Source organism: Ranitomeya imitator, chromosome 5 (genome assembly GCF_032444005.1).
Source record: "Ranitomeya imitator isolate aRanImi1 chromosome 5, aRanImi1.pri, whole genome shotgun sequence".
Classification (NCBI taxonomy): Eukaryota; Metazoa; Chordata; class Amphibia; order Anura; family Dendrobatidae; genus Ranitomeya; species Ranitomeya imitator.
In genome coordinates this window covers 450,316,576-450,388,664 of record NC_091286.1, presented here as the reverse complement: position 1 = coordinate 450,388,664, position 72,089 = coordinate 450,316,576, and the positions used below count along the sequence as shown (strand labels likewise).

Below are 72,089 nucleotides of genomic sequence, written 5' to 3'. Positions count from 1 at the left end.
CTTTCACTGATCTGAGGAATAAAAGCATCAAACCCCCACCACAGGGGGATACTAACAGTGTGAATATATTCCACAGTCTGGTTGAAAGAGACCTCCGAAAGATTCCCTCTGAACCTTTCATTCCGGATTCTAACACTTATCACTGGGTGAACAACATGTGCTATCTGAATTGTCAAAAAATGACAAGTTGGTTATAAAATTGTCCGACAAGGGCGGAAATCTTGTCATTATGGAAGAGATGAACTATGTGAATATCTGTCAAGCCATATTAAATTATGTAAATATGTATGAGATCTTGACATCTAATCCTATGGATGTGTTTAGAGAAAAATTGAGGGCAATACTTGAGAAAGCAAGGGAAAATGCATTAATCTCAAAAAACGAGTTTGATTTTCTTTTTCCAACATATCCCTCGTTGGCAACTTTTTACACTCTTTCTAAGGTGCTCAAGGGCTTAGAACCCCTAAAGGGATGCCCAATTGTATCAGGAACAGATTCTTTGATTCAAAACTGTGGATAAGAATCCCCGCCCGTTTGTGCTCACCCTTCCTTCTTATATCAGAGACACTTCTGACCTCCTTATCAAACTTGAGGACATCCATGTTGGGTAGGATTCTCTCCTAGACTCTATAGATATAGAGTCTTTGTATAGTAATATCCCACATGAATATGGACCTCTATTCAAACACTATAGGCCTCAGATTAACCTGTGAAATAGGTATTGATTGATGCCTTGCCATTCCTAGATGTCCATATTCGGAAAAATTATATTGGTGGCTTAGAGAATCAACCTATCGTAAACCCACGAGCACAAATAGTCTGCTTAGATGGGACAGCCACCATCCATTACCTTTAAAACTTGGAATTCCTAAAGGACAATTTATTATTATTTATATATAGCACCATTGATTCCATGGTGCTGTACATGAGAAGGGGTTACATACAAATTACAGATATCACTTACAGTAAGCAAACTAACAATTACAGACTGATTCAGAGGGGCGAGGACCCTGCCATTGTGGGGCTTAGATTTTACACAATGGTGGGGAAGGAGACAATAGGTTGAGGGTTGCAGGAGCTCCGGTGTTGTTGAGGCGGTAGCTTCGGTAGTGGTGAGGAGGCAGCAGGGTCAGTGCAGGCTGTAGGCTTTCCTGAAGAGGTGGTTGATAGTCAGACGTGTTGGGGCAAAGAATTCCAAGGATGGGGGATATTCAGGAGAAGTCTTGGAGGCGGTTGGGTGAGGAGCAAATAAGTGTGGAGGAGAGAAGGAGGTCTTGGGAGGACCGGAGATTATGTGAGGGAAGATATCAGGAGATTAGTTCAGAGATATATGGAGGAGACAGGTTATGGATGGCTTTGTAGGTTAGTATTAGTAATTTGAACTGGATATGCTGAGGGAATGGGAGCCAGTGAAGAGATTTGCAGAGGGGGAAGCGGAGGAGTAGCAAGGAGGAGTTAGATGAATTAGTTGGGCAGCAGAGTTAAGGATGTACTGGGAAGGTGCAAGGGTGTTAGCAGGGAGGCCACAGAAAAGGATGTTGCAGTAGTCAAGGTGGGAGATGATGAGGGCATGCACAAGCATTTTAGTAGATTGGCGGTTGAGGAAAGGACAGATTCTGGAGATATTTTTGAGCTGGAGGCGACAGGAAGTGCAAAGAGCTTGGATGTGCGGTTTGAAGTACAGGACAGAGTCAAGGGTCACTCCGTGGCAGTGGACTTCCGGTACGGGGGAATGCATGATGTCATTAATTGCCATAGATCGGTCAGGTAAGGAAGATCTATGAGATGGAGGAAAGATGATGAGTTCAGATTTGTCCACATTGAGTTTGAGGAAGTGAGAGGAGAAGAAGGAGGATCTGGCTGATAGACACTCCGTGATTCTGGACAGCAGAGAGGTGACATCTGGGCCAGAAATGTAGATCTAAGTGTCATCAGCATAAAGGTGGTACTGGAATTCATGGGACGTTATGAGTTGTCCCAGGCCAAGTGTATAGATTGAGAAGAGTAGGGGTCCTAGAACAGAGCCTTGGGGGTACTCCAACAGAGAGAGGATGGGATGAGGAGGTAGTGTGGGAGTGGGAGACTCTGAATGTGTTGTTGGAAAGGTATGTGGAGATCCAGGATAGGGCGAGGTCTTTGATGCCAAAGGAGGAGAGGATCTGTAGTAGGGGGCAGTAGTCAACTCTGTCGAAAGCAGAGGACAGGTCTAGAAAGAAGAGTACAGAGTATTATCCATTAGCTTTGGCTGTAAGTAGGTCATTAGTCATTTTGGTCAGGGCTGTCTCAGTTGAGTGATGGGGCGGAAACCAGATTGTAGATTATCAAAGAGCAGGTTAGATGAGAGGTGGGAGGAAAGTTCAGCATGGACGTGCTGCTCCAGGAGTTTGGAAGTGAATGGGACCAGCAATATTGGGCTATAACTGGACATAGTAGTTGGATCGAGGGTTGGCTTTTTAAAGATAGGCGTGATTGTGGCATGTTTGAAAGCAGAAGGGAAGGTGCCAGAAGTTAGTGATAGGTTAAAGAGGTGGGTTAGATGGGATAAGAGTGGCGGTGAGGTTGGGGAGGAGGTGGGATGGGGTCGAGCGCACAGGTGGTGAGGTGCGATTTGGAGAGGAGACAAATAAACCCCCTTCAGTGATGTTGGATAGGGAGGTTATGGGGTTTGGGCATTGGTCTGGTATACAAAGGGGTTGTGGTGGTTGAACAACGAAGACTTGCCTTGTTCGGTCGATCTTATTTTTAAAGAGTGCGGCAAAGTCCTCAGCAGAGATGAGGGAGGTTGGAGGGGGCAGTGGGGGGCAGAGGAGAGAGTTAAAGGTTTTGAATAACTGTTTGGGGTTGTAGTATAGGGAACATATGAGGGTTGTGAAGTATGCCTGTTTAGCAGAGGTGAGAGCAGATTTAAAAGCGAGTGTTGCCTGTTTGAATGCTGTGAAATCGTCTTGCGAATGTGGTTTCTTCCAATACCGCTCTGCAACCCTGGATACTTGCCAGAGCTTTTTAGTGGTGTTATTGTGCCAGGGTTGTCTATTGATACGTCGCACTCTGCCATGAACAAGAGGGGCAACTGTGTCAATAGCTGATGCAAGAGTGGCATTGTAGAAAGCAGTGGCACTGTCTGTGTCACGGAGTGAGGATATGGATGCCGGTGGTAGGATAGAGTAAGAGAGTGTGTAGGTGTCTAGGTGTGCAAGATTTCTGCGTGGGTGTGCATGTTGCTGGACATGGGTGACTGGTGATGAGGACAGGGATGAGAAAGTGAGCAGATGGTGGTCGGATAGAGGGACAAGGGAGGTGGTGAAGTTAGATAGAGAGCAGAGACAGGTGAAGACCAGGTCTAGTGTATCTCTGTCTTTGTGGGTGGCTTCGGAGGACCACTGAGTAAGTCCAAAAGATGAAGTAAGGGACAGAAGTTTGGAGGCTGTTGACTGAAGGGTATCAATGGGGATGTTGAAGTCACCCATGATGATGGTGGGAATGTCAGCAGAGAGAAAGTGAAGAAGCCAGGTGGAGAATTGGTCAATAAAGGCAGTGGCCGGGCCCAGAGGTCGGAAAATGGTGGCCACTTGGAGGTTGGAGGGAGAGTAGATGCGGACAGAGTGAACTTCAAAAGAGGGGAGGATAAGGGAGGGTAGAGGTGGGATTGGGTTAAAGGTGCAGTTTGATGAAAGGAGAAGACCCACTCCTCCACCATGTCTGTTGCCGGGGCGAGGGTGTGGGTGAAATGGAGGCCACCATAACACAGCGCAGCAGGGGAGGCGGTGTCAGAGGGTGTTAGCCATGTTTCTGTGAGGAAGAGGAAGGCAAGCTTGTGAGAGAGAAAAAGGTCATGAATCACATGAAGCTTATTGCAGATTGAAAGGGCATTCCAGAGTGCTCCAGAGAAAGGGAGCAGAGGGGTGGGCGTCAGGAGCACAGGTTTTATGTTGGAAAGATTGCGGTAGTTCAAATTAGATAGGGAGCGGTAGGAGGGGGTAGTAATGGGAGGTATGAGCTGTGGGGTCCAGGGTTGGGAGATATGTCGCCAGCAGTGAGGGGAAGCAGAGAAAGGGAGAGCAGGTGGGAGAAAGAGTGGCCGGCTTGTTTTATGTTTTATTAGGTGAGATTTGAGGTTGAGGACCAGGTCAGCAGAGGAGGACAGGTGGGTAGGTAAGAGGGAAGGGGAGATGATTCTTTGGTTAGAGGGTGCTGGGGTTTGTGGGTAGCGAAGGAGAGAGAGGATTACTATAAAGGCATATGTAAACATGGTGAGGGAGTAATAGGTTAATACAAAAGCTAGATCCAAGTAAAAAAAAGTGCTCATTCAGCAGAAATACCCAAAAGAGACAGATACATAGAGTGGGCTCCTGACTCCTGCTATGACTAACTGCCGTTGAAATAACTGCACTTCACCATACTTTAGCTGCCATGATACTTTGCTGCCGGGAGACACGTGCATGACCTGCACGCGTGCCGCCCTAGAATGCTACTAAATTTATAGGACTAAGTAGAGGATCAGGTGAGAGGGATTGTGAGACCTTGTTTGGGATAAATTAGCAATTGGCCAACACACCAGGGGAGGTTACATGATCAAAGGCACTGGGCCTGGCTACAACCATATGCTGTAACACCCTGCACCAGATAATATCTCCTGTGACCCCAGCATGGATATACAGCAGTAAGTATTGAATACAATGCAACAAATGAATTTAGCAGACATTCAGCAGGCACTGTTATATACCATTAAAGGAATTGTTGCAGGATGATAAGCAGCAGATGACAGCAAGCAGAGATTATACCATTAAAGGAATTGTTGCAGGATGATAAGCAGCAGATGACAGCAAGCAGAGATTGTACCATTAACCACTTTCTGACATCGGACGTACTATCCCATCGAGGTGGGGTGGGCCCCTATGACCACCGACGGGATAGTACGTCCAGCACGATCGGCGGCGCTCACGGGGGGAGCGCGGCCGATCGCGGCCGGGTGTCAGCTGCCTATCGCAGCTGACATCCGGCACTATGTGCCAGGAGCGGTCATGGACCGCCCCCGGCACATTAACCCCCGGCACACCGCGATCAAACATGATCGCGATGTGCCGGCGGTACAGGGAAGCATCGCGCAGGGAGGGGGATCCCTGCGGGCTTCCCTGAGCCCCCCGCAGCAACGCAATGTGATCGCGTTGCTGCGAGGGTCTTATCTCCCTCCCTGCCTGCTCCAGACCCGGATCCAAGATGGCCGCTGATCCAGGTCCTGCAGGGAGGGAGGTGGCTTCACAGAGCCTGCTCAGAGCAGGCACTGTGAAGCCTGCAGTGCTCTAAGTCAGATCGGTGATCTGACAGAGTGCTGTGCAAACTGTCAGATCACTGATCTGTGATGTCCCCCCCCCTGGGACTAAGTAAAAAAGTTAAAAAAAAAAAATTCCAAATGTGTAAGAAAAAAAAAAAAATTCCTAAATAATGAAAAAAATATATATATATTATTCCCATAAATACATTTCTTTATCTAAATAAAAAAAAAAACAATAAAAGTACATATATTTAGTATCGCCGCGTCCGTAATGGCCCGACCTATAAAACTGGCCCAATAGTTAACCCCTTCAGTAAACACCGTAAGAAAAAAAAAAACGAGGCAAAAAACGCTTTATTATCATACCGCCGAACAAAAAGTGGAATAACACGCGATCAAAAAGATAGATATAAATAACCATGGTACCGCTGAAAACGTCATCTTGTCCTGCAAAAAATGAGCCACCATACAGCATCATCAGCAAAAAAATAAAAAAGTTATAGTCCTGAGAATAAAGCGATGCAAAAATAATAATTTTTTCTATAAAATAGTTTTTATCGTATAAAAGCGCCAAAACATAAAAAAATGATATAAATGAGGTGTCGCTGTAATCGTACTGACCCGAAGAATAAAACTGCTTTATCAATTTTACCAAACGCGGAACGGTATAAACGCCTCCCCCAAGAGAAATTCATGAATAGCTGGCTTTTGGTCATTCTGCCTCACAAAAATCGGAATAAAAAGCGATCAAAAAATGTCACGTGCCCAAAAATGTTACCAATAAAAACGTCAACTTGTCCCGCAAAAAACAAGACCTCACATGACTCTGTGGACCAAAATATGGAAAAATTATAGCTCTCAAAATGTGGTAACGCAAAAAATATTTTTTGCAATAAAAAGCGTCTTTCAGGGTGTGACGGCTGCCAATCATAAAAATCTGCTAAAAAAACCACTATAAAAGTAAATCAAACCCCCTTCATCACCCCCTTAGTTATGGAAAAATAAAAAAAATGTATTTATTTCCATTTTCCCGTTAGGGCTAGGGTTAGGGCTAGGGTTAGGGTTAGGGCTAGGGTTAGGGTTAGGGCTACAGTTTTGGTTGGGGCTAAAGTTAGGGTTGGGGCTACAGTTTTGGTTGGGGCTAAAGTTAGGGTTAGGGTTGGGGCTAAAGTTACAGTTAGGGTTTAGATTACATTTACAGTTGGGAATAGGGTTGGGATTAGGGTTAGGGGTGTGTCAGGGTTAGAGGTGTGGTTAGGGTTACTGTTGGGATTAGGGTTAGGGGTGTGTTTGGATTAGGGTTTCAGTTATAATTGGGGGGTTTCCACTGTTTAGGCACATCAGGGGCTCTCCAAACGCGACATGGCGTCCGATCTCAATTCCAGCCAATTCTGCGTTGAAAAAGTAAAACAGTGCTCCTTCCCTTCCGAGCTCTCCCGTGTGTCCAAACAGGAGTTTACCCCAACATATGGGGTATCAGCGTACTCAGGACAAATAGGACAACAACTTTTGGGGTCCAATTTCTCCTGTTACCCTTGGGAAAATACAAAACTGGGGGATAAAAAATAATTTTTGTGCGTTATAAACTGTAGTGAAACACTTGGGGGTTCAAAGTTCTCACAACACATCTAGATAAGTTCCCTGGGGGGTCTCGTTTCCAATATGGGGTCACTTGTGGGGGGTTTCTACTGTTTAGGTACATTAGGGGTTCTGCAAACGCAATGTGACGCCTGCAGACCATTCCATCTAAGTCTACATTCCAAATGGCACTCCTTCCCTTCCGAGCCCTCCCATGCGCCCAAACGGTGGTTCCCCCCAACATATGGGGTATCAACGTACTCAGGACAAATTGGACAACAACTTTTGGGGTCGAATTTCTCCTCTTACCCTCGGGAAAATACAAAACTGGGGGCTAAAAAATAATTTTTGGGGGAAAGATTTTTTTTTTTAATTTTCACGGCTCTGCGTTACAAACTGTAGTGAAACACTTAGGGGTTCAAAGCTCTCACAACACATCTAGATGAGTTCCTTAGGGGGTCTAGTTTCCAAAATGGTGTCACTTGTGGGGGGTTTCTACTGTTTAGGTACATTAGGGGCTCTGCAAACGCAATGTGACACCTGCAGACCATTCCATCTGAGTCTGCATTCAAATGGCACTCCTTCCCTTCCGAGCCCTCCCATGCGCCCAAACAGTGGTTCCCCCCACATATGGTGTATCATCGCACTCAGGACAAATTGGGCAACAAATTTTGGGGTCCAATTTCTCCTGTTACCCTCGGAAAAATACAAAACTGGGGACTAAAAAAATAATTTTTGTGGGAAAAAAATGTTGTTTTATTTTTACGGTTCTGCATTATAAACTTCTGTGAAGCACTTGGTGGGTCAAAGTGCTCACCACACCTCTAGATAAGTTCCTTAGGGGGTCTACTTTCCAAAATGGTGTCACTTGTGGGGGGTTTCAATGTTTAGGCACATCAGGGGCTCTCCAAACGGAACATGGCGTCCCATCTCAATTCCTGTGGTTTACCCCCACATATGGGGTATCAGCGTACTCAGGACAAATTGTACAACAACTTTTGGGGTCCAATTTCTTCTCTTACCCTTGGGAAAATAAAAAATTGGGGGCAAAAAGATAATTTTTATGAAAAAATATGATTTCTTATTTTTACGATTCTACATTATAAACTTCTGTGAAGCACTTGGTGGGTCAAAGTGCTCACCACACCTCTAGATAAGTTCCTTAGGGGGTCTACTTTCCAAAATGGTGTCACTTGTGGGGGGTTTCAATGTTTAGGCACATCAGGGGCTCTCCAAACGAAACATGGCGTCCCATCTCAATTCCAGTCAATTTTGCATTGAAAAGTCAAATGGCGCTCCTTCGCTTCCGAGCTGTGCCATGCGCCCAAACAGTGGTTTACCCCCACATGTGGGGTATTGGCGTACTCAGGACAAATTGTACAACAATGTTTGGGGTCCACTTTCTCCTGTTACCCTTGGTAAAATAAAACAAATTGGAGCTGAATTAAATTTTTTGTGAAAAAAAGTTAAATGTTCATTTTTATTTAAACATTCAAAAAATTCCTGTGAAGCACCACAGGAAACTTCTTGAATATGGTTTTGAGCACCTTGAAGGGTGTAGTTTTTAGAATGGTGTCACACTTGGGTATTTTCTATCATATAGACCCCTCAAAATGACTTCAAATGAGATGTGGTCCCTAAAAAAAAATGGTGTTGTAGAAATGAGAATTTGCTGGTCAACTTTTCACCCTTATAACTCCCTAACAAAAAAAAAATTTGGTTCCAAAATTGTGCTGATGTAAAGTCGACATGTGAGAAATGTTACTTATTAAGTATTTTGTGTGACATCTCTGTGATTTAATTGCATAAAAATTCAAAGTTGGAAAATTGCGAAATTTTCATAATTTTCGCCAAATTTCCGTTTTTTTCACAAATAAACGCAGGTACTATCAAAGAATTTTTACCATTGTCATGAAGTACAATATGTCACAAGAAAACAATGTCAGAATCACTGGGATCCGTTGAAGCGTTCCAGAGTTATAACCTCATAAAGGGACAGTGGTCAGAATTGTAAAAATTGGCCCGGTCATTAAAGGGCCACTGTCACCCCCCCTCCAGCCGTTATAAACTAAAAGAGCCACCTTGTGCAGCAGTAATGCTGCATTCTATCAAGGTGGCTCTTTTAGTTTTTGTTATTCCCACAATAAATGTATTTATAACTCTGCTGAAATACCTATCTTTGTCCTTGGAGGCGGGACTGAAGCCTCCTCTTAGGTATATACTCACCCTCGGACGCGCCCTGCTTCTTTCCGGCAGCCTTCCTTCCTAAGATTCAGCGCTTGAAGGACCTTCGGTGACGTCGCGGCTTGTGATTGGTCACGTGAGCGGTCACATGGGCAGTCGTGCGACCAATCACAAGCCGCGACGTCATCTAAAGGTCCTTCACGCGCTGATTCTAAGGAAGGAAAGCTGCCGGTTAGTACGAGGGCGCGTCAGAGGGTAAGTATAGCAATATTTTTTATTTTAATTCTTTATTTTACACTTAAATATGGATTCCGATACCGATTTCCGATATTGCAAACATATCGGAACTCGGTATCGGAATTCCGATACCAGATTCCGAAGATCGCCGACCTCATGGCCGACCCCACACAGGGGTCGGGTCGGGTTTCAGGAAACCCGACTTTGCCAAAAGTCAGCGACTTCTGAAAATGGCCGACTTGTTTCGCTCAACCCTAGTTGCAGGATGATGAGCAGCAGATGACAGCAAGCAGAGATTATACCTTTAAAGGAACTGTTGCAGAATGATAAGCGGCAGATGACAGCAATTCTTGAGACTGAGGAGGAACTGCTCCAGCATGGATGATTTCCAGAGACAAGCCAATGATATGGGTAATAGGTTTGCTGACAAGGGTTATCTGAGATATATGGTCGAGACGGCCTTTAAACATGCTCTCTCATGCAACAGAACTAGATTACTGCAGACCTGTGGTAAACCTATGAAAAAAAATCCAGAGTGTACCCGTGTAATTGGCACGTTTGACTGTCAGAGCAGACGTGTTATGACAGTCCTTAAAAGACATTGGGGCATCTTGAAGGCTGACCCAGATTTGAAGGATGCAATAGGACCTTCACCGATGGTAACCTACAGAAGGGGGCTCTCCATTAGAGATAATCTTGTACGCAGTTTTTCAGGAGACCTAATCCAGAGGGTACTTGGCTGGAGTGGAAAATTTGCAGTTTCTTCAAATGTGGCAACTGTGTTAATTGTAAATGGATGAAACCCTGCAAATCAGTATGCAGCTCCTTTTCTGGTAAGAAATTCTATCAGCATGACTTCTCCAACTGTAAAAGTACAGGTGCAGTAGTTGGAGCGCCCCCAGACACAGGGCCGCAGGTTACTCGGTACCGGTCCTCTCTGGCTCAGTTCTGGGGATGTCACGGTGGCTGGACCCGGTCCGTGACCCTGCTAAGGGGCATCCAATGAAAGATGATGAATAAAGTCGGCTAAGGTTTCGTGACGCCACCTGTGGTATTCGGTCAGGTCGACTGACGCTGCTTGGGGTCCACTGGGGTGATGTAATGGCAGCTAGATGGAATACCTTCCCACAGGTGAAGTATGTCCCCAGGGCTTCCCAGTAGTGTAGGTGGTGATGGTGTGAGGCGCAGTCAATAACGAGGACACAGGGTTGCAGTCTCTTTACCTTTTACTGAAGACTTCAGGATCCTCAATCCAGAGCACTGTCAACTGGGCTGTCTGAGACCGGCCGGTCCGAAGGCACATCCAGAGTTCCCTTTGCAGGTGGAAATCAGTGCCTACCACTAGCGCCTGTGTGTTGTAGTTCTTCCCTGCTGAGCATTCGGGATAGTCCTCACAACTTCTGTTCTCGTTCTCTCTCCGTCCCCCAAGTTTATCTGGATAGGACGCACCCGTTTGACGGGAAGGCTCGGAGCTATTCTGGGACCCTAGAGACGCCCCTCTCCACGCTTGCCCCCTATGTCTGCTTAGGTGATGTCTGGTAGACAGCCAACCTATAATTAACTGGCCTGCGGTATTTGAAGTAAGGCATAAAGTCAGTTACTTCCTCGGTGTTCTGGTCACCGGCTACGCGCCTCAGTAGGATGTTGCCGTTCTCGGGGCACGACTCCTACTGGCTCTCCTTTGTGCTTGATCTCGTTTCTCACTGTCCACAATATCCTTCACCTCGTGTCCTTTCTTTAGATGCCGCCGCAAGGTAGTGCAGGCGCGGCTCTGTAACGATCTGTCTTTGTCGCTAAGCCACTGCCAGGTTCCCATGCCTGACGGGGATTCCTCTGAATCTTCCCCGCAACACCCCCTGCCACGGGATGTTGCCTGGGCAAAACCCAGCCAGCTTCTGACTAACTTCCTATCCAACCCCCAGTTTTACCAAAGTGTGAGGAGTGGCCTAGTAGATAGAACCTTTTGCTCCCCCTAGTGGCCGAAGTGTGAAGTGTAATGTGTGCTTGTGATACCTGGTCAGATGAACTCCTTTTGTGCCATCAGACGTACCATCACTCCCCTTAGTGGCAGAGCGACACCACTGCAACGACCAGGTCTCTGGGGCGCTGCATATACATGGCCACATGTACATGTCCCATGGATTATGTGGGCAAGACTGGTAGAGAGGTCAGAAGATGGGTGGGTGAGCACATCAGAGACATAAAAAACAAACGGGATACTTCCCTGGCGAGACATATGAATGGAACCCATCAGGGTAATCTAGAACGGGTTTCTTTCTGCGTCCTGGAGGAGGTGAAGCCAAATCCAAGGGGAGGAAACTATGACAGATATTTGATACAAAGGGAATGTGAATGGATTTTCTGTATGGGATCCCTAGCCCCTGCTGGGCTTAATGAACAAAATTCATATGCCTGCTTTCTCTGAAAAACCAAAGCTGTTAAGTCCGCTAATTGTGTCATTTTTATAGCCATGTTTCTCTGTAATGTCACAATTTAGGGACTTTCACCTATTATGGTGTGTTATCTATTGGTGATATGTGATTATTAGTCACTGGGACTATCCGTGTATGTGAAATTCAAACTCCATTTTTTATATACTCCACATTCCCTTTAATATTACTTGGCAATTGTAGGCTCTTCTATGTTCCTATCTTTCAATCAAGAGGGGTGGATCATAGATATAGGTAAAATCAAGAATATATATTAAATAGATTCCGTTATTGCATTTTGACGCTATGTCCTCTGATTTGTATACATCTGTACGGGACAGGAGTAATAATATATAACTAACACAGGCAGAGCCCCAAATAGACTGCGGGCACCATGCACAATAATATTTGGCAGTGAGTGCAGTCCAATGTGTGAAATACAAGCTAAAACACCTCATTAGGCATGCATTCCATTAGGTGGAATACAAACTCATCCAACGCATGCTCAGTTCCGTGTACATCGTCACTTCTGCGTAATATGGAAGTGCACAGAGCGATAAGGACAGATGGTTCCCTGATGCGTTCCAGGCTGGAACGCATGCGCACGCTGCCGCTAGGAAAACCGGCAGTTCCTTTATGCATGAAACTAGTGCACCATGTGATTTTTGAGTGGCTATGTGCTATCTATAGGATGCATACGACTATGTTCATGTACAGTTGGGGCCAGAAATATTTGGACAGTGACACAAGTTTTGTTATTTTAGCTGTTTACAAAAACATGTTCAGAAATGCAATTATATATATAATATGGGCTGAAAGTGCACACTCCCAGCTGCAATATGATAGTTTCCACATCCAAATCGGAGAAAGGGTTTAGGAATCATAGCTCTGTAATGCATAGCGTCCTCTTTTTCAAGGGACCAAAAGTAATTGGACAATGGACTCTAAGGGCTGCAATTAACTCTGAAGGCGTCTCCCTCGTTAACCTGTAATCAATGAAGTAGTTAAAAGGTCAGGGGTGGATTCCAGGTGTGTGGTTTTGCATTTGGAAGCTGTTGCTGTGAGCAGACAACATGCGGTCAAAGGAACTCTCAATTGAGGTGAAGCAGAACATCCTGAGGCTGAAAAAAAAGAAAAAAATCCATCAGAGAGATAGCAGACATGCTTGGAGTAGCAAAATCAACAGTTGGGTACATTCTGAGAAAAAAGGAATTGACTGGTGAGCTTGGGAACTCAAAAAGGCCTGGGCGTCCACGGATGACAACAGTGGTGGATGATCGCCGCATACTTAATTTGGTGAAGAAGAACCCGTTCACAACATCAACTGAAGTCCAGAACACTCTCAGTGAAGTAGGTGTATCTGTCTCTAAGTCAACAGTAAAGAGAAAACTCCATGACAGTAAATACAAAGGGTTCACATCTAGATGCAAACCATTCATCAATAACAAAAATAGACAGGCCAGAGTTAAATTTGCAGAAAAACACCTCAAGAAGCCAGCTCAGTTCTGGAAAAGTATTCTATGGACAGATGAGACAAAGATCAACCTGTACCAGAATGATGGGAAGAAAAAAGTTTGGAGAAGAAAGGGAACGGCACATGATCCAAGGCACACCACATCCTCTGTAAAACATGGTGGAGGCAACGTGATGGCATGGGCATGCATGGCTTTCAATGGCACTGGGTCACTTGTGTTTATTGATGACATAAGAGCAGACAAGAGTAGCCGGATGAATTCTGAAGTGTACCGGGATATACTTTCAGCCCAGATTCAGCCAAATGCTGCAAAGTTGATTGGACGGCGCTTCATAGTACAGATGGACAATGACCCCAAGCATACAGCCAAAGCTACCCAGGAGTTCATGAGTGCCAAAAAGTGGAACATTCTGCAATGGCCAAGTCAATCTCCAGATCTAAACCCAATTGAGCATGCATTTCACTTGCTCAAATCCAGACTTAAGACGGAAAGACCCACAAACAAGCAAGACCTGAAGGCTGCGGCTGTAAAGGCCTGGCAAAGCATTAAGAAGGAGGAAACCCAGCGTTTGGTGATGTCCATGGGTTCCAGACTTAAGGCAATGATTGCCTCCAAAGGATTTGCAACAAAATATTGAAAATAAAAATATTTTGTTTGGGTTATGTTTATTTGTCCAATTACTTTTGACCTCCTAAAATGTGGAGTGTTTGTAAAGAAATGTGTACAGTTCCTACATTTTCTATCAGATATTTTTGTTCAACCCTTCAAATTAAACGTTACAATCTGCACTTGAATTCTGTTGTAGAGGTTTCATTTCAAATCCAATGTGGTGGCATGCAGAGCCCAACTCGCGAAAATTGTGTCACTGTCCAAATATTTCTGGCCCTAACTGTATATGGGACATCTATTGCTGTGTATATAAAAAAAAAGAAAAAAACAGCAAAACACGGCAGAGGTTCTTACCTGCCTAGGCCTCCAAACAAATGCACTAACAGGATGGAGTGGACCCATGTGGTTAAAATAGAAACAACACAGGTGCAGCATGACCGATGAGGCAGCCACTCACCAGCTACCACACTAATGGAGGGGGTGGCTGCTTGGCACATTGCTGCACATAAAAACTTGTATGTGGCGCTGTTCAAGCAGCCACCCTCTCCATTAGTTTGGTAGCTGGTGAGTGGCTGCCTCATCGGTTATGCTGCACCTGTGTTGTTTCTATTTTAACCACATGGGTCCACTGCATCCTGTTAGTGCATTTGTTTGGAGGCCTAGGCAGGCAAGAACCTCTGCTGTGTTTTGCTGTTTTTTTCTAATTTTTGGAGAATCTCTGAATCCTCTTTTTGGGCTTTTGCTGTTTAGAGATAGGACTCATAAGCGTGAGGACCCTTGACGTGGGTTATGAGCTTGCGTATTTTGGCCAGAATATAAACTAATACCTCACATAATATTTTTTTGTGTTTTTTGCACTTTTTTTCGGGGTGCAGTTGGGCCCATTTTCTGCTTGTAAACTGTGGTGTCTGTGCACATGGGGTGCATTTGGATAGCGCTGGGCAGGCCCGCCTGATCTAATAGAAGGGTGTCCCTACTAGGCCTGCCTGGATGCTGTGCATCTCCATTGTGTGAACAGCGCCACGTACAAGTTTTTATGTGCAGCAATGTGCCAAGCAGCCACCCCCTCCATTAGTTTGGTAGCTGGTGAGTGGCTGCCTCATCGGTTATGCTGCACCTGTGTTGTTTCTATTTTAACCACATGGGTCCACTGCATCCTGTTAGTGCATTTGTTTGGAGGTCTAGGCAGGTAAGAACCTCTGCCGTGTTTTGCTGTTTTTTTCTAATTTTTGGAGGATCTCTGAATCCTCTTTTTGTGCTTTTGCTGCTGTGTATATACCCTGGACTCTATTGAGGGATGGACTGGGGAAGTAGTTTGATAAAGCCCACTTTATAAAGCATAGTGGGTTTGCATTGGCACCATGCAGCATCTATTCATCTAATCTCCTGGGGAGCCATCATTTGAAATGCGTAGAGGTTCAAGGATATCTATGCTTGATAAGTACCCCTCTCATATCCATTCCCAATACTAACTGCATCTATGATTCATGTTTAGAACTAAATACAATATGTATTGCTCCAATCCTGATGGGTATACTCCCTACACATTTTCTATAACCTGGACATCAGCAGGGTCTTCTAGGGGTAGCCGTCATGGAGTGGGGGTGCCATATCTGCTGACAAGTAGGGTGCCAACCTCCGCTGATAGGTAGGGAGCAGCAGAGGTACAGTTTAGAGAGAGGGTTCATCTTATCAAATTTACGATTAATATTATCTTTATCAAGCAAGGCATTTCATTCCCTTTCCCTGGTCTGAAATACATATATTAGATGCACTGCCTGTTTTTTCTGACCTATACTATAGGGTACTATCTTTCCATGTTGTGAAAGTGTATCAGCTGGCACTTACCGGTAGGGCACAACAGGATAATAGGGTCAGCCATCGGTGAGCGGGGCCACCATTCTCGTGTGGGTTGATATAGGGTGCCAACCTCCTCAGCCAGGCAGGCATACAGACCAGGGTTTATCCATAGAGTCAATGCAGTGTGCACTTTTTGTGTGTGGTGTTTGTAAGTGTTGTATGCCCCGTTTTTAAAGGTTTACATTAAAATTTATATTTTATCTTATTTCTTTTGGGTTTTTCTCTCATGCCCAATACCATCCTAATAGTGAAACATGGTGGTGGCAGCATCATGCTATGGGGATGTTTTTCATATGCAGGGACAGGATGACTGGTTGTCATTGAAGGAAACATGAATGTGGCCAAGTACAGAGATATCCTGGATGAAAACCTCTTCCAGAGTGCTCTGGACCTCAGACTTGGCCGAAGGTTCACCTTCCCTCACCTAAACCCAATTGAGCATCTCTGGAGAGACCTGAAAATGGCTGTCCACCAACGTTCACCATCCAACCTGATAGAACTGGAGGGGATCTGCCAGGAAGAATGGCAGAGCATCCCCAAATCCAGGTGTGAAAAACTTGTTGCATCATTCCCAAGAAGACTCATGGCTGTACTAGCTCAAAAGGGTGCTTCTACTGAATACTGAGCAAAGGGTCTGAATACTTATGACCATGTGATATTTCTGTTTTTCTTTTTTAATAAAAGTGCAAAATTTACTACATTTCTGTTTTATTTCAGTCAAGATGGGGTGCAGTGTGTACATTAATGAGAAAAAAATGAACTTTTTTAAATTTATCTAATGGCTGCAATGAAACAAAGAGTGAAAAATTTAAAGGGGTATGAATACTTTCCATACCCACTGTGTGTGTGTATATATATATATATCTCCTAGCTGAAAAAAAGGGAAACTGTCAACACTGTGTTCTTGTAAGAGGGTGGACAAGAAATCCTGTATACATATATTATACATATATTAGATGCACTGCCTGTTTTTTCTGACCTATACTATAGGGTACTATCTTTCCATGTTGTGAAAGTGTATCGACTGGCACTTACCGGTAGGGCACAACAGGACAATAGGGTCAGCCATCGGTGAGCGGGGGCACCATTCTCGTGTGGGTTGATATAGGGTGCCAACCTCCTCAGCCAGGCAGGCATACAGACCAGGGTTCATCCATAGAGTAAATGCAGTGTGCACTTTTTGTGTGTGGTGTTTGTAAGTGTTGTATGCCCCGTTTTTAAAGGTTTATATTAAAAGTTATATTTTATCTTATTTATTTGGGGTTTTTCTCTCATGTTAGCACTTATTCTAATACCCCCTATATCTAGATTTTACATTTATGATTGTATTGGGCAGGTGATGAGCAGTGCCTGGTTTTCTCCACACATACTGCTTAAAATTATCACCAAAAAGGTCTATCTTCATCTCATCAGACCAGAGAATCTTATTTCTCATAGTCTGGGAGTCCTTCATGTGTTTTTTTTTTTTATCAAACTCTATGCGGGCTTTCATATGTCTTGCACTGAGGAGAGGCTTCCGTGGGTCACTCTGCCATACTGCAGAAATTCTTTTGTATCCTGGCAGATTTGTGCCTTGCCACAATTCTGTTTCTGAGCTCCTTGGCCAGTTCCTTTGACCTCATGATTCTCATTTGGTCTGACATGCACTGTGAGCTGTGAGGTCTTACATAGACAGGTGTGTGCCTTTCCAAATCATGTTCTATCATTTTAATTAAACACAGCTGGGCTCCACTGACGGAGTAGAACCATCTCAAGGAGGATCACAAGGAAATGGACAGCATGTGAATTAACCCCTTAGTGACAGAGCCAATTTGGTACTTAATGACCAGGCCAATTTTTGCAATTCTGACCACTGTCACTTTGAGGTTATAACTCTGGAACGCTTCAACGGATCCCGCTGATTCTGAGATTGTTTTTTCGTGACATATTGTACTTCATGTTAGTGGTAACATTTCTTCGATATTACTTGCGATTATTTATGAAAAAAACGGAAATATGGCGAAAATTTTTAAAATTTTGCAATTTTCAAACTTTGTATTTTTATGCCCTTAAATCAGAGAGATATGTCATAAAAAATAGTTAATAAATAACATTTCCCACATGTCTACTTTACATCAGCACAATTTTGGAAACAACATTTTTTTTTGTTAGGGAGTTATAAGGGTTAAAAGTTGACCAGCAATTTCTCATTTTTACAACACCATTTTTTTTTTTTTAGGGACCACATCACATTTGAAGTCATTTTGAGGGGTCTATATGATAGAAAATAATGAAGTGTGACACCATTCTAAAAACTACGCCCCCCAAGGTTCTCAAAACCACATTCAAGAAGTTTATTAACCCTTTACGTGCTTCACAGGAACTGAAACAATGTGGAAGGAAAAAATGAACATTTAACTTTTTTTTGCAAACATCTTAATTCAGAACCATTTTTTTTATTTTCACAAGTGTAAAAACAGAAATGTAACCATAAATTTTGTTATGCAATTTCTCCTGAATACGCCAATACCCCATATGTGGGGGTAAACCACTGTTAGGGCGCACCGCAGAACTTAGAAGTGAAGGAGCGCCGTTTGACTTTTTCAATGCAGAATTGGCTGGAATTGAGATCGGACACCATGTCACATTTAGAGAGCCCCTGATGTACCTAAACAGTGGAAACTCCCCACAAGTGACACCATTTTGGAAACTAGACCCCTTAAGGAACTTATCTAGATGTGTGGTGAGCACTTTGAACCCCCAAGTGCTTCACAGAAGTTTATAACGTAGAGCCGTGAAAATAAAAAATCGCTTTTGATTACACAAAAATGATCTTTTTGCCCACAAATTCTTATTTTCACAAGGGTAACAGGAGAAATTAGACCACAAAAGTTGTTGTGCAATTTCTCCTGAGTATGCTGATACCCAATATGTGGGGGTAAACAACTGTTAGGGCGCACCGCAGAGCTTGGAAGAGAAGGAGTGCCGTTTTACTTTTTCAATGTAGAATTGGCTGGAATTGAGATTGGACGCCATGTCGCGTTTGGAGAGCCCCTGATGTGCCTAAACAGTGGAAACCCCCCACAAGTGACACCATTTTGGAAACTAGACCCCTTAAGGAACTTATCTAGATGTGTGGTGAGAACCTTGAATGCCCTAGTGCTTCACAGAAGTTTATAATGCAGAGCCGTGAAAATAAAAAATATTTTTTTTTTCCACAAAAAGATTTTTTAGCCACCAAATTTTTATTTTCACAAGGGTAACAAGAGAAACTGGACCCCAAAAGTTGTTGTCCAATTTATCCCGAGTACGCTGATGCGCCATATGTGGCGGTAAACCACTGTTTGGGCGCACGGCAGAGCTCGGAAGGGAAGGAGCGCCTTTTTGGAATGCAGACTTTGATAGAATGGTCTGTGGGCATTATGTTGCGATTGCAGAGCCCCTGATGTACCTAAACTGTAGTAACCCCCCACAAGTGACCCCATTTTGGAAACTAGACCCCCCAAGGAACTTATCTAGATGTGTGGTGAGAACTTTGAATGCCCAAGTGCTTCACAGAAGTTTAGAATGCAGAGTCGTGAAAATAAAAAAAAAATTTTTTTCACAAAAAAGATTTTGTAGCCCCTAAGTTTTTATTTTCACAAGGGTAACAAGAGAAATTGGACCCCAGAAGTTGTTGTCCAATTTATCCCGAGTACGCTGATGCCCCATATGTGGGGGTAAACCACTGTTTGGGCGCACGGCAGAGCTCAGAAGGGAGGGAGCACCATTTGACTTCTTGAGCGCAAAATTGGCTGTCGTGTTTGGAGACCCCCTGATGTACCTAAACAGTGGAAACCCCCCAATTCTAGCTCCAACCCTAACCCCAACACACCCCTAACCCTAATCCCAACCTCATCCATAATCCTAATCACTAACCCTAACCATAATCACAACCCTTACCCCAAAACAACCCTAATGTCAACCCTAACCATAACCCTAATCAAAACCCTAAATCCAACACACCCCTAATCCTAATCTCAACCCTAACCTCAAACCTAACCCTAATCCCAATACACCCCTAATCACAACCCTAACCTTAACCCTAATCCCAAACCTAACCCTAATCCCAAGCGTAACCCTAATGCCAACCATAACCCTAATACGAACCCTAATCCAAACCCTAACCCTAATCCCAGCTCTAGCCCTAACTTTAGCCCCAACCCTAACCCTAGCCCTAGGGCTACTTTCACACTTGCGTCGTTTGGCATTCCGTCGCAATCCGTCGTTTTGGACAAGAAACGGATCCTGCAAATGTGCCCGCAGGATGCGTTTTTTGCCCATAGACTTGTATTGCCGACGGATCGTGACGGATGGCCACACGTCGCATCCGTCGTGCACTGGATCAGTTGTGTTTTGGCGGAGCGTCGGCACAAAAAAAGTTCAATGAAACGTTTTTTTGTACGTCGCATCCGCCATTTCTGACCACGCATGCGTGGCCGTAACTCCGCCCCCTCCTCCCCAGGACATAGATTGGGCAGCGGATGTGTTGAAAAACTACAGCTGCTGCCCACGTTGTGCACAATTTTCACAACGTGCGTCGGTATGTCGGGCCGACGCATTGCGACGGCCCCGTACCGACGTAAGTGTGAAAGAAGCCTAACCCTAAGTTTAGCCCCAACCCTAACCCTAAATTTAGCCCCAACCCTAGCCCTACCCCTAACCTAACCCTACCCCTACCCCTAACCTAACCCTACCCCTAACCCTACCCCTAACCCTACCCCTAACCTAACCCTACCCCTAACCTAACCCTAACCCTACCCCTAACCCTACCCCTAACCCTAACCTAACCCTACCCCTAACCCTACCCCTAACCTAACCCTACCCCTAACCTAACCCTACCCCTAACCCTACCCCTACCCCTAACCTAACCCTACCCCTAACCCTACCCCTAACCCTACCCCTAACCCTACCCCCAACCTAACCCTAACCCTACCCCTAACCCTACCCCTAACCTAACCCTAACCTAACCCTACCCCTAACCCTAACCCTACCCCTAATTTTAGCCCCAACTGCTGTTCTCCTGCCGGCCGGCAGATGGAGACAGATGGCGGGCGCACTGGGCATGCGTCCGCCATGTTCTGCTGCCGGCGGCCAGGAGGAGCAGCAAGAGGATCCAGGGACCTAGGTGAGTATGCTAGGGTCCCCGAATCCCCCTATTTCTCTGTCCTCTGATGTGCGATCACATCAGAGGACAGAGAATTACACTTGACTTTTTTTTTTTTTTTGCGGTCGCCGGTAAACAGTTAATTACCGGCGATCGCAAAACAGGGGTCGGTAATACCGACCCCGATCGTGCTCTTTGGGGTCTCGGCTACCCCCGGCAGCCGAGACCCCAAAGATTCTCCCGGTGCCGGCCGGCGGGCGCACTGCGCATGCGCCCGCCATTTTGAAGATGGCAGCGCCCACCGGGAGACACGAGGAGCATCGGGGGAGCTAGGTGAGTATTGGGGGGCCACCTGGGACCCCTTTTCTCTGTCCTCCGATGTGCGATCACATCGGAGGACAGAGAAATTAAAGAGATCGCTTTTTTTTTTTTTTTTTTGCGATTGCCGGTAAACGGTTAATTACCGGCGATCGCAAATGCGGGGTGGGTTAAAAACCCCCCAAATCATGTTCTCTGGGGTCTTGGCTACCCTCGGCAGCCGAGACCCCGGAGAAAATCGGCCTCTGGGGGACGCTATGGACTTTATCCACAGCGCCGTTAATTAACGGCGCTGTGGTTTAAGTACCATTAGCGGCCGCCGTTTAAAAGGCGTATCGGCGGTCGCTAAGGGGTTAAATATGAGTGTTTGAGCAAAGGGTCTGAATACTTATGACCATGTGATATTTCAGTTTTTCTTTTTTATTAAATTTGCAAAAATTTTTACATTTCTGTTTTTTTTCAGTCAAGATGAGACGCAGAGTGAACATTAATGTGAAAAAATGAACTTTTTGGGATTTAACAAATGGCTGCAATGAAACAAAGAGTTAAAAATTTAAAGGGGTCTGAATACTTTCTGTACCTACTGTATATATCAGTATGGGCCCAGGATGTGTGACATATACATCAAGATGCATCAGGGCCCATTGGAATCTACGGTATTTATGCCACTGGTGGCAGTAGTAGCTAACAACGATGGATGGTGGGGCAGTTATAGCTAAGAAGGGCAGACAATGTGCCAGTTCTAGCTAATAAGGGCAGACATTGTGACAGATAGGGTGGACAGTGGTGGCTATAGCTTATAAGGGTGGACTATATGGAAGTTATAGTAAATAAGGGCAGACAGTGTGATAGCTATAGCTAATGAGGGCAGACAGGGGTGGTTATCGCTAATAATGGCATACAGTGTGGCAGGTATTGTTATTAAGAGTGCACAGGGTGGCAGTTAAGGGTAATAAGGAGCTTTCAGTGTGACTGTTATAACTAATAGGGGCAGACAGTGTGGCGGTTATAACTAATAAGGGCAGGCAATGAGGCATTTATAGCTAAGTGTGGACAGTGTTGCATTTATAGTTCATATAGAGGGACATTGTGGTGGTTACATTTCAGAAGGAGGGTTGGTGTGAAAGCAATATTTTTTAGAGAAGGACAGTGTGCTGGCCATGTATCATAAGAGAGACAGTGTGGGGGACATTTTATACAGGGATCACAGAGAGGTTTAATTATTTATTTAACAGAACAAAGGGCAGCACGTACATTATGTCTGCACCACAGCAAATACTGAAAACAGGGAGCAGCGCCAGAGACTCAGTGCTGAAAACAGAAACAGAGACAGAGAATAAAGCACAATTTGTGTTTTTATTTAATAACAAACTACAGCAGGGGACGAAGATATTTTGAAAGGGTGAAACCCCTTTAAGTATGATTCGCCATGTTTGCATCTATAGAATATTTGTGCTTTTGTTGTGTGAAAGAGAAAAGTAAAGGGGAATCAAACATCATGTAATCTCAGCTACATTAAATAGCAATGCACAAAATGTCATGTTTTATTTCAAAAAGAAAACACTTAATTTTTTTTTTTTTTCCAAATAAATTTTTATTGAAATTTTCAAATTTTAACTGGGGAGGGTAGGCAAGGAGGGGGAGGGGGGGGTAAAGGGAGGGATATGAGAGTGGGGAAATAACCCCTATGAAAATAGGGGAGACAAGCAATCGCATAATACTGTAAGAATTTACAAAGTAGATGTAGCATAAAATAATACTTAATAAAGTACTGAGTGAGAGTATGTGTTGACAAGGAAAATGATATGTGTAACTCTCTTATACCAGAAAAGCTGTGTGATGCATTCAATAGCATAGTAAAAGTAAAATATAGTAAAATATGCATTGGCATAGATAAAGCTACAAACAAGATTTTCTGGTAATATATGAAAGCCACACATGAACTTGGTAGTTAGATAAATTCTGACGATGCGCTGTAGCTCCAAAATCACAACCTAAAAACAAGAGGGTTGATTAGGAAATGCAGAGACATAAATAATACATTAGCTCTAAAGCTGTCCAGAAAGAAAATGAAAATGAAAATAGTGCGAATGCCTGTCGGCTCCAGGTCATCTCCGGATCAAACATCATGTAATCTCAGCTACATTAAATAGCAATGCACAAAATGTCATGTTTTATTTCAAAAAGAAAACACTTAATTTTAAACTTTTTTTTCCACATATTTATTTTGTGTTTTTTTATATGCATTTATAGCTTGTAGTTACAAAAATTGAATTACAGGTTTGTTTTATCACACAATTGTACATCATGTCGTGTTGGTTATTGCGTTCCTCCTATACCAGGAATATTCTCAGCAATTAGTATATTTTGGGCTGGACCAGGGCATTGATCTGATGTTGAGGCCTCCTCAGGGAAAGAGCGAGTAAATGATTTTGATGGTTTTTCTTTCTGTTTTTGGTCTGGTTTTGGTCTCTTACCCTTCTTTTCTGAATCTGCAGGTGAAACTGTAGTTGATGCTTCATTTCCAGAAATGTATGTAATGGTTCCCACTGTTTTGGGTGGACTAGATGGAGGACCATGAGGATGACGCTCATAATTGTGTAGATATTCATGGTCATAATCATCTGGACTTCTGCTGTCATCTTTTTGTGCATGTTTGTTAATATATATAGCAGACCCACGGACTTCTTTTTGGCCTGGCTCTTGTTCTTTTCCTCTGTCTTCCTGCTTTCCAGAATCTTTTTTGTCATTACCTGAGTTATTAGTGTTGTAACCTCCATTATGCTTCTGTTCTTCCACAATAGCTGCCTAAAAAAAGACAATATAATTTTTAAGTAGAATGCTTCTTCTAACACCACTGTACGGCTGTATTTGTACTATTTAAATTTCATAATAATAAATCAAAACATAAATAAAATTACAGTGAAATACATTGTAACCCCAAGTAATAAAAGTGCTTTGTGAAGTCTTGACTATTTTTGGTTTTATAAACACCATAGTAAACATGGTGCCCAGTGTTTCGCAGTACATAGGCTAACACAGTCGTAGACTGCTGGAAACCGGAAACCAGCAGAATATTCTCCAGCACTTGACCTCTAATATATCCTAAGTAACCTCAGACCGCCAAAGCCTGTTTTCACTTTCCTGACCAGGCCAATTTTTTCAAATCTGACCAGTGTAATTTTAAGTACTAATAGTTCTGGAATACTTCAACATACTTCTACATATTGCAGTGATTCTGATATTATTTGCATTTATTAATATATATATATATATATATATATATATATATATATATATATATATATATATATATATATATATATATATATAATGTGTGTGTGTATATGTATGTATATGTATATATATATATATATATATATATATATATATATATATATATATATATATATATATATATATATATATATATATATATATATATATATACATACAGTTATATGAAAAAGTTTGGGCACCCCTATTAATCTTAAGCTTAATGTTTTATAAAAATTCGGGATTTTTTGCAACAGCTATTTCAGTTTCATATATCCAATAACTGTTGGACACAGTAATGTTTCTGCCTTGAAATGAGGTTTATTGTACTAACAGAAAATGTGCAATCTGCATTCAAACAAAATTTGACAGGTACATAAGTATGGGCACCCTTATCATTTTCTTGTTTTGAATACTCCTACCTACTTTTTACTGACTTACTAAAGCACTTTTTTCGGTTTTCTAACCTCATTGAGCTTTGAACTTCATAGCCAGGTGTATGCAATCATGAGAAAAGCTACTTAAAGTGGCCACTTGCAAGTTGTTCTCCTGTACGGTGTTCATTTTAGGACATGGTCACAAATAGGGTTGAGCGACCTTGACCTTTTTAGAGTCGAGCCGTGTTTCGCGAAACCCGACTATCTTAGAAGTCGAGTCGAGTGGAATCGGCCGATTATCGCGAAAAGTCGGGTATCGCCCGAAACACGAAACCCAATGCAAGTCAATGGGGGAGCATAGTCGGCAGTGAGTGGAGGCCAGGAAAACACCTACACTGCCCATTTTAATGGCAAAAACATCCATTCTTGTTAAAGAAGCTTGTCAATCGTAATTTACCTTATAATAATTGGAAGGCATTTGAAATTGGGGGTCATTTGGCTAAAGTTGTGGGGGGTAGGGCTGGTTCAAGTAATTAGTGGGCCCAGTAAATCTGGACCACGTCACGGCAGTGGAGCAGGGAGAGGTAAGTATTTCAACTTTGCAAGTGCTGTGATCCTGAGCAAGCAGGGGGGGCCCACTCGTTGGCATTGGCACAGGGCCCCTCAAAGTACAGCGGTGTGTTTGCACGGCGGGGGTGCCTCCCATCGGCAGCAACACTTTTGCGTACCATGAGAGGCCCTGTGCCAGTGACGTCGCCAACTAGTATTCCTCCCCCCACCTGATGAAGGAACCTGCACTTTCATCTGCACCTTCCTCTTTGTCCCCGTGTAAGGTGGTATGGTATGCGGGAAGAGGAACCTGACTTTCAGCAGGGTCACAATCTTGCTGTGTAGCGTGCACGGGGAATTTTGCGTTATGGGTCAATGTACCAGCAGACTCATCTATCACTGGCTGGGCAATGGGCAGGATGAGGAGGAAACACAGATATAGGCCCAAAGAATAAAGTGGGCTAAATGCAGTTCAAAATTGGTAACACAGGACTAACCAGGGGGCATTGCAGTGGAGGACAGCTGGAATGAGAGGCTGACACAGAGAGTAGGCCCAAATCAGTAAGTAGTCGAAATGCAGTTCAAAATTGGCAACCGTAGTAAACAGGCGGCACAGCTTTGTTCAGTGGAGGAGAACAGCAAGCAGTGGCAGACACCGATAGTAGGCCCCAACCCAACTAGTAGGCCAAATGCAGTCTAACATTAACAACTACTTAACAAGAGCCTGAAAATGGAATTTCAGGACAGGAAACCAGGAGAACAGCAAGGAGTGGCAGACACCGATAGTAGGCCCCAAACCAACTAGTACGCCAAATGCAGTTGTTCCGTTTAACCACAATTTAATGAGAGCCGGAAGATCGAAGCTCAGGAAAGGCAACCTGTAGAACACCTTGGAGTGGAACACACCATCTCTCTACACCCCATACCCAATTTGTAGGCCTAATGCAGTGTAGTTTCCAAGAACTACTAAACGAGCCGGAAGATCGGAGCTCAGGAAAGGTAACCTGGAGAACACCTTGGAGTGGAACACCCCATCTCTCTACACCCCATACCCAATTTGTAGGTCTAATGCAGCGTAGTTTCCAACAACTACTAAACGAGAGCATGAAGATCGAAGCATTGGCGAGGAAACGTGGGGAACACCTTGGAGTGGAACACACCATCTCTCTACACCCCATACCCAATTTGTAGGCCTAATGCAGCGTAGTTTCCAACAACTACTAAACGAGAGCCGGAAGATCGAAGCTCAGGAAAGGCAACCTGGGGAACACCTTGGAGTGGAACACACCATCTCTCTACACCCCATACCCAATTTGTAGGTCTAATGCAGCGTAGTTTCCAACAACTACTAAACGAGAGCATGAAGATCGAAGCATTGGCGAGGAAACCTGGGGAACACTTTGGAGTGGAACACACCATCTCTCTACACCCCATACCCAATTTGTAGGCCCAATGCAGTGTAGTTTCCAACAACTACTAAACGAGAGCATTAAGATCGAAGCAATGGCGAGGAAACCTGGGGCACACCTTGGGTAGGCAGACACCGTTAGTAGGCCCTACCAAAGTTGTACCCCCAATGCAGTTTTAAAATTCCTAGAGGCTGAAAACAAGACTATTGACGCTCAGCTTTTTTCAAAGGAACACAGCTGAATTGAGTGGCGCAGACAGACACAGGTAGTAGGACTTAACCCAAAAATGTGGCTCACTGCAGCTTAAAAAAGTTACAGGGGTACACAAGCAGCAGTGCTCTGGGCAGTGGAGGACAATTTCAATAGTGGACCGCAGACAGACTTTGTACGCCTACTATTAAAAAAAGGATGCTCTATGCAATTAAAAATAGGTTCCAGGGGTCCACGGGCAGCAGTGGTGTGGTCAGTGGACGAGTATTGGAAGGAGGGACCGCAGACAGGCGTAGTAGGCCTAACACAACAAAATTAGGCTGTAGACACTGTAAAATTGGTTCCAGGGGTACACGGGCAGCAGTGGTGTGGTCAGTGGAGGCCTAGTGGAAGGAGTGACCGCAGACAGGCATCGAAGGCCTAAAATAAAAAAATTGGGCTGGCTGTAGGCAATTTTAAATTGGTTCCAGGGGTACACGGGCAGCAGTGGTGTGGTCAGTGGAGGCCTAGTGGAAGGAGTGACCGCAGACAGGCATCGAAGGCCTAACAATAATAACACATTGCTGTTGGCAATTTTAAATTGGTTCCAGGGGAACACGGGCAGCAGTGGCCTGGTCAGTGTAGTAGTAGTAGAAAGAACGGACCGCAGACAGGCATCGAAGGCCTAAAATAAAAAAATTGGGCTGGCTGTAGGCAATTTTAAATTGGTTCCAGGGGTACACGGGCAGCAGTGGTGTGGTCAGTGGAGGCATAGTGGAAGGAGTGACCGCAGACAGGCTTCGAAGGCCTAACATAACAAAAATGTCAATACAATGGTATTGTCAGTGGCAGGCATTGAAGGATGTCAGCGCATAGACTAAACATTGGTGGAGTTGTGAGATAATTTTGCAAACGGTAGAGCACTGTTTGAGCTGGGGTGGGGGGAAACTGTCTTGTGGCCGGCGGTACAGGCCCAGGGCCCCTCATATTACAACGGTGTGTCTGACGTTGGGTGCGCACCACCACCGCCAGAGACACTTTATTGTACTAGGAGGGACCCAGTGGCAGTGCCGTCGACCAAAAGCGGGCACACCCACCTCTTCAGACAAACAGCACTCTCACGGGTGCTGTCGCCAAGTGTCGATACCACGGCCCCGTGTGGGGAGTTTGGCCATTTAGTGAGGTGTAAACATGTCGTATGCTGGACAATCAGGTGCAGAAAATTACGAGATTGGAAAAGGCATTCAGAATAGTCCACAGGCAAGACCTTTTCATAGGAAAGCTAGGTGTCAGCCGGGCAAGGTGGGGCAAAAGATTTCGAAATCCAGTTGTGGTTCATTTTAATGAAGGTTAGATCATCTACATTTTGGGTAGCCAGACGAGTCCTTTTTTCTGTTAGTATTGAACCTGCAGCACTGAATACTCTTTCTGATAGGACACTAGCTGCCGGGCAAGCAAGCTCCTGCAATGCATATTCTGCCAATTCTGGCCAGGTGTCTAATTTTGATGCCCAGTAATCAAATGGGAATGACGGTTGAGGGAGAACATCGATAAGGGATGAAAAATAGTTTGTAACCATACTGGACAAATGTTGTCTCCTGTCACTTTGAATTGATGCTGCAGTACCTGTCCTGTCTGCGGTCATAGCAAAATCACTCCACAACCTGGTCAGAAAACCCCTCTGGCCAACGCCACTTCTGATTTCTGCCCCTCTAACTCCTCTGGTCTGCTGGCCCCTGCAGTTCGTGTGAGAACGATCACGGGCGCTGTGTGCAGGGAATGCCAGAAGCAAACGGTCAACAAGAGTTGATTGTTTGGTTGCTAATATTAGTTCCAAGTTCTCATGTGGCATTATATTTTGCAATTTGCCTTTATAGCGAGGATCAAGGAGGCAGGCCAACCAGTAATCGTCATCGTTCATCATTTTAGTTATGCGTGTGTCCCTTTTGAGGATACGTAAGGCATAATCCGCCATGTGGGCCAAAGTTCCAGTTCTCAAATCTGCGGTTGTGCTTGGTTGAGGGGCAGTTTCAGGCAAATCCACGTCACTTGTGTCCCTCCAAAAACCAGAACCCGGCCTTGCCGCGCCACCAATTTCCAGTGGCCCCGGAAAAGCTTCCTCATTAAAAATATAATCATCCCCATCATCCTCCTCGTCGTCCTCCTCCTCCTCTTCGCCCGCTAACTCGTCCTGTACACTGCCCTGGCCAGACAATGGCTGACTGTCATCAAGGCTTTCCTCTTCCTCAGCTGCAGACGCCTGATCCTTTATGTGCGTCAAACTTTGCATCAGCAGACGCATTAGGGGGATGCTCATGCTTATTATGGCGTTGTCTGCACTAACCAGCCGTGTGCATTCCTCAAAACACTGAAGGACTTGACACATGTCTTGAATCTTCGACCACTGCACACCTGACAACTCCATGTCTGCCATCCTACTGCCTGCCCGTGTATGTGTATCCTCCCACAAAAACATAACAGCCCGCCTCTGTTCGCACAGTCTCTGAAGCATGTGCAGTGTTGAGTTCCACCTTGTTGCAACGTCTATGATTAGGCGATGCTGGGGAAGGTTCAAAGAACGCTGATAGGTCTGCATACGGCTGGAGTGTACGGGCGAACGGCGGATATGTGAGCAAAGTCCACGCACTTTGAGGAACAGGTCGGATAACCCCGGATAACTTTTCAGGAAGCACTGCACCACCAGGTTTAAGGTGTGAGCCAGGCAAGGAATGTGTTTCAGTTGGGAAAGGGAGATGGCAGCCATGAAATTCCTTCCGTTATCACTCACTACCTTGCCTGCCTCAAGATCTACAGTGCCCAGCCACGACTGCGTTTCTTTCTGCAAGAACTCGGACAGAACTTCCGCGGTGTGTCTGTTGTCGCCCAAACACTTCATAGCCAATACAGCCTGCTGACGTTTGCCAGTAGCTGCCCCATAATGGGAGACCTGGTGTGCAACAGTGGCAGCTGCGGATGGAGTGGTTGTGCGACTGCGGTCTGTGGACGAGCTCTCGCTTCTGCAGGAGGACGAAGAGGAGGAGGAGGGGGTAAGAACGGCTACAGCTAACTGTTTCCTAGACCGTGGGCTAGGCAGAACTGTCCCAAACTTGCTGTCCCCTGTGGACCCTGCATCCACCACATTTACCCAGTGTGCCGTGATGGACACGTAACATCCCTGGCCATGCCTACTGGTCCATGCATCTGTTGTCAGGTGCACCTTTGTGCTCACAGATTGCCTGAGTGCATGGACGATGCGCTCTTTAACATGCTGGTGGAGGGCTGGGATGGCTTTTCTGGAAAAAAAGTGTCGACTGGGTAGCTCGTAGCGTGGTACAGCGTAGTCCATCAGGGCTTTGAAAGCTTCGCTTTCAACTAACCGGTAGGGCATCATCTCTAACGAGATTAGTCTAGCTATGTGTGCGTTCAAACCCTGTGTACGCGGATGCGAGGCTAAGTACTTCCTTTTTCTAACCATAGTCTCATGTAGGGTGAGCTGGACTGGAGAGCTGGAGATCGTGGAACTAGCGGGGGTGCCGGTGGACATGGCAGACTGAGGGACGGTGGGAGATGGTATTGTTGCCGCCGGTGCCCTAGATGCAGTGTTTCCTACTACGAAACTGGTGATTCCCTGACCCTGACTGCTTTGGCCTGGCAAAGAAACCTGCACAGATACTGCAGGTGGTGCGGAAAATGGTGGCCCTACACTGCCGGAAGGGATGTTGCGTTGCTGACTAGCTTCATTGGCCGAGGGTGCTACAACCTTAAGGGACGTTTGGTAGTTAGTCCAGGCTTGCAAATGCATGGTGGTTAAATGTCTATGCATGCAACTTGTATTGAGACTTTTCAGATTCTGTCCTCTGCTTAAGGTAGTTGAACATTTTTGACAGATGACTTTGCGCTGATCAATTGGATGTTGTTTAAAAAAAATGCCAGACTGCACTCTTTCTAGCATCGGATACCTTTTCAGGCATTGCAGACTGAGCTTTAACCGGATGGCCACGCTGTCCTCCAACAGGTTTTGGCTTTGCCACGCGTTTTGGGCAAGATACGGGCCCGGCAGATGGAACCTGTTGCGATGTTGATGCCTGCTGCGGCCCCTCCTCCTCCGCTTCAGAACTGCTGCCGCCTGCACCCTGTTCCCCCAATGGCTGCCAATCGGGGTCAAGAACTGGGTCATCTATTACCTCTTCTTGTAGCTCGTGTGCAACTTCGTCTGTGTCACCGTGTCGGTCGGTGGTATAGCGTTCGTGATGGGGCAACATAGTCTCATCAGGGTCTGATTCTTGATCATTACCCTGCGAGGGCAATGTTGTGGTCTGAGTCAAAGGACCAGCATAGTAGTCTGGCTGTGGCTGTGCATCAGTGCACTCCATGTCAGATTCAACTTGTAATGGGCATGGACTGTTAACTGCTTCACTTTGTAAGCCAGGGACGGTATGTGTAAAGAGCTCCATGGAGTAACCCGTTGTGTCGCCTGCTGCATTCTTCTGTTGTTGTTTTTGCTGAAGAGGACAAGGAAGCGACTTGTCCCTGACCGTGAACATCCACTAACGACGCGCTGCTTTGACATTTACCAGTTTCACGAGAGGAGGCAAAAGAGCTAGAGGCTGAGTCAGCAAGATAAGCCAAAACTTGCTCTTGCTGCTCCGGCTTTAAAAGCGGTTTTCCTACTCCCAGAAAAGGGAGCGTTCGAGGCCTTGTGTAGCCAGACGACGAACCTGGCTCCACAGCTCCAGACTTAGGTGCAATATTTTTTTTCCCACGACCAGCTGATGCTCCACCACTACCACTACCCTCATTACCAGCTGACAATGAACGCCCCCGGCCACGACCTCTTCCACCAGACTTCCTCATTGTTTTAAAAACGTAAACAAACTAACGGTATTTGTTGCTGTTACACAACTTACACGGTGAGCTATAACTTCAGTATGATTTAGCTACCCCTTTACAGGTGAGTGAGACCACAACGAAAATCAGGCACAATGTTACACACTCTGTTGTTGGTGGCAACAAATGAGAGAGATGCCACACACGCAGGACTGTCACTGAAGCACAAATGTAAATATTAATCTCCCACTGATTTGTTTTTTTTGTTTTTTTTCAGGGAGACTTTAGGAAAAAAAAATAATAGAATAAAATGATTTTTTCAGGAAGAATTTAGAAACCAAATAAAACAAAAAAAGGCTTTCTATGGCCCACTGAGTGAGAGATGACGCACACAGGAGTCAGGAGTGGCACACAAGCCCAGAGGCCAATATTTATCTCCCACTGATTGATGTAGTGATTTTTTTCAGGTAGATTTTAGAACCCAAATCAACCAAAAACATAAATAGGCTTTCTATGGCCCACTATTTGTGAGAGAGATGGCACGCTCAGGACTGGCACACAAGCCCAGAGGCCAATATTAATCTCCCACTTTTTATTTTTTTTCAGGGAAAATTTATAAACCCAATAAAAAAATAAATAAATAGGCTTTCTATGGCCCACTATCTGAGAGAGAGAGATGGCACGCTTAGGACTGGCACACAAGCCCAAAGGCCAATATTAATCTCCCACTGATTGATTTATTGATTTTTTTCAGGTAGAATTTAGAACCCAAATAAAGCAAAAAAATAAATAGGCTTTCTATGGCCCACTGAGTGAGAGATGGCACACACAGGGATGGCACTCTAGCAGAAATGTCAATCTTAATCTCCCACAAAAAAAAAAAAAAAAAAAAAAAACAGGGAGTGTCCTTCAATTACTATCTCCCTGCAGTAATCTCAGCCAGGTATGGCAGGCAGCAATAAGGAGTGGACTGATGCACAAATTAAATAAAAAGTGTGGACAAACAAAAAAGATAGCTGTGCAGAAAGGAAGGAACAAGAGGATTTGTGCTTTGAAAAAAGCAGTTGGTTTGCACAGCGGCGTACACACAGCAATGCAGCTATCAGGGAGCCTTCTAGGGCAGCCCAATGAGCTACAGCGCTGAGGGAAAAAAAAAAAAAAAAAGTAGCTTCCACTGTCCCTGCACACCGAAGGTGGTGTTGGGCTGTGGAAATCGCTACAGCACAAGCGGTTTGGTGGTTAATGGACCCTGCCTAACTCTGACGAAGCGGCAGCAACCTCTCCCTAAGCTCAGATCAGCAGCAGTAACATGGCGGTCGGCGGGAACGCCCCTTTATAGCCCCTGTGACGCTGCGGACAGCAAGCCAATCACTGCAATGCCCTTCTCTAAGATGGTGGGGACCAGGACCTATGTCATCACGCTGCCCACACTCTGCGTTTACCTTCATTGGCTGAGAAATGGCGCTTTTCGCGTCATTGAAACGCAACTTTGGCGCGAAAGTCGCGTACCACATGGCCGACCTCGCACAGGGGTCGGATCGGGTTTCATGAAACCCGACTTTGCCAAAAGTCGGCGACTTTTGAAAATGAACGACCCGTTTCGCTCAACCCTAGTCACAAATCAAAGTCAAACATCAGAAATACTCTGTCTGATACCTCATTCTGATACTTGACTCTGATACCTGACTTTGATACCTGACTCTGACACTTGACTCTGACACTTGACTCTGACACTTGACTCTGACACTTGACTCTGACACTTGACTCTGATACCTGAAATTAGTAAAATTAGCTAAAATTAGTACCTGGGATCACTTGAGCTTGTGGTGCAATGGTAATGCCGACGGCTGTAGCCTCTAGACGCAGGATCCGTTTTTTTCCTCAGGATCCGTTTTTTTTTCCGGATCCGTTTTTTTCTGCCTGATCCGTTTTTACGCCGGATCCGTTTTTTTTGCCGGATCCGTTGTTTTTTTACGACGGATCCGTTTTTCTTCCGCCGGATCTGTTTTTTTTCACCGGATCCGTTTTTTTACGCCAAATCCATTTTTTTTCTCCGGATCCATATTTTTCTGCCGGATGTTTTTTTACGCCATATCCATTTTTTTTTACGCCGGATCAGTTTTTTTTTTTTTACACCAGATCCGGTTTTTTTCGCCAGATCCGGGTTTTTTTTCGCAGAATCCGGTTTTTTTTACGCTGAATCCGTTTTTTTTCGCGGGATCTATTTTTTCTTCCGGATCCGTTTTTTTTACGCCTGATCCATTTTTTTTGCCAGATCCGTTTTTCTTCTGCCGGCGGAGAAAACGGATCCGGCGTAAAAAAAACGTTTTTTACGCCGGATCCGTTTTTTTCCGCCAGCAGAAGAAAAACGGATCCGGCGTAAAAAAATGGATCCAGCGCAAAAATAAACTGATCAGGCGTAAAAAAACGGATCCGGCGTAAAAAAACGGATCCGGCATAAAAAAACAGATCCAGCAGAAAAAAACGGATTCGGCGTAAAAAAAACGGATCCGGCATAAAAAAAAATGGATATGGTGTTAAAAAACAGATCCGGCAGAAAAAAAAGGATCTGGCGAAAAACGGATTCGGCGTAAAAAAAATGGTTCCGGCGGAAGAAAAACGGATCAGGTGGAAAAATAAACTGATCAGGCGTAAAAAAAAAAACGGATCCGGAAGAAAAAAATGGATCAGGCGAAAAAAACGGATCCGGCGGAAAAAAAAAATCCGGTGTAAAAAAAAATTGGATCTGGCATAAAAAAATGGATATGGCATAAAAAACATCCGGCAGAAAAAAACGGATCCAGCGAAAAAAAACGGATCTGGCGAAGAAAATGGATCCGGCGGAAGAAAAACTGATCCGGCGGAAAAATAAACTGATCAGGCGTAAAAAAAAAAACGGATCCGGCGAAAAAAAAAAATGGATATGGCGTAAAAAAACAGATCCGGCAGAAAAAAACGGATCCGGCAAAAAAAACGGATTCGGTGTAAAAAAACGGATCTGGTGAAGAAAACGGATCCGGCAGAAGAAAAACGGATCCGGTGGAAAAAAAACGGATTCGGCGTAAAAAAAACCGGATCCTGCGAAGAAAGCGGATCCGGCGGAAGAAAAACAGATCCGGCGGGAAAAAAACGGATCCGGCGTAAAAAACACCCGGATCCGGCGTAAAAAAAAAAATCAGATCCGGCGTAAAAAACGGATCTGGCAGAAAAATAAAACCGATCCGGCGGAAAAAAAACGGATCCTGCGTCTAGACACTACAGCCGTCGGCCTTACCATTGCACCAGAAGCTTAAGTGATCCCAGGTACTAATTTTAGCTAATTTTACTGATTTCAGGTATCAGAGTCAGGTATCAGAGTCAGGTATCAGAGTCAGGTATCAGAGTCAGGTATCAGAGTCAGGTATCAGAGTCAGGTATCAGAGTCAGGTATCAGAGTCAGGTATCAGAGTCAGGTATCAGAGTCAGGTATCAGAGTCAGGTATCAGAGTCAGGTATCAGAGTCAGGTATCAGAGTCAGGTATCAGACTATGGTATCAGACTATGGTATCAGACTATGGTATCAGACTATGGTATCAGACTATGGTATCAGACTATGGTATCAGACTCAAGTATCAGAATGAGGTATCAGACAGAGTATTTCTGATGTTTGACTTTGATTTGTGACCATGTCCTAAAATGAACACCGTACTACTCATGTTTAAATCTCCTCTGAAGAGTGGCATCATGGGCTCCTCAAAACAACTGTCTAATGATCCGAAAACAAAGATTATTCAACATAGTTGTTCAGGGGAAGGATACAAAAAGCTGTCTCAGAGATTTAACCTGTCAATTTCCACCGTGAGGAACATAGGAAGGAAATGGAAGAACACAGGTACAGTTCTTGTTAAGGCCAGAAGTGGCAGGCCAAGAAAAACATCAGAAAGGCAGAGAAGAAGAATGGTGAGATCAGTCAAGGACAATCCTCAGACCACCTCCAGAGAGCTGCAGCATCATCTTGCTGCAGATGGTGTCACTGTGCATCGGTCAACTATACAACGCACTTTGCACAAGGAGAAGCTGTATGAGAGAGTGATACGAAAGAAGCCGTTTCTGCAAGCACGCCACAAACAGAGTCGGCTGAGGTATGCAAAAGCACATTTGGAGAAGCCAATTTCTTTTTGGAAGAAGGTCCTGTGGACTGATGAAACCAAGATTGAGTTGTTTGGTCATACAAAAAGGCGTTATGCATGGTGGCCAAAAAACACAGCATTCCAAGAAAACCACTTGCTACCCACAGTAAAATTTGGTGGAGGTTCCATCATGCTTTGGGGCTGTGTGGCCAATGCTGGCACCGGGAATCTTGTTAAAGTTGAGGGACACATGGATTCCTCTCAGTATCAGCAGATTCTTGACAATAATGATCATAAATCAGTGACAAAGTTGAAGTTACGCAGGGGATGGATCTTTCAGCAAGACAATGATCCAAAACACCGCTCCACTACTCTACTCAGGCATTCATGCAGAGGAACAATTACACTGTTCTGGAATGGCCATCCCAGTCCCCAGACCTGAATATCATTGAACATCTGTGTGATCATTTGAAGAGGGCTGTCCATGCTCGGCGACCATCAAACGTAACTGAACTGGAATTGTTTTGTAAAGAGGAATGGTCAAAAATACCTTCATCCAGGATCCAGGAACTCATTAAAAGCTACAGGAAGCGACTAGAGGCTGTTATTTTTGCAAAAGGAGGATTTACTAAATATTAATGTCACTTTTCTGGTGGGGTGCCCATACTTATGCACTTGTCAAATTTTGTTTGAATGCAGATTGCACATTTTCTGTTAGTACAATAAACCTCATTTCAAGGCAGATACATTACTGCGTCCAACAGTTTAGATATATGAAACTGAAATAGCTGTTGCAAAAAAAAACAATTTTTATGAAACATTAAGCTTAAGATTAACCCCTCTGTGACCTTAGACGTACTATCCCGTCGAGGTGCCCTGGGCCTATCTGACCCTTGACGGGATAGTACGTCATGCCCTTTAATGCGATACCGCGACTTAAGTCGCGGTGATCGCATTAAAATTCCGACGCCATCTTACCTGGGGGAAGATGGCCTCGGCATCCAGGGCATTGCCGCCGCCCACCCGCCATCTCGATCGCTGTGATTGGCTGTTCAATTCTGAACAGCCAATCACAGCCATTCTCATTGTTTCAGCCAATCGGAGCGGCTGAAACAATGAGGTGACAGGCTAGGATCGAGTACCGATGTACTCGATCCTAGGTCCGCTGCCTGGCAACGCTAGGCACCGGCAAGAACACCCCGGATTGGCGCGATCGCCGATCGCATCGATCGCGCCAATCGCAGGGCACCGGGCGGTATTACCGCGCTGTGCCCTGCCGGAACCTGCGTGGATCGGTGCTCTAATAGCACCGATCCTAGGATAGGACACAGTGCAGGCCCAGCAGGGCCTGCAGGAGCCGATTGGCACGATCGATGTCATCGTCGATCGCGCCAATCACAGGGCGCAGCGGCGATCACGCTGTGACCGCTCTGTGCCCTGCAGGTGACCTGGCTGTGACCTGCCTAGGAACGCCGCAAACAGCTCCAATCCTAGGCAGGTCACAGCCAGGTCACCAGGAAAGCTCTGATTGGTGGGATCGATGTTATGGTCGATCCCACCAATGACAGGTCACAGCAGCAGCATGACCGCTCTATGACCTGTCTGTGTCACCTGCCTGACCTATGTATGACCGCTCTGCAGGGTCCTCATTCTAGCTGAGGATTCCTACAGAGCGGTCATACTGCTGGATCTCCCTGCTGGATTTTGTGCCTGGATCTCCCTGCCGTGCTGGGTATTGTGGTGCCACAGCAGCCTGTAGCACCACAATCCCTGCTAAAGAAGAAGACAACTAAACGTAAGTTTTATCCATGCCCAATCCCCATTCATCCATGCCCAATCCCCATTCATCCGTGCTCAATCCCCGTTCATCCACCCCAATCCCTGTTCATCCATCCCAATCCCCCCTTCCCCCTCTTTTTACCCCCTCCACCCCTATTTGTGCCGCCTCCGTTCGCACATTTAGTAGCCGCCGAGCGTTGATTGGTGACGCAGTTCACCGATCAACGCTCGCGCTCGCTTTTTTTCCCTCACCCCCGTTGCGCCAACTCCGTACACACATCCCGCAGCCGCCAAAGTTTGATAAGTGACGCAGTTCACTTATCAGAGTTTGTGCCTGCCGTTTTCCTTTTTTTTTTTTTTTTTTTTCACCCCCCCTTTGCGCCACCTGACTACAACCGTACATTTTGATCACTTATCCCTGCCCAATCCTCACTTCCACCCCCATCTCCCTTCCCCCTCTTTTTACCCCCCTTTGCACCTCCTTCCGTGCGCCCATTTAACAGCCGCCGAGCATTGATTGGTGACGCAGTTCACCGATCAATGCTCGCGCTCGCTTTTTTTCCCTCACCCCCGTTGCGCCAACTCTGTACACACATCCCGCAGCCGCCAAAGTTTGATAAGTGACGCAGTTCTCTTAAGCTACGTTCACATTAGCGTTGCGCACCGGTGCGTCGGCGACGCAACGCACGACGCACAAAAAACGCGCGCAAAATGCGCGCAAAAACGCTGCGTTTTGCGACGCGTGCGTCGTTTTTTGACGAAAATCGGACGCACGAAAAATGCAACTTGTTGCATTTTCTTGCGTCCGATGCTAGCGTCGGAAACGACGCACGTGTCGAAAAACGCCACCCAAAAAACGCACGCGTCCCCTATGTTAAACATAGGGGCGCGTCGCCGCTGCGTCGCCGACGCAACAGCGACGCACATTAGCGGAACGCTAATGTGAACGTAGCCTTATCAGAGTTTGTGCCTGCCGTTTTTTTTTTTTCCCCTTGCCCGACCCTCGTGCGCACATCAAGCAGCGGCCAAATTTTGATAAGTGAAACAGTTCACTGATCAGAGCTGGGCCTGGTGTTTTAGACTTTTCTTTTTACAGGTTTTTCTTCTCCTTTTAGCATTTTCTTTTCAGATAAGTTTGCACAAATCACTATCCCCCCACACATACACATACAGTTATCAATAAAGTGCACCCAATCACCATATTCACACAAAAATGTCCCGCTCGTCCCGTTCGTCCCAACAGCGCTATTCATTGGAGGAGGCATATGCTTTCCTTGCCTCCGACACTGATAGCGAGGGAGAGGATCCCACTTTTCTTTACTTTTCTGATTCTTCATCCTCCTCTTCTTCTTCCTCCTCCTCCTCCTCCTCCTCCTCCTCCTCCTCCTCCTCCTCCTCCTCCTCCTCCTCCTCCTCCTCCTCCTCCTCCTCTTCATCTTCCTCCTCGGGCCCTGCAGAACCGCCACGCAGACGCCCCAGGACAGAAGATGAGGCAGTCTCCACCACTCCTGAACCAGCGCTCCCCACTGCGGAACCCACATGGACCTCGCCCCCCGAAAATTACGAGCCACTGATTCCTGATTTTGTGGCAGAATCAGGAATCAAGTTTGACACCATGGGCCTCACAGAAACAGACTTTTTCAAAGTCTTTTTCTCTGAGGATTTTATTAACCTCATGGTGGAGCAAACTAATTTGTATGCTCGTCAATTTTTGGAGCAAAACTCCGGTACATCATTTTCCAACTGGTCTCCTGTAGACGCAGTTGAAATGATGCAGTTTTGGGGCCTGGTCCTCCACATGGGGATCGTGAAGAAGCCAGAAATTCGGCAATATTGGAGTGTAGATGTTTTATATAACACTCCAGTGTTCCGAATGGCCATGGTTCGGAGACGTTTTGAGGCCATCCATAAATTCCTGCATTATTCCGATAATGCTCAGTGTCCCGCACGAGATGACCCCAACTTTGACCGTCTGTTCAAAGTTCGGCCGGTCATCGAACACTTCAACAAAAAGTTTTCTGAAGTGTACGTGCCCAAAAGGGACATCTGCGTGGATGAGTCCTTGGTCCATTTTAAGGGGCGGCTCGGATTCCGTCAATACCTGCCCAACAAAAGGGCCAGGTACGGAATCAAACTCTACAAGCTGTGTGAGTGCCTCAGGGTACATCCACAGATTTAGAGTGTATGAAGGGAAGGACACCAGGATTGTACCCCCTGAGTGTCCTCCTGACCTGGGAGTGAGTGGGAAGATCGTGTGGGATTTGGTGCACCCACTGCTGGATAAAGGTTATCACCTCTATACTGATAACTTTTATACCAGCATACCACTCTACAGATCCCTCTCTGCGCGAGGTACCGCAGCCTGCGGTACTGTCCGCAAAAATCAGAGAGGCCTCCCAAAGACGCTACTTGGGCAGATGCTCAGAAAAGGTGAGAGCAAGGCCCAATGTAGCGACCACCTGCTGGTGGTCAAGTACAAGGACAAGAGGGATGTCCTTCTCTTGACCACCATACATGGTGATGGCAGAGCCCTCAGCACTGTACGGGGTACCTCTACACAGGTCTGCAAACCGGACTGTGTACTGGGCTACAATAAAAGCATGGGGGGGGGTTGATCTCTCTGATCAACTCCTCCAACCATACAGTGCTTTGAGAAAGGCCAAGGTGTGGTACAAAAAGCTGGCCGTGCACATTGTACAAATGGCAATGCTCAACGCTTTCCTGCTGTTACGATGTGCACGCCACACCGATACGTCGTACCTTCAGTTCCAGGAGGTAGTGGTTAAGGCCCTGATATTTGGTACTCCGGAAGGAGAGGGCCCCAGTACTTCCGGAACTGAAGGTGCTCGTATCGTACCAGGCCAGCATTTTCCGGGGATGGTCCCGCCAACCGGCAGAAAAGGTAAGCCGCAAAAAAGGTGCCGAGTGTGTTACAAAAGGGGAATACGCAAGGACACCATTTATCAATGCGACACCTGCCCCGAAAAACCTGGCCTGTGTATGAAGGATTGCTTCAGATTGTACCACACCTCCATGCACTACTAATTTACTTTACAAGAAAGCGTACATTAGTTCCAAAAAGGGGGCACATCTAGATAAGTTCCTTGGGGGGGGGGGGGGGGGTCTAGGTTCCAAAATGATGTCACTTGTGTTTTTTTTTTACTGTTTAGGCACATCAGGGGCTCTGCAAACGGAACATGACGACCGCAGACCATTTCATCAAAGTCTGCATTCCAAAACGTCACTACTCCCCTTTCGAGCCCCAACGTGTGCCTAAACAGTTTTTTCCCACATATGGCGTACCAGCATAATCAGGACAATTTGGACAACAACTTTTGATGTCCAATTTCTCCTGTTACCTTTGGGAAAATTAAAAATTGGGGACTAAAATATCATTTTTGTGGATAAAAATAGGATTTTTTATTTTCACGCCTGGGCATTATAAACTTTAGTGAAGCACATGGGGGTTCAAAATTCTCACCACACCCCTAGATAAGTTCCTTAGGGGGTACAGTTTCCAAAGCGGGGTCACTTGTAGGGGGTTTCTACTGTTTAGTCACATCAGGGGCTCTGCAAATGGAACATGCCAGCAGAACATTCCATCAAAGTCTGCATTCCAAAACGTCACTACTTCCCTTTCGAGCCCCAACGTGTGCCCAAACAGTAGTTCCTCCCCACATATGGGGTATCAGCGTACTCAGGACAAATTGGACAACAACTTTTGGGGTCCAATTTCTCCTGGTACCCTTGGGAAAATTAAAAATTGGGGACTAAAATATCATTTTTGTGGGAAAAAATAGGATTTTTTATTTTCACGCCTGGGCATTACAAACTTTAGTGAAGCACATGGGGGTTCAAAATTCTCACCACACACCTAGATAAGTTCCTTAGGGGGTACAGTTTCCAAAACGGGGTCACTTGTGGGGGGTTTCCACTGTTTAGGCACATCAGGGGGTCGCCAAACGCGACATGGCATCCGATCTCAATTCCAGCCAAATTTAGCTTGAAAAAGTCAAACTGCGCTCCTTTCCTTCTGAGCCCTGCCATGCGCCCAAACAGTGGTCCCCCCCCACATATGGGGTATCAGCGTACTCAGAACAAATTGGACAACAACTTTTTGGGGTCCAATTTCTCCTTTTACCCTTGAGAAAATAAAAAATTGGGGACTAAACGATCATGTTTGTGGAAAAAATAGGAATTTTTTTTTTCACGCCCGGGCGTTATAAACTTTCGTGAAGCACTTGGGGGATAAAAGTGCTCATGACACATCTAGATTAGTTCCTTAGGGGGTCTAGTTTCCAAAATGGGGTCACTTGTGGGGGGTTTCCACTGTTTAGGCACATCAGGGGGTCGCCAAACGCGACATGGCGTCCGATCTCCATTCCAGCCAAATTTAGCTTGAAAAAGTCAAACGGCGCTCCTTTCCTTCTGAGCCCTGCCATGCGCCCCACATGTGGGGTATCAGCGTACTCAGGATAAATTGGACAACAACTTTTGAGGTCCATTTTCTCTTTTTACCCTTGGGAAATTAAAAAGATTATTGCTGAAAGATCATTTTTGTGACTAAAAAGTAAAATGTTAATTTTTTTCCTTCCATGTTGCTTCTGCTGCTGTGAATCACCTGAAGGGTTAATAAACTTCTTGAATGTGGTTTTGAGCACCTTGAGGGGTGCAGTTTTTAGAATGGTGTCGCTTTTGGGTATTTTCTGCCATATAGACCTATGGTCCCTAAAAAAAAATGGTTTTGTAAATTTGGTTGTAAAAATGAGAAATTGCTGGTCAAATTTTAACCCTTATAACTTCCTTGAAAAAAAAAAGTTTGTTTCAAAAATTGTGCTGATGTAAAGTAGACATGTGGGAAATGTTATTTATTAACTATATTGTGTCACATAACTCTGGTTTAACAGAATAAAAATGCAAAGTTGGAAAATTGTGAAATTTTCAAAATTTTCGCCAAATTTCCGTTTTTTTCACAAATAAACAAGTTATATCGAAGAAATTTTAGCACTATCATGACGTACAATATGTTACAAGAAAACAATCTCAGAATCGCTAAGATCCGTTGAAGCGTTTCGGAGTTATAACCTCATAAAGGGACAGTGGTCAGAATTGTAAAAATTGGCCTGGTCATTGACGTGCAAACCACCCTTGGGGGTAAAGGGGTTAATATATAAATTTGATGAAAATTTTGAAAAATGTAAAATTTTCTAGCTTTTAATTTTTATACTCTTAAAACAAATAGTCATGCCTCACAATAGAATCAATAACTAACATTTACCACACATCTACTTAATGTCATCATTTGTGAGACATCACTTTTTTTGTTAGGAAGTTAGAAAGGTTAAAAGCATAGCAGCAATTTTTCAGCTTTCCATCAAAATTTACAAAACAAATTTAATTAACAAACACTTCACATTTGAACTGACTTTGGGAGGCCTATGTCAGAAAAATCCCAAAGGTGATAGCATTTTAACAAGTGCACCCCTTAAAATATTCAACACCGCATTCAAGATTATAAGAATTTTCAATGCTTCACAGGAATTAAAACAAAATGTATGGAAAAACTGAAAAATTGCTTTTTCTCCACAAACACCTTGCTTTAGCTCCAAATTTTTCATTGTTAAAAAAGTACTGTAATCGGAGAAAATGGACCACACAATTTATTGAGCAATTTCTCCTGATTACACAGATATTCCATGTGTGGCTGGAAACCACTGTTTGGCCCACTCGACAGGGCTTCTATTAGACTTTTGGAACACAAATTTGGCTGGCATAGATTGCGGGTGCCATTCAGCATTTGCAGAGATTCTGACGTGCCAACACCGTGGAAATCCCCAACAATTGACCTAATTTTGGAAGCTACACTGCCAAATGAATTCATTCAGGGTTGTGGTGAGCATTTTGAACTCACAGGTCCTTTACAGATTTTTTAAAAATAAAATTTTTACAACATTGTTGCTTTAGGTCTAAATTGTTCATTTTTACAATATTAGCTGGAAAAAATGGACCACACAATTTCTCCAGAGTACTCTATATGTGGTTGTATACTCCTGTTCTGGCACACTGCGAAGCTGAGCAGGAAAGTTGTGTCATTTTGAAGTTTGTGCCATAAGACTTTTTGAGACGTGCCATAATAGCTAAAACATCTCAAAAGCGACCCTATTATATACATTTTTTACTCAACAAATTAGTATAGGAGCATAATGACATTGGAGTTTGAATTTATAATGTACTCTAATATGTAAGTTCTGCAGGGTACCTCATGGTGTATTAGCTTGGTAAAATAACAGGGTAAATCAGAAACTAATTTAGTAATCCATGGATGTGAGGTACACTTTGAAGCAACCCTTTGCCAGCCTTCAGTACCAGACTTTTCTTTTCCGCATGGCCCTGTAAGGCTTGAGGACTGTCACAGCATCGGCCACCGCTGGCCACCAATTTTATTGGCATTTTTATTGGAATATTATTCAAAATTGCTGCTATTGGTTATTCAATTTTTTCCACTCAATCGCAGTGATCACAAATGCAAGGTGGGGGTTGAAACCCACAGTTGTGATGAGTAAAAATGCCTTGCTGTTGGGAATAGCAGGTATTTTTACTCAGTCACTGGCTCTGAAGAGATGGTGACTGGTTTTCCATTTACTAAAAAATAATATTATCCATTAAATACTCTTTAGTTCTTTTCCATTGCAGGGAAATTGGATCTCTTATTGCTATCAAGGAAGAAATCATTGACAATCTTCCTGACAATCTAACAATTGCAATGAAATTCATGTACAGTGGGTACGGAAAGTATTCAGACCCCTTTAAATTTTTCACTCTTTGTTTCATTGCAGCCATCTGGTAAATTAAAAAAGGTCATTTTTTTCTCATTAATGTAAACTTTGCACCCCATCTTGACTCGAAAAAAAATAAAAATGTAGAAATATTTGCACATTCATTAAAAAAGAAAAAACAAAATATCACATGGCCATAAGTATTCAGACCATTTGCTCAGACACTCATATTTAAGTCACATGCTGTCCATTTCCTTGTGATCCTCCTTAAGATGGTTCTACTCCTTCATTGGAGTCCAGCTGTGTTTAATTAAACTGATAGGACTTGATTTGGAAAGGCACATACCTGTCTATATGAGACCTCACAGCTCACAGAAGTTTGGGACCACCAGAAGTCTTCCTAGACCTGGCCGTCCAGTTAACCTGAGCAATCATGGGAGAAGAACCTTGGTGAGAGAGGTAAAGATGAACCCCAAGATCACTGTGGCTGAGCTCCAGAGATGCAGTAGGGAGATGGGAGGAAGTTCCACAAAGTCAACTATCACTGCAGCCATCCACCAGTCGGGCCCTTATGGCAGCGTGGCCCTACGGAAGCCTCTCCTCAGTGCAAGACATATGAAAGGCCGCATAGAGTTTGCTAAAAAACACATGAAGGACTCCCAGGCTATGAGAAATAAGATTCTCTGGTCTGATGAGATGAAGATAGACCTTTCTGGTGATAATTCTAAGCGGTATGTGTGGTACCTGCCCAATAGAATCCCAACAGTGAAACATGGTGGTGGCAGCATCATGCTATGGGGGTGTTTTTCAGCTTCAGGGACAGGACGACTGGTTGTCATTGACGGAAACATGAATGCAGCCAAATACAGAGATATCCTGGATGAAAACCTTTTCCAGAGTGCTCTGGACCTCAGACTTGGCTGAAGGTTCACCTTCCAACAAGACAATGACCCTAAGCACACAGCTAAAATAACAAAGGAGTGGCTTCAGAACAACTCTGTGACAATTCTTGATTGGCCCAGCCAGAGGCATGACCTAAACCCAATTGAGCATCTCTGGAGAGACCTGAAAATGGCTGTCAACCAACGTTCACCATCCAACCTGATGGAGCTGGAGAGGATCTGCAAGGAACAATGGCAGAGGATCACCAAATCCAGGTGTGAAAAACTTGTTGCATCATTCCCAAGAAGACTCATGGCTGTACTAGCTCAAAAGGGTGCTTCTAATCAATACTGAGCAAAGGGTCTGAATACATATGACCATGTGATATTTCAGTTTTTCTATTTTAATAAATTTGCAAAAATTTCTACATTTCTGTTTTTCTTCAGTCAAGATGGGGTGCAGAATGTACATTAATGCAAAAAAATGAACTTTTTTTGAATTTACCAAATGACTGCAATGAAACAAAGAGTGAAAAATTTAAAGGGTCTGAATACTTTCTGTACCCACTGTATGTTGTGATATACGGGAAGCACTGTGTTTTATGCCATACTGTACCTCTGGTTCAAATATTTCGCAAGACACATTCAGTACACTCTTTTCAGTTGGATTGCTCCAACGTGTTACAGCAAAACTCTTGCAGTAGCCAGTATGCTGAGGGTAAAAATAAAATGCAATAAATTACATTTAGCATTTAAGATAAAACCACCCTGCTAGTGCCAATAATATGTTATCAACGGAGGGTACTGTTTATAAAGCATTACATGACATTAATAAATCATTAATCAACATCATCTAGTATAAAATTTCTTTCCTGAGAAAGGTGTAAATGCATCAAGTCACAGACAGAGGTCAGAATATGAAAACAGTCATGCATGGCGACACTTTCTGGGAGTTAAGGTAACTATAAAGTTGCCAAACTGTTTCTGTAACTCCCATTAATTTCTATTAGAGTTACAGAAACAGCATAATGTTGTTGCACTTGGCTGTTTTTCATAGCCTCACCTTCTGTGGTTAGTGCCCAGATGTAGTTGTATCCATCTCAGATATAAAATACTGAAATGGGTATAAAACTTGAAAATCAAAATGAATCAGTCTTCATGCACACCTGTGGTCATTCAAATCTAGACTGGTAAGGCCATAACTGTTGTGAATTCTGTTGCCGAACTCCCTCCTGTGGTCGTGAATGGTACTTCGGCGAGTTCTGTCTATGGGCTCCCTCTGGTGGCTGTGAGTGAAGCTGCTGCTTCTGAGGTTCCTTACACAGGTGACGTGGTTTATCCTTTGGTTGACTGTTCTATTTAACTCCTCTCAGATCGTTACTCCATGCCAGCTGTCAATGTTTTTGCATTGGTTCAGTTCGCTCCTGGATCTCTCTGGTGACCTGCCTTCTCCTGCAGAACCTAAGTTCCTGATAGTCATTATTTGTTCACTGTTTTCTTGTCCAGCTGGTTTTATGATTTTGTCTTGCTAGCTGGAAGCTCTGGGATGCAGAGTGGCCCCTCCGCACTGTGAGTCGGTGCGGAGGTCTTTTTTGCACACTCTGCGTGGTCTTTTGTAGGTTTTTGTGCTGATCGCAAAGTTACCTTTCCTATCCTCTGTCTATTTAGTAAGTCTGGCCTCCCTTTGCTGAAACCTGTTTCATTTCTGCGTTTGTGACTTTCATCTTACTCACAGTCAATATATGTGGGGGGCTTCCTTTACCTTTGGGGAATTTCTCTGAGGCAAGGTAGGCTTTATTTTCTATCTCTAGGTCTAGATAGTTCTTAGGCTGTGACGAGGCGCCTAGGTCTGGTCAGGAGCGCTCCACGGCTATTTCTAGTGTGTGTGATAGGATTAGGGCTTGCGGTCAGCAGAGCTCCCACATCCCAGAGCTAGTCCTGTATGAGGTTTAACTATCAGGTCATTCCGGGTGCTCCTAACCACCAGGTCATAACAGTACAGCTGGCCCAAAGTATTAATGCATCTCAATAGAGGGATAAGAGAACTTCTGAGACCATTTTTTTTTTCTTTGCACTGTGTTTTGTCTTTCTTTTCCCCTAGACCTTTGGGTGGTTCAGGACACAGGTGTAGATATGGACATTCAAGGTCTGTCCTCTTGTATGGATCATCTCTCTGCAAGAGTACAAAACTTTCAAGATTTTGTGGTTCAGAATCCTATGTTAGAGCCTAAAATTCCTATTCCTGACTTATTTTCTGGGGATAGATCTAGGTTCTTGAATTTCAAAAATAATTGTAAACTGTTTCTAGCTTTGAAACCCCGCTCCTCTGGTGACCCCGTTCAACAGGTAAAAATCATAAAACCAGCTGGACAAGAAAACAGTGAACAAATAATGACTATCAGGAACTTAGCTTCTGCAGGAGAAGGCAGGTCACCAGAGAGATCCAGGAGCGAACTGAACCAATGCAAAAACATTGACAGCTGTCATGGAGTAACGAGGGAGCCCATAGACAGAACTCGCCGAAGTACCATTCACGACCACAGGAGGGAGTTCGACAACAGAATTCACAACACATAACTAACAAACAGGCAATCCCTGCATCTATTGTGACTGTCTAACAGCCGGGAGACATGCAGCTGCGGGGACTAGAACATATAATACCAGCACACCTGAGATACTCGGATAACATTTGAGCATGCTTGGATAACACCTTATCCGAGCACGATTGCTTGTCACAACTAGTTATCACTTATCCTGTAAATATGTAATATCTTCTTAAGAAACGACTAACCCCTTTAAGGTAAAAGGGCATAAATGTTATTCCCTTTTAAGCACATGATGATTATTTTGCACTTTTTAGTAACCATCTACAATATTATTGACCACTCTAATTCTTCAGTGATCCCACTTGCAACTGCAATGCGAGAAACCCGTGCGAATCTCTCGCCTCATTATCCAGCACTGGCGCCGACACTCGGCCGGAATGTGCGGCATGTATTTCTATGCAGCTCCAGTCTGAACCACCGGCGGCAGTGCCAGGTATTGAGCCGAGAGACTCGCGCGAGTTTCTCGCACTGCAGTTGCAAGTGGGACACCGGCCTAAGGCTTTGTGCCCACGTTCCGGATTCTTAGTGTTTTTTTAGCGTTTTTGGGGCAGGTTTCCGCTGCAAAGACGCTTAAAAAATGCTCACATTAAGCATCCCATTATTTTAATGCATTCCGCAATTCTTGTGCCCATTCTGCATTTTTTCCGCATCGCGGAAAAAAACGCAGCATGTTCATTAATTTTGCGGAAAATCTGCGGATTTGCCGCTATATATTGTCTTGGGACTCTCAGGGAAAAAAACACTAAAAAAGAGAGAAAAACGCAAGTGGATTTCCTGCGAAAGGAGTCCAGTTTTGATCAGGAAAATTCTACGAACAATCCTGAACATGGGCACATAGCCTAAGAGTGTTTGCCCATAGATGCAAAAATGTAATGCTAAGACAAAAGATTCAATAGTTCCTGGCAAGTGATGATGAAAAAGAAGACAAAATAAATAAATGTATTACCAATACTCTTTTTATATACCATACTTACTGCAAATTCATAGTCCAGGGGTTTACACAGGGAGAAATCTTTAACTGATTTGTTGCAAGTAGACTCATGAATTGTAAATTCCACATAGAAAGCTGTTCCTGCAACCACCTAAGACCATGAGTACATATTGTTAGTTAGAGGTGAGTTACACCAGTGAGCTGTAACTGTATCTGTAGCTGGAGAATGGCCATGTTTAGTGTCACCACTATGTCACACAGAAAGTGATCATAAAATCACACGTTAATTCATGCAAATTTATTGTCATTATTGAAAATAAAGCTTAGTGACATGGCGAGACTTGGAAGAGATGAAGCGCTATTTGACTCTCGGAGAACAAATTATCGTAGAATAGTTTTCGGATTCCATATAAAGAGCCTCTAAGTGCCCTAAGAGCAGAATCACCACAAACGTGATCTCATTTTGGAAATTACTCCCCTCTGGGAATTTCTCTACAGGCGTAATGATGATTTTGACTCCATGGGTGTTTTCCATAAACAAGCAGCAGTGGATGTTGCTGAGTGAAAATTGCAAATCTACCAATTGTACTGCCAATACATTGGAGTGCCCATCAACAAACATCCATAAGAAAAATAAGTATGTTACTAGATTACAGCAAAAAAAGTTCAATAATTATTTTTATTAATGAAATTAAACAAAACGAAAAAATCATAAAAAGAAAAGACAGGACAATGGGCCTCAAAAACAAAAGGAGATCACAGGCCACATAGAGGAATCCAAAGGATAAAAACCTATATATGCAAATAGTCAAAGCACAATAAATACAGTGCAAGAAAATGTCAATGCAATACAGAACAGTAGAAAAAGAATAGTGTAAATCCAGGTACATAGGTTGTTTCTAATGGAAATAAGCCACCATAATAAAAAAAAACACACGCCCCCCCCCCCCCCCCCCGAACAAACGAGGTGAAACAGTGTCGGGGTGGAAAGACACAGGATCCATTTGGTACTATTCTGATATAGGTAATTTACCTTTTACTGTTTGTTGATATACATTTAGCTACCTCAGACTTTGTTATAGCGTGGGATTCTATCGGGCTTATCCACTAGAGAGAAATACATCCTATATTTTACTACTGTATATTGCAGTAGCATTTTGTTTTTTGACTATAGTTTCTTATTTCCATTAGAAACTGCCTATGAACCTGAATGTTTTCTTTTTCTACTGTCCTAAACTTCATATTTGCACTTACTGCGATCTTTGGGAGACAGAAAGAACAAATCCACAGCAGGAATTGGAATTGGTTTAATTTTTTTACGCAGTTCCTCATGCGGTTAGTGATTAGACGACTTTATTCTTCAAGACCGTATTTGCTTTTTAGGAGTTTTTTTATGCCGTTCACGTATAGTAAAATTGAAAATAAAGGCAGCTTTATTTTTGGGGTCTGTACAATTATAGCAATACCACCTTTATATAATTTTTTATGCTTTGTCACTTTTACGCAATAAAAACTAGTTTATAAAAAAATAATAGTTTTTACATCGCTATTTTCTGAGAGCTATAGCTTTTTTATCAACTGCTGATTTTTATTTCCATTTAACTTTTTGATCGCGTTTTATTCCACTTTTTGTTCTGCAGTATCATGAAAAAGCATATTTCTTTACCAATTTTTTTTATTTACAGTGATAGCTAAAAGCGTTAACTATAGTGAGAGTTTTATAGGGTGGGTAGTTCCCGATGCAACAATACCAAATATGTGTACTTTTTTTTTTAAATTTGTGAAATTTGTTAAAAATATTTTTACGTTTTTTTTAAACCCTTTTTTTAACTCTTTTTTTTTAGTCCCTCTTTGAGACTTTAACTTTTATTGCTAAGATTGCTGGAATAATGCATTGCAATGAATCAGCACTGCAATGCATTATACCTGTCAGTGCTGCACTGGTAGAACACCCTTTAGAAACAGGCTCCCATAATTGGCAGTCCTGGAGGTCGTCATAAGTCGTGACAATTTCGGGTTGCCATGACCAAGATCAGGCCCTTGCAATGACTTTGCACGCACAATCGCCATGACGTACCTACACGTCAAAGGTCTGGAATCTCTATGCCGACCATGATGTATAGGTACATCAAACGTCGTAAAGGGGTTAACAAAAATTCCTTGATTTAAACAAGTGATTTTCTGAAGATACATTGCTTTTAAGGCGTAAGGATGGAACTAGTCTAAAAATAGTAACAGCATACCTCCCAACTTTTGAAGAATAAAAATAGGGACAGAGTATGCTGTGTCCAATTTTTGCCACATCCCTGACCACACCCAAATCCACCTCCATTTTTCCTTTCTTTCTATCCTCGTGGCCTTAGGGATACATTTTTATTATATTTTTCATGAGTTCAGAGAAAATATAAATTATTTCATTTTTTTTTACATCATTTAACGATCCTGTAAATAATCTGATCACTGTGTTGCGCAGATTATTACAATTACAGGGACACCAAATATTTTTGTGTTATTTTCTAATTTGTGATGTTTATTACTGCTTAAGAAGTGCATTAAAAAAATTACATTATTGCAAGTGTTTGTCATTGTTTTTTATTAATTTTATAGAAAGACAAAAATCTCTTGTTCTCCCTCTAGAATCCAGGGATATAGAAATACACTGCTATGTGCAGATGTATCAGTATAACTTGCCTGTGGAGTCAGAGCCTGCAATAAAGATAGAGTACACAAAATTCCACCAGTGGCAGCACCAGAGCCTGTGGATCGATTGATGCAGCTCCTTCTTGTAATGTTGAAGGTTGTGGGTTTGAGTACACAAAAAAAGATCAAATTTTCATAATTTGTTCTTGTTTTTAGCAGCTTTATAGGAACAAAAAAAGCTGACTTTTTTCTAGTATAATGGGAATATAGAAATTCACTAATGTAGACAATATATCTCTATGCACATTTATAATGCTTCAACTGCTTCTACTTTAATAACCTGCAATACAGCTCAAGATTACCAAATTCACCTGTGTATCAATGTAGGCTGTGGCTCCTAGCTAGAGCTGCTGCCTGAGAATGTGGTGTAATGAGTTCAAAGCTTAGGGAGACTCGGGAAAATGGGAGTAGTTTAGTTTTATATATGTACCCTCCGCCCCCAAGGAGGAAGAGCTACGATGAAGATGTCAGAGAGAGAGTTGATTATTAGAAGTCAAGACAAAGCTCTGATGTGGTAGGACTGAGCCCTCAAATCGGGACAGTCCAGCTGAACCCGGGACAGATACCTCTTAGCCCAATATTATGTATATACCACCAACAGGTCATGTTTTCAGTATTTCCTTGGTATTGCATAGATGAAAGAATTATTACCTATGCAGTTGATGGAATTGTCATCAGTGCAATATTGAGGAAATCCTGAAAACATGCACTGTTGGTGACTCTTGAGGACTGGAGTTAGGAACACTGATGTATGTTATTGTGGGAGTGATCGTGTGTGGAGAGGGCTTTGGAGCTCAGCAAATACCAGCTATATTAAATAGCAAGCATTTGTCTCTAACAGCTGCAAGATGAGCTATTAACCATTTATGGCATTTAAATAGAACGAATGTCGCTGCGCATGCTTACTGGCTTCCATCGGCGCCCTGTGACGTGATCATGAAGTGCCTATTTGTTACTATCTCAGTCATGGGACAGGTGAAGGGCACTAATAAAACTAAAAAAAAAAAAAAAAACAGTTTGAAAAATTATAAAAAAAATAGATAAAAGTTCAACTCACCCCTGTTTTCCCCATTGAAAATAAAGAAAGAAAGAAAGAAAGAAAGAAAAAAAAATACACTTATTTGTATTGCTGCATTCATAAAAGTCCGATCTATCAAAATTTTAAATACTTAACTCAATTGGTAAACGCACTAATGTGAAAAAGAATCAAAACACCAGAAATGTAGTTTTTTGGTCACTGCTCCTCCTTAAAAAAAATTGCCATTAAAACAAGCGAAAACAAAGAAGTAATCACTAAAATATACAAAATCATTTACGATTTAAGAGAAATTCCCCTATTTATCTGCAAATGGGCAAAAGAATTAAATATAACCTTGAAATCAGAATAAGTTTCAAAACTACTAAAAGATATACACTTCTTTTCTCCCTCAATTAAACATCAAGAGTTAAACTACAAAATCATATCGAGATGGTATAAAAACATAAAAACCCCAGATATTCTCAACAAATTCAATCATTCCTACTTGCCCAACTGCTGGAGATGCAATCTGATATCTGGAACTCTTTCCCATATTTGGTCTAATTGTTCTTAAATCACATCTTTTTGGGAAACAAATACAAAAACATATAGAGAAAGCTCTGAAAATATAATTCTCATTAACTCCCCCAATTAATTCTTCTTAACCTTCATTCTCAGCATCAACATACACTGCTCAAAAAAATAAAGGGAACACTTAAACAACAGAATATAACTCCAAGTAAATCAAACTTCTGTGAAATCAAACTGTCCACTTAGGAAGCAACACTGTTTGACAATTTCACATACTGTTGTGCAAATGGAATAGACAACAGATGGAAGTTATTGGCAATTATCAAGACACACTCAATAAAAGGAATGGTTCTGCAGGTGGGTCCACAGACCACAACTCAGTACCAATGCTCTCATGTTTTGGTCACTTTTGAATGTTGGTTGTGTCTTCACACTCGTGGTAGCATGAGATGGACTCTATAACCCACACAAGTGGCTCAAGTAGTGCAGCTTATCCAGGATGGCACATCAATGCGAGCTGTGGCAAGAAGTTTTGCTGTGTCTGTCAGCGTAGTGTCCAGAGGCTGGAGGCGCTACCAGGAGACAGACCAGTACACCAGGAGATGTGGAGGGGGGCCATAGGAGAGCAACAACCCAGCAGCAGGACTGCTACCTCAGCCTATGTGTAAGGAGGAACAGGAGGAGCACTGCCAGAGCCCTACAAAATGACCTCCAGCAGGCTACATATGTGCATGTGTCTGCACAAACGGTTTGAAACTGACTCCATGAGGATGGTCTGAGTGCCTGATGTCCACAAGTGGGGGTTGTGCTCACAGTCCAACACCGTGCAGGATGCTTGGTATTTGCCACAGAACACCAGGATTGGCAAATTTGCCACTGGCGCCCTGTGCTCTTCACAGATGAAAGCAGGTTCACACTGAGCACATTTGACAGACGTGACAGAGTCTGGAGACACCGTGGAGAGCGATCTGCTGCCTGCAACATCCTTCAGCATGACTGGTTTGGCAGTGGGTCAATAATGGTGTGGGGTGGCATTTCTTTGGAGGGCCGCACAGCCCTCCATGTGCTCACCAGAGGTAGCCTGACTGCCATTAGGTACCGAGATGAGATCCTCAGACTCCTTGTGAGGCCATATGCTGTTGCGGTTGGCTCTGGGTTCCTCCTAATGCAGGACAATGCCAGACCTCATATGTCTGGAGAGTGTCAGCAGTTCCTGCAAGATGAAGGCATTGAAACTATGGACTGGCCCGCCCGTTCCCCAACCTGAATCTGATTGAAAACATCTGGGACATCATGTGTCGCACCATCCACCAATGTCACGTTGCACCACAGACTGTCAATGAGTTGTCAGATGCTTTACTCCAGGTCTGGGAGAAAATCCCTGAGGAGACTATCTGCCGCCTCATCAGGAGCATGCTCAGGCATTATAGGGAGGTCATACAGGCATATGGAGTCCACACACACTACTGAGCATCATTTCCGTGTCTTGAGGCATTTCCATTGAAGTTGGATCAGCCTGTAACTTCATTTTCCACTTTGATTTTGAGCATCATTCCAACTCCAGACCTCATGGGATATTAGTTGTGATTTACATTGATAATTTTTAGGTTTTATTTTTCTCAACACATTCCACTATGTAATGAATAAAGATTTACAACTGGAATATTTCATTCAGTGATATCTAGGATGTGGGATTCTAGTGTTCCCTTTATTTTTTTGAGCAGTGTATTATTACCTATATTATAATATCCCATATCCTTAATACGGCTAAAAGTCTCATAGCAAGACATTGGAGAGGCACGTACCCTCCCTCCCTTTCAGAATCGATCAACAAATCTAATAGTATATATTCATTTGAAAAAATTTGCTTGACTCAAGCTACACAGGACAAACTCAGTGAAATTTGGCAACAATGGCATGAATATCAAAATAAGATTATACTATAAATCTTGAAATTAAGTAACCAATTATGTTTATTCTACTTATAATTATACTTGTTTTTAGTCTCTCCATTATAAAGAAGAACATTTGCTAGTTCTTAACAGGACTTTATCCCCACCTACCCTCCTACCCCTTCTTTCTCTCTTTGGTACCTCCTTTCTCTTCTTCCCAGACTCCCTAAGTTTGTACCCCATATATAAAATGAATGTTGATATATTCAATGTATATACTTGCTTTTTCTCTTTTTGTGTACGATTATGCTGTCATTCATTCCAACATTCTTAACGCCTTAACACCCGGAGCTTTTTTTCGGTTTTGCGTTTTTGTTTTTCGCTCCCCTCTTTCCCAGAGCCATAACTTTTTTATTTTACTATTAATATGGCCATGTGAGGGCTTGTTTTCTGCGGCACGAGTTGTACTTTTGAAAGGCACCATTGGTTTTACCATGTCGTGTACTAGAAAATGTGAAAAAAATTCCAAGTGTGGTGAAATTGCAAAAAAAATGCGATCCCACACTTGTTTTTTGTTTGGCTTTTTTGCTAGGTTCACTGAATACTAAAACTGACCTGCCACTGTGATTCTCCAGGTCATTTAGAAAAAAATACGCAATTTTCAGATACCTGTAGCATCTCCATTTTTGATGATATCGAGTCAGGTGAGGGCTTATTTTTTGCATGCCTAGCTGACATTTTAAATTATACCATTTCGGTGCTGATACCTTCTTTTGATCACCCGTTATTGCATTTTAATGCAATGCTGCGGCTACCAAAAAAAGCAATTCTGACGTTTTGATTTTTTTTCTCTCTACGCCGTTTAGCGATCAGGTTAAGTCTTTTTTTTTTATTGATAGACTAGGCGATTCTGAACGCGGCAATACCAAATATGTGTGTGTTTGATTTTTTTTACTGTTTTATTTTGAATGGAGTGAAAGGGGGGTGATTTGAACTTCTCTGTTTTATTTATTTTTTTCACATTTTTAAAATCTTTTTTTTACTTTTGGCATGCTTTGCTAGAAGCTGACACAACTCAATGGCCTCTGCTACATAGGAGCGATGCTCAGATCGCTCCAATGTAGTAGAATTACAGCATTGTTATGAGCGCCGACCACAGGGTGGCGCTCACAGTAATCTGGCAACAACGACCATAGAGGTCTTCAGGAGACCTCTGGTTGTCATGCCGATGCACTGCTGACCCTTGATCACATGACAGGGTCAGTAGTGCGCGTATTTCCTGCCCATTGGCCGGAAGCTCTTGTTAAATGCCAATGTCAGAGTTTGACAGCGATATTAAATTTTTTATTTTCCTAAGAGTAACAAGAGAAAATGGACCTCAAAATTTGTTGTACAATTTCTCATGAGTGTGCCAATACACCATGTGTGGGTAAAAACTACTTTTGAGGCACAGTGCAAAGCTCAGCAATGAAGAAGCACACTATTAGAGTTCAGATTTTGCTGGAATGGTTTGAGAGTGCCATGTTACATTAGCAAAGCCCCTGAGGTGCCAAACAACAGTAACACCCCATAAGTACTGTCATTTTACAAACTGCTCCTCTCAATAAATTCATATCAGAGTTTAGTGATCATATTGACACCACAGATGTGTCACAGAAATGTATACTATTGGGCGGTGAAGAAAGAATAATTACATTTCTTCCACTAAAATGTAGTTTTAGCCACAAATTTTTAATTTTTATAAAGGCTAAGAGGAGAAAATGGACAACTCAATTTATTGTCCAATTTCTACTTTTGATGCACAGTGCAAAGCTCAAAATGAAAGAGCAGCATATCATTGTGCAGATTTTGCTATTATCGTTTGATGGAATTATGACCCACTGGGAGAGCCCCTGAGGTGCCAGAAGAGCAAAACTCCTCATAGGCGACCCCGTTTTACAAAATACACCTCTTGATCAATTAATGCAGGGGTGCAGTTATTATTTTGACACCACAGGTGGGTAACAGAATTTTATACCATTGGGCACTGAAAAAAAAATTCTTACATTTTTACCCCCCAAAATTTGTTTTAGCCCCAGATTTTACATTTTCACACAAGAAGTGGGTAAAATTGGCCCAAGAATTTGTCCCACAATTTCTGCTGACTATAGAAATACCCCATATGTGGCTGTACAGTACTGCTTAGCCAGACAGAGAGATTTGGGAGGGACGGGGCACTATTTGCCTCCTGTAGTGCAGACTTTCCTTGAATAGTTTGCGGACTCCATATATAGCCCTAAGTGCTAGAGAGCAGAATGCCCCTCAAGTGATCCCATTTTGGAAATTATACCCCCACCAAACATGTGGATGCTAAAGGTGGTTTATGAAAACTAAGGCTCAGAAGGGAAGGGGGAATTTGGATTCTGGAGGTATTGGGACTGACGGGCATTTGTCCCGCACCCCTTCCAGTGTCTTTCAGCTGTCACAGACAGCTGTCAGCACTGAACTGTCACTGCGTGTTTAGACTCAGTGGCAGTTTAAATGCATGAAGGGCATAGCCCATCCTGGTGTGGGAACTGACACCCTACCATGACGGGCTATGTCCATCATTGGACGTTGAGGGGTTAAATAAAAACCATCTACACAAGTTTGATATCACCGTAATCATACTGAACTTCCTAATCATGAATCTGAGTTACTCTTTTACCACAGAATGTATATCGCAGAATAAAACAAAAAAAAACATAGCAGAATTGCATTTTATTTTCCAGTTTCACCACAATTGGATTTTTTTCTTGTTTTTCAGTACATTGAATGGTAAAATGAATGTCATTGAAAAACTGTGAATGTCATTCAAAACTACAACTTGTCCTGCAAAACACAAGCCATCATACAGCTCTGTGGACAGAAAAAATAAAAAAAGTTATGGCTCTTTGAAGAAGGGGAGGGAAAAAAAGTGCAAAAATAACCTTATATGATTTTCTTGTCGTGTCCTTATCGTTCATTCCAATGGGTATTGCTCTTTGTGGTTGTTGCCGCATCTCTCCCCACAATTGCCGACCTTTCTGCTTTTGATTAAAGCACAAATATGAGCAGGAACTCAGCAAGGAAGATTGAAGCGCAGGTCTGTGCTTCAACTGCGTAGGCTCGAAATCTTCAGCGCTGCATGAATGACATAGGAGATGTCACCAATATTCATTGAAGCAGGAAGGTCGGCTATTGAGGCAAGCGAGAAAGTGCTGAGTACTAACCAGCAACACCCATCAGACCAGACGGTGGTGGCAAGAATTTTACATGATTTTTTCTTTGCTCTGCAAGCTAGCTGTGGACCTAAATGTTGTACATATTTCTGGACTACAGTGTAAGAATGTTTATAGGTGATGCTTTTAGTTAGTTTGGATGAAACCTGGTTAAAAGTTCCCTTTAAATGGAAACTATCAGTAGGATAAACCCTCCTAAGCCATCTACATGGGCATGCAGGTCATAGAAAGCTGAACAACATGATACCTTGATATCTGTAATTCGATGTCTTATTCCAGAGATATCCCTGTTTTTCTTAATATGTAAATGAGCTGTTAAGACCTATGGGCTGGATATTGATCTCCCTGATAATCTGCCTCCAAAGATTATTTTAAATTAAAAGGTTCATTATCAGTGTGAGACATGTAACTAACACAGAACAGCAGTATCTTTGCCTCATTACAAACATTTTTGCAGGAGCAGTTCTGACTTCCTTCGGATGTCCGAGTAGTGGACATCCCCTTTAACTCAAGTTACATACAGTCTAAACATAAACCTAAAGCTTTAGATTAATGTTAATCTAACCCACAAACTTTGGGCAGAACTATCCAACTATCTAGTGTGTATGATGGTGACTGACTCCTGATTCTCTCTCTATAGATGATGTCAAGGGGCGAGGGATATAAACATATCTGATCTTTTTGTTCTCGGTGTAGATAAGCCTTTGTATTTGAAATCAATTACAATTATTCTCTGCTATTATTTCATCTTTACCTGTCGAGCTCCTCTTGTGATGTTTCCAAGACCAAAGTATTTGTTGTAGTCACTATCCTTGTTAAACTTCTCCAGACTCTTTTCTGCAACCTCTTGAATATTACTGTCATTCAGTGGTCTACTTAAATAGCAACCAGCACAACTAAGGTCCTGGTGAGTGGCTGAAATATGGAACAAGTAAAAAGTCATATAGGTAATTATTTCAATGAATTCGGCTGGTTATTGGCTTTTTACGGACACAGACAATTATATTAATAACTACTCTGGGCGCATAGAATATTTATCCGCTTATTTAAATAGGCACTAAGTGACTGCCAATCCGCTTGCATATAACAAATCAGTGGTTGTTTTAATGCCATGGATCGTACCATGTAAACATGAGCACAGTTATTAGAATTGAATTTAATTCTACTCAAGTACACAAAAAATAAGGCATTTTGAAGAATACGATTTTTTGTAAATTTGCTTTGCACATATTCAGCAAAAATACGGCCACCATTTTGCTTACCGTAAGATGTATGTCCAAGAGTTTTAAAAAAAATATAAAGAAAAACTTGCACTCAGGTCACTGCTAACATGTCCAGGCCCTTTGTTGTTCACCCGCTCTTCAGAATCATTTCCTCTGGCACGAGGCATATCTCCCAACCTGTTCACTTTAGGCAAGGACTTTGGGCCGTTCCCAGGCTTGCCTCGGAAGTCCCGGTCTAGAGTGAATAATTTGAAGTTGAGACACCAAAAAGAAGAGGATTGGACAGTGGGTAGTGCTGCTTGCTGCCCACAATCCAGTCAATAGTGCCTCTTCTTTCCGGGTTCATAGCTACAGCCAGCTCACTCTAGGCTGGAAGACTTTCAGCCATGCACTGGGCTGTAAGGTCTGGTGGTGGCCAGAAGTCCTGGCCTAGAATGATCAGCTCAGGAGTTGCGGGTTGTGCTAAGGGAAAGAGGCTGCTCTGAAGGCTGCCAAAAATTAGAGGGCCTGGACAAGTGAATGATGAAGTGAGTATACAGTTTTTTTATGTTATTTTAAACTTTTGCCAGGCATCTATGGTTTTATATTTTTTAAATCTTACATTTATTATGCTCTGCAGTCTGAAGTGACAAAAGAGCATACTGTAATAAGGGACATTCAATTTGCAATAACTTTGATATGAATCAAATTTCCCTGTAAAATTTGTGCAATTTGGCACATTTGAATTTCGCCAGATCTGCTCGTCTCTAGTACAATGTATACCCAGCTTAACAGTAAAGAGGAAGATGAGGGATGCAGCTGACCCTACATTTTCACTGCACGTTCCTAGGAACTCTCATTGCACAATAATCATGAAGTCTAAACAGGTTGTCGATCACCAGCTGATTGTCATGTGTAATCGGAACCTGTGCTGCCGAGAACAATGGCAGCCTATGTGCACTGACCAAACTCTTCCAAACATGCTATTGAATTACCACCGATCAGCAAACAATTAGCTGATCAGTGGTGGTCATTACAGGGAGCCTGTCATCTTGGAAAATTTTATTTATCAGCAGGTATAGGCTTAATCTGAAGGTAATTAGCGATACAATGCTTCCTGATCACCTTACTAAAACAGTAATTTATTTTCTTCCAAGAGCGGCTAACTTTTAACAATGGGGAAGTGCACAGATGTGCTGCAGTTTTTGCCCACATTTGAATGCATGCCCCAGCACTTTGATAGGGTGTTCTGCACAGAAGCGCTGCAGACCCAGCTGTCAATCAAAGTGCAGGGACATACCTACAGCTGCCGATCCCTGTGTTCTGTAGCCTTTTTCTGTATGCCCCCATGGCTGAAAACTGATGGCTTCCAAGAGGAAATAAGTTCATTTTCTCCCTTTAGCTGCACTTCCAGAAAGGCTACCGGGCCTATATTTACCTGCAGATTAATCCCATATCTGCAAGTTGGAGCGAAAACCCCATGGTACATTTAGATGAGGGATTGTAGTTTTTGCAAATGGGTGATACTGAGTAAAAGCTTTATCAGTGCTTCTAGGGGTTGCATAGTTCTTTATAAGTGACTTTGCGAACTGCAAGGCTACTGATATCTACATGGCTACAAGTAGCTGCCCCCTAAATTATATAGGGAAAACCAGACGGGAGTTTAGAAGGTGTATTGGGGAGCACTTAGGAGAAGTAAAACATAAAAGAGACACCATGATAGCTCGGCATGTCATGGAGTGCCATGAAGGAGACCACAGGACCTTGTCGTTTTGTGTCTTGAAAGTGTCGATTCATGCAATAAAAACAAATGGCGTGGTATATGTATGCATGACCCTAGAAACAGAGAATCTATATAAAACATAGGCACATATGTAAGAAATGCCCATAGTAAAGGGGTTGGTACTGCCTCTAAAACCCATTTCTATCTGATATATAGGGTTTGTTGTCTCCACATATAATCATTTTTGAGACATAATTTTAAGCCATTTCTTTTGCACATCGTATAGAGACAGTAATTATGCAAGGGCATTTACAACATATCCTAATATATACAGTATATAGATAAATCTTTCTGGAACATTGAGCCATATCCCTGCACTGCTCACTGTTGACTTGACACACAGCATTACACATTTATACTATGCACTTTAAGCACTTTATGTAGGTAAAGGTGTTGCTGAATTTCGACTACTTCTCATAGAGATGAGAAAGCCCAGATATGCCTGGCAGTGGACTATCTATGGTGTCCTAGTGAAATATACCTACATATTTGGCGTATCAGGGCAAACATCTTTAGAAAAGAGTCAAGGAGACGGCTACTTATGTGTGATCTATTGCATGTATATAACCAACTTTAGCCTCAGAGTCCCTGATAAATCATCTCAGCGTAAAAGCAAAACACGATTTTAAAATCAGGTGTACCTGTATATAGTAGGCCTCTTAACAAAGTGCACAGACATACGCGCAGTCAATACATGATCATAAGATACCGTACCTGGACTCAGTCTACAATCATAGTTGTAAAGGTGAGCAATCCTCTCTGGCTTATTCAATTGAAATGTTGCTCTGCACTCTCCAAAGGCCTGAAACAATTATTATAAAAAAGATTAAGAAGCTCATCTGACTGATATAATTTGAATATCTTCCTTTCTGGTCTGCAGGATGGGATTGAGCAGGCTTTAGGTTTAAAAGGTGGGGGTCGGAGCGCCATTGAAAGAACTCTGCTCCTCTTTGGTGGTCAATTACATATTATAACAACAGAGGTTTCCTGTATGAAGGCTGACTTGCCTCAGGAGACCGGCTGTGGCATAACGCTTCATACCGATGGTTTCATCAGGCCAATCGTGCCTTACACCTGTGAATCATGTTAACATCTGTGCTCTGACCAACTACCATCCATTAAAAAAGAAAAAATTAAAGTTTGTTATATTAAGACGTAAATCCACATTAAAGCAAGTTTTGTTTAAATGTACACACGTGGTCAAAAGTGTTGGTATCACTCGTTTAATGACAGAAAAAGCCTCAATGGTCACAGAAATAAAAAATGAAAGTCAGACATTGCTTTTCAACCATGCTTCCACAGAATTTAAAAAAAAAATAAAACTCATGAAATAGGCCTGGACAGAAATGATGGTACCCCTGAAAATAATGCGACAAAAAGGACATGTTATATCAAGGTGTGTCCACTAAGTAGCGTCACAGGTGTCTACAATCATGGAATCAGTGAGTGGGCCTGCCAACATGTGTATGCACTGCTTTAGTCTCATAGTCCAAGATAAGGCATTCCAGAATAAAGCTGCAACATGAGCAAAGTTTTCGAAGTAGGAGTGAGAGGATATGCTAAGTTATAAACGAGTTGAGAGCAAAATCCTGATGTACTTACCGCGTCATGACCAGGCTTGGCCCCACAATCTTTCCACAGTCGCCGGCTCATTACATGACATTCAGTTTCCAAAACATCCATTGTCAGATAAAATACAGATCCATTCTCCTCCTGACAATGAAAAGCTTCTTGTGTCACTTTCAATTCTCACCAACAAATGATTGCAACACAATATATTTCAACAAATATGTTACTCATTATCTACCCAAACACATTTCATACATAGCAAGTGTCACAGACTATGCCTGCATAGTCTTAGGGCAAATGGGGGTCTTTTGGAGAAGTTTCAATGTATCCATATGGATGTAGACAGCTTTATAGGTCTAAGAGCTAGGACTAACTAGTGTTCCACAAAAGGGCAGGAAAATGTAATCTCGTAATTCAGTTTATTTCAAAGTCATAAGAAAATCATTTTATGATGTCTGGATGGTGGGTTAGATGACAACTGACCAACCAAAGAATAACTTTGGTTCCATAAATATATACAACTGACACAGTGGACCACTAGACGTTGCAGGTAAAAGGTCTGGTCACACATAGTAGCTGATTAATTGGCACCACTGTGTAGTTATGATGAACGTGTATACATTTTTTAACCAAAACAAGAAAAGTATCCAAAATTTCGTATGTCCATATTTTTTTGAATAATTTTGATTAATGTTTTTAGCCAACTTTTCGTCCTTGTGTCCATTATTACTAGCAGTGTGTTATCCATTTTTGTTATTGACAAAAAAAAATATTTCCAAGCTTCCTTTATCCTACTAATATAAAAAACGGACAGCACTCAGTTGTCCATTTTTGCTACTGACCTATTTACTTGAATAGTTTATTTTGATTAGCAAATTAGTTCAATTTTTTTTCTTTTGTCACAGACTATTTCATTAAAAAAAAGCACATGTGAATATTGCCTATAAACTAGAATGGGTACATGTTCAATCTATGAAAAACACAGATAGAAGATAGATCATGAGTTGTATGAAAGTGGCCTCAAAGGAAACCTGTCATGTAAAATAACACTATTAGCCTGCAGATACAGGGTTAATCTGCAGGTTAATAGCATTTTCACACTGTGCTGCACCCGCACTGAGAGCCCTGCTGCCGGGAGGAAATTAACTTTATTCCTCCCAACAGACTCTCCCTGTCAGTCACAGGGTTGGTGCCGAACCACTGTTTATTAAGAACGGAGACTATAACTACACCCATCACTGACAGCAGGTTCAGCATTAGAGCTCAGCATTAGGGTTGAGCGAAACGGGTCGAGATTTTTCAAAAGTCGCCGACTTTTGGCAAGGTCGGGTTTCATGAAACCCGACCCGACCCCAGTGTGGGGTCGGCCATGAAGTCGGCGATCTTTTGAATCTGGAATCGGAATTCCGATACCGATTCCCGATATGTTTAAGATATCGGGAATTGGTATCGGAATTCAGATTAAAGTTTAAAATAAAAAATATTGCAATACTTACCCTCTGACGCGCCCTGGTACTAACCGGCAGCCTTCCTCCTTCGAATCCGCGCTTCTAGGACCTTGCCGTGACGTCGCGGTGACGTCGCGGCTTGTGATTGGTCGCGCGGCCGCCCATGTGACCGCTTGCGCGGCCAATCAGAAGCCGTGACGTCACCGCGACGTCACGGCAAGGTCCTAGAGGCGCGGATTCGAAGGAGAAAGGCTGCCGGTTAGTACTATTAACCTGGAGATTAACCACATATTTGCAGGTTAATAGCATTATTTGACATGACAGATTCCCTTTAAAAGCAGACTCTTTTTGTCATATCCTACTTTGGGCAAAAGAAAAATAATGAAGTAAAATGGCACCAACTCTGCCCATGTATTGGAACGAATAAGATTAGAAGAATGAAAGTGTTAATATTTTTTAATGCCGTGTGTCAAAATGTTTAAAGTAGAGTATTCAGATTTAAACGAATCTACTGTAGAACTGTTTTTAAGAAAGCCTAATAAAACTGAATTAATTTAACTCTTGGGATCTAAAGGGTAATGTTTCTCCTTGTGGAGAGTGACAAGCCAGGCCTGCCATGTCAGAGTGGGGAGACTTACATGCCATGCATGTTCCTCTGGGAAATTAAATATGCAAATTACCTCTTCAGAGAGGAAGAGGACTTGAACTCTAGTGTCACCTATTGAAAGTAGCAATTTGCATTTAGTTTTGGATTGTGGTTTCGCTTGCAATCCTGACAAACTATACTAGGATAATGGGAACACAGGATACAAGAATAACTCTAACAGACTAAAGACTGGGGACCTGGCAACATACAGCTGCACACATTAATGCTACAAAAACTATAATAAAGGGGTTGCACAATTGGGAGCGGTTGGCTGGGGGACATCTTGCAGGTGTTCACTTCAACTATATTTCTCCCTGCTGCTAGCTAGGGGCATTTTACCATGTTTGTGTGCTGCCTATTTAAGAGCAGGGGAGCGCGTGTGCTCACTAGGCACACCACCATAACAAAGGAAAGGAGAGTATCAGGAGGATGCTGCTGCAGCCGGGGTCGTGAGTATGCTGGCGTCACCTGGAGGGAGAGTGTAAACAATGTGGAGGCACCGGGCACAAACGTTGCATGGCGTTTGCCACTCAAGAGTATAAAACATTGCACTTAATGGATATTCACCTTTTTTAACTATGTAATTCAGCCTTATATTAAGACATTCTAAATCACTGATAGATAATGCCTAGATGTTATGAGAGCTTAGACTATACTGACAAGATGTGCATGCTAAGACAGATAAAAAACAAAGTCTTTGTCTACTTTTCAACTTATTGCCCCCTAAAAACGGTCAACACAACAAGGACAATGATACTATATTGGAAGGGTTGGATTATTTTGTTGAGCATTTCTTCAAACTTGTCTTTAGAAGTAATTGATGTCACCCTACAGTTGAACAAATTTAATTTCAACTTATTTAATTTCCTATACAGTTAGAGAATTAATGGCTCATATGGTTGTCATTGACAGTCATTACTAAATTGGTGTTGCCTACACATTAGAAAGTACAGTAAGTATTGATATTGTAGATCAGATTTATATCATACTTACATCGAACTGTTGTTGTACGTTGGAAATTCGTTTTAGTCCGAGCACAGACCCTTCCCTTCGGTTGGCATTTAGCTGACGTAAAGACAAATCAGCAACCGCTTCTGCAGCAGGGTCATTGCAAGCAATGGAAGTTATCTCTGGTTCTTTATTACCACGAGATCGTCCAGCAGTAGCTAGGAATACCTGGATGGAAATCAACAGTAATGTAGAGACCTTCATCCTTCCTGGAAGAAGGAGCAAGAATAAGACTTTGTCTGTTCCCTCTTACAATAGCCAGTGTGGTCACTGTACCCAGCAATTAAGTCACATTCCCAGCTCACTTATATACATGGTGAGTATATGAAATCATCTATCACCTTTAACCTTTTCTGTCAGCAAACAAAAGAGTAAATGATTTGGTAAATGTCTAACACTAAATCACAAAGACAGGAAGAAACTTTAATCTAAGAATCAATGTTTTTATCATGTAGAACCTTGACACAATATACAGTTCAGATCAAAAGTTTGTACACACCTTCTCATTTAAAGATTTTTCTGTATTTTCATGACTATGAAAATTGTACATTCACACTGAAGGCATCAAAACTATGAATTAACACATGTGGAATTATGTATTTAACAAAAAAGTGAAAAAACTGAAATTATGTCTTATATTCTAGGTTCTTCAAAGTAGCCACCTTTTGCTTTGATGACTGCTTTGCACACTCTTGGCATTCTCTTGATGAGCTTCAAGAGATAGTCACTGGGAATGGTCTTCCAACAATCTTCAAGGAGTTCCCAGAGATGCTTAACACTTGTTGGCCCTTTTGCCTTCACTCTGCGGTCCAGCTCACCCCAAACCATCTCGATTGGGTTCAGGTCTGGTGACTGTGGAGGCCAGGTCATCTGGCGTAGCACCGCATCACTCTCCTTCTTGGTCAAATAGCCCTTACACAGCCAGGAGTTGTGTTTCGGGTCCTTGTCCGGTTGAAAAATAAATGATGGTCCAACTAAACACAAACCAAATGGAATAGTATGCCACTGCAAGATGCTGTGGTATCCATGCTGGTTCAGTATGCCTTAAATTTTGAATAAATCCCCAACAGTGTCACCGGCAAAGCACCCCGACACCATCACACCTCCTCCTCCATGCTTTACGGTGGGAACCAGGCATGTAGAGTCCATCTGTTCACCTTTTCTGCGTTGCACAAAGACACGGTGGTTGGAACCAAGGATCTCAAATTTGGACTCATCAGACCAAAGCACAGATTTCCACTGGTCTAATGTCCATTCCTTGTGATCTTTAGCCCAAACAAGTCTCTCCTGCTTGTTGCTTGTCCTTAGCAGTGGTTTCTTAGCAGCTATTTTACCATGAAGGCCTGTCTCCTCTTAACAGTTGTTGTAGAGATATGTCTGCTGCTAGAACTCTGTGTGGCATTGACCTGGTCTCTAATCTGAGCTGCTGTTAACCTGCGTTTTCTGAGGCTGGTGACTCGGATAAACTTATCCTCAGAAGCAGAGGTGACTCTTGGTCTTTCTTTCCTGGGGTGGTCCACATGTGAGCGAGTTTCTTTGTAGCACTTGATGGTTTTTGCCACTGCACTTGGGGACACTTTCAAAGTTTTCCAAATTTTTTTGACTGACTGACCTTCATTTCTTAAAGTAATGATGGCCACTCGTTTTTCCTTACTTAGCTGCTTTTTTCTTGCCATAATACATATTCTAACAGTCTATTCAGTAGTACTATCAGCTGTGTATCCACCAGACTTCTGCACAACACAACTGATGGACCCAACCCCATTTATAAGGCACAAAATCCTACTTATTACACCTGACAGGGCATACCTGTGAAGCAAAAACCATTCCCGGTGACTAAGTCTTGAAGTTCATCAAGAGAATGCCAAGAGTGTGCAAAGCAGTCATCAAAGCAAAAGGTGGCTACTTTGAAGAATCTAGAGTATAAGACATAATTTCAGTTGTTTCACACTTTTTTGTTAAGTATATAATTCCACATGTGTTAATTCAAAGTTTTGATGCCTTCAGTGTGAATGTACAATTTTCATAGTCATGAAAATACAGAAAAATCTTTAAATTAGAAGGTGTGTCCAAGTTTTCTGACTGTACTGTACAAAGTTTAATTCCACTATCGCATTTTTAACTTTATTCTTGTAATTCTTGTCATAATGTTGTCACTGATGAATAAGAAGAAAAAATGTAAGAGATGCATAATATAATCAATGAATCCATGACAAAAATATGTTTTTTTGAAAAACAAGCTCTCCTAATATGGATCTATAAAATTGTGGCTGTAGACTACTATTAGCCCATATCGTGTGTCACAATCCAATTTTGGATGAATGGCAGCTCTGGTTCCTCTATAAATTAAATGCATCTTTTTTTCTTTTCAGGCCAGCGGGGGTTAATATCAGTTTCCCTCTCTGTAACTGCATAGTTGCTAGGTCAGCTGATGTGGGTCCTGAGCACACCCACCATCCTTTAATTGGTCACCTGATGCATCAGCTGACTGTTGGGGATCGAGTTTCTCTATGGAGTCCAGCTGTGCAGTTGCAGCTCTCTGGTGTCAGCTACTTCTGGTGTTTGGAGTCCTGTTTCTGTGTCTTCTGCGGTGTGGAATTGGCAGCAGAGTCTGGAAGCTAAGTGTTGTTTTTATTCCTTGTCCCTCTCATGTTTGTCATTGTCCCCTGTGTGGTACCATCTGCAGTGGTGAAGATAGCTCCTTTGCCGGCTAGTGCACTAACTAGGCAGGGCAGTGTGAAGTGACAGTGAGGGATGAGGTTCCTGATGGCAGTGGGGGGAAGGACCCACTTAGGGCATTAGATGAATGTAGGGACAGGCTCAGGATTGAGCTCAGGGGGTGTCCATCCTTCATTTCCCTATCGGTAGGGCATTACTCTCCCCTTTTCCATCCCGTTGTCTGTTTGCTGTGCCATCTGCTGATCGATCCCCCATTGGGGTCATTGTATTTTGTGACATTATCACCAACCCATACTTTTTTCTGGTGAACTGATGGCTCAAGCACAGGCTTTTGCTCAGATGATCCAGACCCTCACTGATGAGTTTAAGGAGCTGCGGTGTCAGGTGGTGCAGCAGCTTCAGCAGGTGTCAGGGTTCTGAGTCGCAGCTCATGTGCAGGCTCAACCAGAACCCAAGATATCTCTCCCTGATAGGTTCTCTGGAGGGAGAGATACATTTTTGGTTTATAAAGAGGCCTGTAAGTTATATTTCAGGCTCCGCATTCGGTCTTCAGGGAGTGAGGAACAGCATGTGGGGACTATAGTCTCACTTCTCAAGGGTGATACTCAATCCTGGGCCTTCTCCCTGATGACTAATTCACCATTTTTGCGGTCAGTGGATGAATTTTTTTGCCGCATTGTCTCTTGTGTATGGAGATCCTGATGGCGTCTCCCTGGCTGAGTCTAGACTCTGTAAAATCAAGCAGGTGGGAGGCCAGCTGAGGAGTACTGCTCAGAGTTTAGGAGATGGGCCATTGACATGCAGTGGAACGGCCCAGTCCTTAGGAGTCTATTCTGTCAGGGTCTGTCAGCAATGACTGAGATCCTCGGCATGGGGTAAGCCCCTCCTGCTACACTCAGTGCTGTATAGATCCAAGAGAAACAATTCTTCCAGTCGAAAATCCATAAAAAATAGAACTTTATTCCAGTATGATTAAAAAATGAATGACATCTTCAATTTCGCTCAACAATATTGTATAAAATTTCCTACACGTTTCTGACTGTAAACCAGTCCTTAATCCCTTAACCCCCAATTTTTAGAATTCTGACCACTGTCCCTTTATGAGGTTATAACTCTAGAACACTTCAATGGATCCTGATGCTTCTGACAATGTTTTCTCAAGACATATTGTACTTCATGATAGTGGTAAAATTTCTTTGAGATTACCTGTGTTTATTTGTGAAACAAAACTGAAAATTTCGCAATTTACCAACTTTGAATTTTTATGCCCTTAAATCACAGAGATATGTCACACAAAATACTTAATAAGTAACATTTCCCTCATGTCTACATCAGCACAATTTTGGAACCAACATTTTTTTCTGTTAGGGAGTTATAAGGGTTAAAAATTTGACCAGCAATTTCTCATTTTTACAACATCATTTTTTTGGGGGACCACATCACATTTGAAGTCACTTTGAGGGGTTTATCTGATAGAAAATACCCAAGTGTGACACCATTCTAAAAACTGTACTCCTCAAGGTGCTCAAAACCACATTCAAGAAGTGTATTAACCCTTAAGGTGTATCACAGGAATTTTTGGAATGTATAAAAAAAAATGAACATTTAACTTTTTTTCACAGAAATTTTACTTCGGCTCCAATTTGTTTTATTTTACCAAGGGTAACTGTTGAGGAGAGCCATAAGATCAAATACTTAATTAACCTCAAGACATAAGAGATTGAGAGACGCAACCCATAACGTGTATTGTTTAACCTTACATAAGCTTTCTCAGATCAAAGTGAGACACTAAAGATGGCTGCCATTTCCTGTATCAGAGCCATGTGCTGGTATCCAAGATGACGCCCACACTGATGACCTCATGGATCCACCCATGGACTTGCTCATTGCCCAACCCACTATCTAATGGAATGCATCCGATCACTCCCATTTTAAAGCTAACCGAGCCCCCCTTACAGGGGTTATATAAACCTGTGTCCTGACTAAATAAAGCCCCTTGGAGCTGAGCCATAGATTGATCAAGGAGAATTTACATCTGACTGTGTGTGTCACATGTTATTTCTATAGTACGCACCGGATCAATATCCATTAGGCCAGCAGTAGGCAACTAAGAGAACATTTTATTAATTGTTCAACCTAACATATTTGGCCACCCAACCTGGGGCCAGCAGAGGAAGAGCCCTGAACCCTGAGGACTGGCGAGTGGAATGGCAGGACATGCTGAATACCCCGAACCTGGAGACTGATCACCTCCTTATCAAAACACGGTAAGTCTGCTGATTTTTGTAATCTGTAGTCTTTACCTGTGTCCTTCAGGGTATCCTGTGCAGATTGCCTGACCGTGTCCGGTTTTCGCGGTATCTGTGAGATGGCAGAAGGGTCTCTCCGCTGCTGGTCATTTAATTGCAAGAACCGTCACATGTTTTAGTTGCCTACTGCCTGTTACGTGTTGTGAAGAGGGGAGATGACTGGTAGTTAAGAGAGCAAGTGGATTTTTCAGAGGTTTTTTCTTAAAAAAAAAAAGAAAGCAAATTTTTCAAAAAAAAAAAAAATTGTCTGTGGTGCAGTACACAGTTGTCGCCTGTGATACGATTTACAGTTCTGTATAGGAGAGACTGGGACCTGGAGTGAATTGACTCGGCCTAGGAGGGGTCCGTTAACTTGGAGTGAGATGACTCAGTTCGAGCCAAATAAATTTAGTTTTGTCTTGTGACTTCAAGTGAATTGACTCAGCACGGGGCCTGGTAATTTAGGAATAATTTGATTAAGTAGGGAATAATTGGTTTGTACAGAAAACGGAAGTCAGACAGGGACCACGTGACAAGAAGGAATAGGAACTGAGTGCTGCAGACTCAGTTCTCTTTATTGTTTGTTTGGTGTTTGTTATCTTGATAGATAGATATATATATATCTATAGAAACATGGAAGAAATTAATGCAGTTTTGCCGTATTGGCACTAAGCCAAATTCAGATGGCAAGATAGACCCGTGTACATTAGTGGCGACTCATGAAGGGAAGAGTCATGTTAAACAATGTAAAAGGCTCATGAAGTTGTGTGGAATGCCAGAAGGGGGGAGCTTACAGCCCCTGGAGTGGAAGATTGTCTTGAAAAAAAAACAAACAAAAAAACTAGGGCATGGGAAAGACTCTCTGAAAGTCTGTATAGAGAAAATTGGGTAGAAGAGGAAAGGAATAAAAAGAAAAGAGTTTTGAGTTGTGTATTACAAAAATATATCCTGTGAGCGGCCACCACCATATAATGGTGGCCCAGAGCCATGACCTAACTCTGGCGGCAGCCATTTTAATGATGGGCCATGTGCTTATTCTGATGCATCAGCCATTTTGTGGATGGCAAATGTGTTAATGCTGGCAGTAGCCATTTAAAGGAATTAAAAGGGCAGAGTTTTGAGTTATGTGTATTACAAAAATATATCCTGTGAGCGGCCAGCACTGTATAATGGTGGCCCAGAGCCATGTGCTAATTCTAATAGCAGCCATTTTGTGGATGGGCCATGTGCTAATTCTAATAGCAGCCATTTTGTGGATGGGTCATGTGCTTATTCTGCTGGCAGCAGCCA

The 72,089-nt window shown here is 43.1% G+C and overlaps 1 protein-coding gene across 1 annotated transcript; it reads right to left on the bottom strand.

Annotated features, from left to right (window-relative positions):
- Window positions 1–22,669: 22,669 nt before the first annotated feature.
- Window positions 22,670–66,113, bottom strand: LOC138680807 (fetuin-B-like). The gene is made up of 7 exons (XM_069768055.1): window positions 65,818–66,113; window positions 62,764–62,874; window positions 61,876–61,963; window positions 58,931–59,091; window positions 48,840–48,947; window positions 45,876–45,971; window positions 22,670–23,895 (listed from the first exon to the last, which is right to left on the bottom strand). Exons 1-7 carry the CDS (start codon window positions 66,034–66,036, stop codon window positions 23,407–23,409), a joined length of 1,272 nt encoding a protein of 423 aa, XP_069624156.1. The 5' UTR covers window positions 66,037–66,113; the 3' UTR covers window positions 22,670–23,406.
- Between the last annotated feature and the right edge of the window lie 5,976 nt (window positions 66,114–72,089).

What these genes read in the sequence shown, in the direction of transcription:
- LOC138680807 (XM_069768055.1), bottom strand. Translation starts at nt 66,036, where the DNA reads ATGAAGGTCTCTACATTACTGTTGATTTCCATCCAGGTATTCCTAGCT. An exon ending in ACGTACAACAACAGTTCGAT is followed by an intron (nt 62,875 to 65,817) that starts GTAAGTATGATA and finishes TTTCATTGTCAG; the next exon opens with GAGGAGAATGGATCTGTATT. An exon ending in GCGAAATATTTGAACCAGAG is followed by an intron (nt 23,896 to 45,875) that starts GTACAGTATGGC and finishes GTCTTTTTTTAG; the next exon opens with GCAGCTATTGTGGAAGAACA.